Below are 72,089 nucleotides of genomic sequence, written 5' to 3' on the forward strand. Positions count from 1 at the left end.
CCTTTAAGAGAACTATTTTAAGAGATGCACTACTTTATCTTGGCTGCTGTATACTGTAATACCGGTGGTGACCACACCGGTATATAAGTGCTGTGTAATGATTTATTGGGCAGTTCAGCCTGACCTCCGACTAGTAAAGACCTGTTGAATTTACTCTTGTGGTCTGTGTGCAATGATTCTTATTAACAATAACTCGAACACACAGACTTAACAGTGGCGACGATGACGATCTTACCCTGCGGCAGAGACATATCCAAGGCAGTTTAACGGGCGTCGAGAAGAGGCATCCACCCTCATCATCCTGCTGAGAAAAGACTCGGGTCTGAAGAGCAAGGAAGAATCCTGACATGAAGCCTTCCATCAGCAACAGGCAGTGATCATCCCTTCTATCACGGTGGTGGGTAAGCCGATCAGCGACGAGCAGCAAGTCGGCCACGTTGGCTGTGAAGTAGGGGAGGGAAAAACGGAGGATATAAGGGCGGAGAACTCGACCACAGCCGGGGAAAAGAGCCGGACAGAAGTCGGGGCCAGAGGCGCTGAGACTGGGGCAGCGTAAGGCACGGGAGCCGCGGTGAATGCAAACGCAGCCGGTGTAAAAGACCGGGCTGCAAGCGGGCTGGGAGACGCAACAGCGTCGAGAGAGAGCTCGACCGCGACCAGGGAAAAAGGCCGGGCAGCTACCGAGGCCGCGAGGCGCGGGATAAAATTTAAAAAAAAAAAAAAAAAACGTGGAGAACTCAGCCGCAGCCGGGGGAAAGGAGGGGCTGGGAGAGGGGCTGGGAGGCACAATTTGAGAACCACTGGGGAGGGCGAACGCAGCAATACGGCAATCGCCATTACAGCCAGCGGGGGAGAAAGGCAAACGCGGGAAGCCGCCATTTTCGTAGGCGGGGGAAGAAGACAAGCGCGGGAAACCGCCATTTTGAAAAAAAAATTACAATTTCTTTTTGTTTCTCAAGAAGATTGCGAGGATGCCTAAGCGTGGTAACATCAACGATTTCGATCCCGATGTTGAAGATTGGGCCACGTATGTAGAACGCATAGAGATTTATTGTAAGGCAAATAAAATATCAGATGAAGATAAAGCACTAACCTTACTAAACTCAATGGGTGCGAAGACATACGGGCTATTGAAGCATCTTCTATCACCAGCTAAACCGGTGGATCAGGCTTTCGCTAATATTGTTGCTGTCCTGAGAAATCATTTGAACCCCACACCGCTGATGTTAGCGGAACGATTTAAATTTTATGCGAGAACGCAACTGAAAGAGGAAAGCAACATGGAGTATTTAATTGAACTGCGTAAGCTAGCGAAATACTGTCAGTTTGGGGAAAGACTGACAAAGGCACTGAGAGACAAATTCGTGTGTGGATTGTCGAAAGAAGGAACACAAAAGCGGCTGCTTGAAGAGAATGATCTTACACTTGATAAGGCTGTCACTATTGCAGCATCGCACGAAGCCGCAGCGAGAGGCACTGTGGAAATGCAGCTGAAGGCAGCGGTACTCAGCGTAGATCAAATGGCTTTGGGTACAGCGAAATGTTATCGTTGTGGAAAGACAACACACGATCAGAACCAATGCTGGTTTAAAAATCAGGAATGTAGAAAATGTGGCAAGCTTGGTCACACAGCTAAAGTATGCCGGTCAGGAAAGAAGACCAGCAACAAAAAGTCACCGCAGGAAAAGTGCAGAAAGGTACATAAGGTGGCTGAGAAGAGTTCGGATGAACAGAATTCGGATTCGGACTCCAACAGCAAAGAACTGGGTAGTCTGAGAATTCACAATGTGAGTAAGGAAGCTGACCTACAAACTATCTGGGTCACACTTCAGATAGCAGGAGTCCAAGTGAAGATGGAATTGGACACCGGATCGGCGTTGACAGTCATGAATAAGCAAGATTACAAAAGGTTATTCACACATATTCCCCTACGGGATATGGAGATAGTATTGCAGACATACACGGGGCAAAGAGTATACCCCATCGGAAAGATAAAAGTCAAGGTGGTACACAAGGGCAAAGAACACCAAGGAATGGACATATATGTACTACCTGAGGGAGGTCCACCACTTCTGGGACGGGAGTGGATCAGGAAAATAAATATGGACTGGCACTCCCTAAAAGCAATAACGGTAGATTCCGGAAAAAAAGATGTCAAACCTGAATGATTGTCCAGAATATTGGATGAGGGCATATGCAGCAGTGACAGTGACAAAGCAGAGAGTGAGAACTCGGTGAAGACAATCAGCTCAGACTCTGGAACTGATGATGGTAAGACCAGCCCATGTGCAAAAGACAAGTCTAAAATGGACTTGCAGACTAATGATGGAAAAACGAAGGAGTGCATAAATGCTTCAGAAGAGAACAAAGTATCAGAACAGAATTCCACTGAACAACAACAACATAGTTTGACAGAGAATTCTGAGTCTGTCCAGTCTACAGACATGAACATTTCTGAGGGCACTGCTGATTCAAAGAATGAAAAAGAATTGCTAACCAGAAATGAAAAGGAAAGTAAATCTGATAAACAAGTCACTCTGGTCCCGGATTCATTAACTCTCAATGGAGCAGTAGATTCTACCAATAGAAAGTCAAAGAGAAATTCTGATTCGGGTAACATATCTGCATCCGATAGCATTGACTTGAACATTTCCCTTTCAGGTGATCTCTCTTTAAACAAGGAAAGTGGCTCTCTATCAATACGGGGTAACCAAGCATACAACAAAACTCTGAAACGAACTAGAAAATTTGTTGTCGATGGAGTGGAAGTGAGTGTCACTACTTCAAAGATTATTGGTGAGGATGAGAAGAAAGCTGAGGAAATGCGATTCCTAAGGCGGCAGGAGCTGCGAGAGTTGCGGTTGCTTCAGAAGGAGGAACACCGGGCTCGAACTCAACTCAATTTCAAACTACAACAGCAATTAGAACAAATGATTTGCCGTTTTGAGCAAGAGATGAATGCAAAGAAAAAGTTCTTTGACACAGAGTTGGAGAATCTGGAAAGACAGCAGAAGCAGCTGATTGAGAAAATGGAACAGGAACACACAAACCGTCTGCGCGATGAGGCCAAACGAATCAAAGCTGAGCAAGAAAGGGAATATGTCAAATTCATCGATCAGTTGAAAGCTAAGAAGAAAGAGCACCCTTTTGTGAGCAGTGTCAGCAGTGATAAGCCACTCAGGGAATTGGTGGCAGAGGTAAAAGCTGAAGTGATGGAGGAAATAGAAGACAATAGAGAGGAAGCAGAAGATGATGACTCATCTGAACCATTATCACCCCTACCAGGTCACGCACGTGGTCCCTCCGAACTGAGCCAAATCAATCTGGAAGCAGAAAAACTTCCCAAGGTACTCGAGCCTTTAGAAGTCAACAATGCTGGTTCTGAAGTTACGAAAGTTCAAGCTGTTAAGTCCAGTGAAGGACTATTAGATGAGTCACCCCAGCAACGAGAACCAGAGACCACTGAAAGGCGTTATCCGTCTCGGATCAGGAGGCCTCCTCAGAGACTGAATCTGTGAACTGTTTTTACATGAAGTTGTGTATATATGTTATTATGTTATGTTAATGGGGAATATATACTGTTAAGCTAAAAAGGGAGGATTGTGGTGTATGTAACCGTTCCACCTTTAAGAGAACTATTTTAAGAGATGCACTACTTTACCTTGGCTGCTGTATACTGTAATACCGGTGGTGACCACACCGGTATATAAGTGCTGTGTAATGATTTATTGGGCAGTTCAGCCTGACCTCCGACTAGTAAAGACCTGTTGAATTTACTCTTGTGGTCTGTGTGCAGTGATTCTTATTAACAATAACTAGAACACACAGACTTAACAATATTAACAATCTCTTCAAAACTTTTCTCCATTGGTTTAGCTGGGGTAATTAAATTCCGCAATAGGCCATACGTTCTCGCGCCCATCAAATTTAATAATACCGACGCCTTCTTTCCATTGGCCACCTCATTGGCATTGCAGTACACTTCAACTCTTTCCACATACGTGGTCCAGTCTTCTACCTTGTTGTCGAAAGCAGTGATACTGCCACTCTTCGGCATCTTGGGTGATTTAAAATGGCGCCTCCCGCGCTTTTTCTTCTTCCCCAATGTAATAAAATGGCGCCTCCCGCGCTTTTCTTTCTTCCCCAATGGAATAAAATGGCGCCTCCCGCGCTTTTCCTTCTTCCCCTTGCTGCCACGCTGCTCCTAGCGTTCTACAGGGTAATGGCGGCGACCCGCGGCTTCGGCACATCTCACTTTTCCTTCCCCGCGTTCTATCCTCTCCACGCTGCCCTGTTCTTGAGCACCCTGTGTACTCCACCCTCTCTCTCTCTCTTCCTCCTGACGACGCTGCACGGCCCCTTTGCAGAGCCGCTTGATTGAGCCCGAGCCCGCCGCAGTCCGGAAGGGTCAGCGCACTACCTGCTACCAGCGTGACTTGCTGGAACACCTCGACTAGGGAGCCAGGCCCAGCTCTCCACAGCCTCCCCTGCAACTCTCCGATGGATCCCTGGGTGGTTGCCCGCGGCCGACGCCCGCCATTCTGACTTCGACCTCCAAGAAGCTTCTCTTCAGGGAAAAGATCCCCGTGAGGTGATGCAGTACTGCAGGTGAGTTCAAACCTGCCCGTCGCCAGTGTAGTGTCTGAGGATCAATAATACTCAGACTGCAGGAGAACAATAAAATAGGTATTTACTGAACAGAGAGTAATTCAAGACTGACGTACAGAAGCCTGCTATGGCTTTATATACAGGGGTGGTCCCTGCCGGTACTGCAGTATAGAATCTGTTCTTCTCTTAAAGGTACATACACAACACCGCCTAGGCCCTGAGCTCTGGAATTCCCTTTGTAGACCTCTCTGTCTCTCTACCTCTCTCTCCTCTTTTAAGACAATCCTTAAAACCTACCTCTTTGACCAAGCTTTTGGTCACCTGTCCTAATATTTTCTTATGTGGCTAGGTGTCAAAGTTTGTTTGATAATCGCTCCTGTGAAGTGCCTTGGGACGTTTCACTACATTATAGGTGCTATATAAATGCAAGATGTTGTTACTGTTGTCCCTCCCTGCAAAGTACACTTTCTGTTACCTAATGTGCAAATAGCACTGATGGAGAAAGCCATGGAGAAGTCTGTTGTGCTCGCTGTTCTGAAAAGTGTCAAAGAGAAGAACACAAAGTGATGGTGGGTTAGATGTCTTGGAGAGAGATGATGCTGCTAACAAGGAGACCCAAAGACTCATTCACACCATGGCACTCTTCATTGTTCCACATCACTGGAATATGGATGCTCTCCAAAGATCAGGCCATTCACACATGTAGTCTTTCATTCAGGCCATTCAGCCTTTGGGTGCTGAAACCATGTTTTAAGCTTTTAACTGCCATTCCAACTGAGATCGACCAGAAATTCAAGGGGGGGCCTCCTTGGTCTCTGATATTTGGCATCAAACTCAGGATATAACAAATGATGCAGCAGGGGAGCTCTCAAAATGGATGCTATTGGTATTGCACTATAGCTTTTGAAAAAGAATGGAGAGGAGCTCTCCTCTACCTAGACAGATGGCAGGCCAGCTTAGAAGTCATAGTAATGACCATGGGTTACCAGTACTGTGAAGGATCACTGACTCCCTTGTTTTTTTTAAACCTGAAGAAGTCACTTTGACACAAAGCCTGATAAATATCTCAGAAACAGTGAGGAGGTGCTAAGTGCTTAATGCTCAGGGGACCCGCCCCCAATGTCATTTCTTGGGGGAATATAAAAAATTATAGCAACTGCACTGGCATCACAGTGGCTACCTCATGATATCACTAAACAGTTTAACCTCTTGCAGTATATCATACAGTTAAAAATAAACACCGTATAAATTTAAAAGCAACTTAACTGCTTTTCATATTTGACAAAGTTAAATATAAATTTGTAGTACATTTAAAACCAGCTCACAGGTCTAAATTATTCCTTGTGCTGCCTTTAAGTACAGATTGGAGATGTTTGCACGAAACCCAAAACATCAATCTACTTGCTGATAAAATTCAAATCATAAAACTTGCCAGCTTGTAAGCAGTTGATATTTTGTTCACGTTAACAGAGCCAAGGTTAGTGACAAATCTTGCACACCCTGGCATCTGATGTGTACACAAAGGCAGAAATTCTTTTAGAAAACATCTATTGCAGGTAAAATAAAAACAGAAAATGCTGGAGAAACTCAGCAGGTCAAGCAGCATCTGTGAAGAGAGAAACAGAGTTAACGTTTCAGGTCGATGACCTTTCGTCGGAACTGGAAAAAAGCAGGAAATGGAACAGATTTTTAAGCAAGTGAAGAGTCTGGGAAAGGGGGGAGGGGATGAAAGAACAAAAGGGAAGGTCTGTGATAGGATCGAAGGCGGGAGGGAAGTCTGTGGAAATTGGAAACAAAGTGAATTAAATTATCTAGTTCAGGGCGAGAGCAGGAAACGGCACCGATACAGTCATCAATGTACCAAAAAAAGAGGTGAGCGAGTCCTACTCAGGTCCCCTCCCTCACCTCTTTTTCTCACCTCACCTCTTTTGTCTGTGTCTTTCTTCCTTCTCCCCCACAGGGCAGCTGTCTTTCATTCTGCCAGCACAATTTACACTTCATCTAGAGCCATCCTTTGGGGTCGATTTTCATTGACCCGTGGAGTCGGGATTGGAGGTGTGCGGGGTGGGGGGGGTTAAAGTCCCGAATTCGGGGGTCCCGACACCATCCCGCCCCCAACCCGCCTCCATGTAAGTTTCAAAGGAGGCGGGTACCCGCCCCGCACTGGGACCCGCCTACCCGAGGCGGGAAGGGATTAGTGCCAATTAACTGCCTGTTAACAGGTAGTTAACAGGCAGTTTTTAGCCTAATCCCTATTTTAAAGCTTGAAGTGTGGGATTCCCGACGGCTCCAAACCACGCCAAGTTAGTGGAGTCGGGCCGTCGGGTTGAAGGACTTGGAGGGGTCGAGATGTCGGTGTTCAGGTGAGTGATGGGTGCATGAGTGCAAAGGTAAGAGTGTTTGGTGTATCTAAAGTGTGTAAAGAAGTTTAAATTACCTGTACTTAACTTTTCGGCCTTCCTTCCTCTAGGTTTCGGGAGTCCATCATCTAACCGGCACTGAAAGCAGAATGGCTGCAAACTGTCAAAAGTGACAGCCTGCAGCTTTCTGTGCCAGTGAGACTTCTAACTGAGTCTGTGTAGAAGGACTCAGGTTAGAAGTAAGACTGTCAGTGTTTGACAGCTTCAAACAGCTGTGAAACACTGATATTTCTTCTGTCAAAAACGTCTTGACAGATTAAATTTCAGTCTGTAATGCCACCTGTTGCTGGGTGGCCCTTAATTGGCCTGCTGAGCCCACTGGGCGGGCTCAACAAGGTCAATCAAGTTAAAATCGCGTGGATTGGCCGCATCTCGATGGAGGCGGGACTACAACCCTAAAAGTTGTAGTCCCGCCTCCTTCCAACTTCTGAATGAAAATCACCCCCTTTGTTTCTTAACCTGTTCCATTACCACCTCCTTTTGCCTTGAATATCTCTTAATGTCTCTTAATCTTTCCCGCCTTCCATCCTATCACAGACCTTCCCTTTTGTTCTTTCATCTCCTCCCCCCTTTCCCAGCCTCGTCACTTGCTTAAAAATCTGTTCCATTTCCTGCTTTTTTCCAGTTCTGACGAAAGGTCATCGACCTGAAACGTTAACTCTGTTTCTCTCTTCACAGATGCTGCCTGACCTGCTGAGTATCTCCAGCATTTTCTGTTTTTATTTCAGATTTCCAGCATCTGCAGTATTTTCTTTTTGTATTGCAGGTAAAATTTGTTTCCAGGTCTTGTTGACACTGTGTGAGAGCAACAGTGGCTGCTCCTATTCAATCAGTTGCTTGGCCATTTAGGAGCAGATGAATCATCATTTGCTATCACATTGTTATGTTTGTTAAGAGGATGTATGTGCTCGGAGAGCTTTGGGATGGTTTAGTTCCAAGGAAAGCTCTAAAAACTTGATTTCTCATCTCTCATCCTGCCAGTTGGACAAGTTTAAACTATTTTACAAGGTTGCAGTCATGTCAACTAAGATGGAGGGATGCGGGGGCTGCTGGGGGGGGGAGAAGAAATGTGTTCTTTTTGATGTGTTTATATTCTCACTAGGAATAATGAATAGAGGAGATCCTTGTGAATGCATTTACAATGCTGCTACACCTGAGGACCAGGACAATTCTAAGGCAAATGTCATTTTAATTTCTTACTTCACAAACCTAGTAAAATGACTTATGAACCATTTTACCAGGATGACAATGGCCTATGAAAATAAATGCAGACATTTTTTAAAAAGCTGATAAATTTAACAACCCAAAGTTAGTAGCTATGCATAATTTCAAGATCAAAAGATGTTTATGGATGAGGAAGGCCATTCAGCCACCTTCATCCATACATTCAGAAAGACCCTATAGTTCACCCATTGCGGCATCTTGTTATTTCTTTTATGATTCCAGAGTTTTCACCTCCACTACTTTATCTGGAAGTTCATTCCCAATATCGATCACTCTCTGCATGAAAGAATAACTTTCTGATATCAGTCCTAAAAATGTATTTTACTTGTGTAAACCTTGTCCTACTCTCACAATTCAATTTAAAATAATATTCTGGATTAATTGTTTCCATGCTAATTACTATCTTATATACCCCTTTAAAATCACTTCTCAGCTGCCTCTTTTCCAGGCTGAAAAGCTGAGGTCTCCCCAGTCTTTCATCATAATTCAGGCATCGAACCTAGGAATAGTCCAGTGACTGGGGGAGTCCCTGTCCCGAGTTCCAACGGGCGACAAGCTGATCCTCCTTGGCGACTTTAATGCCAAAGTTGGAAAGGACACAGACCTCTGGAGAGGTGTGATCGGCAGAGAGGGGGTAGGGAAAGCCAACTCCAACGGTACCCTCCTCCTGATGAAATGCTTGGAACGTGGCCTTGTGATAACCAAAACCTTGTTCAGGCAGAGAGGCAAGTACAAGGCTTCATGGCAGCACCTTCACTCCAAGCATTGGCATTTGCTGGACGACATCATCGTCCGAGCGAGGGACCGCAACGACATCTGCATCACATGCGCCATGACAGGAACTGACGACTGCTGGACAGACCACCGCCTAATCCGCTCTGTCATCTCCATCAAGGTAGCCCTAAAACAGCGGCGACAACAGAAACAATGCCGCAGGAAAATCAACGCTGGAGCACTCAAAGACCCTGCTAAGAAAGCCCTATTCAGCCTGCGCCTCACAAACAACCTGACGACTCCCAGTGATGCAGACACAGAGGGCTGGATTTTAACTCCGGTGCGGGCTGTTGTCGTGTTATCCGAATTTCGTGTTTCCCACACGAATCTAAATGGATGTGGGAAATTGATGCAATTTTAACTCAGTTGGCCAATTGATTTCCAACGTGTGGGAAGCCTTTGCAAATGGGTTTTTCATGGCTGAAAGTCCCCTCCGATGACGTCATCATTGCTGCTGCATTTAAGGTCCACAGCAAGCCTTGCTTCTTCTGCAGGCTTCCAAGCTTTCTCCACTTGGTGTCAGAGGGACCTGCAGGAAAGATGACAAGCGGGAAGGCAAGATCAGCTCCTCGCTTTGACAAGGCGGCACTGCAGGCATTAGTCGATGGGGCTAAGGCCAACAGGAAGGTGCTGTTCCCTTCATCAGGGAGGAAGAGGCCTCCCACTCAGACCAAGGCAGTGTGGATGCAGGTGGCTGAGGAGGTCAACTCCTTGGGAGTCACCCGCAGAACCTGGATACAGTGCAGGAAAAGATTTCATGACCTTCAGCGCACTGGAAAAGTGAGTATGAATTTCCCATCACCCTCAATCTGATCCCCATTGCCTTTCCTCACCAGCACTCAGATTTAGCAATCTCTTCCTCCACATCCCACTTGACACTGACATCCATGCACCCTTACCCATTCCCTCTATCTCTATGATCACCTTCACATAACTATTCCAACATGCAGCCCTCACACTCCCTCTCACTCTGATGCTTTGAACACAACTGACAGCACACAGGGAGGGCCCTTGGTTTTGCAATCTCACTCCATCTTTGTCTCCTTCTAAGTATCTATGCTATGCAATCTCTACACTCACTCCTTCATTCTCACTCAACCTCCATTGCAGGAAAAGAGAGCTCACAACAAAAGAGAGCGAGCCAGGACAGGAGGAGGGACAGCCTCATTAGCCCACCTGACCCACTGGGAGGAGGCCTTCCTGGAAATCATGGGCATTGAGGATGGTTCGCGCGTGGGGGACAGACAGATGGGTGCAACACAGCAAGCTGGTGACAGAAAAGTTTCCCATCTCTCTCTTTGACATTGCATGAGTCGCTGATAATGATTGTGAAGCTGTAACAGATGCACTTATGAGCATCTGCAAAAAGCTATGTGCATGTAGCCTTTGCATCACATCTCTGACTCTTTCCTTTACTCCCCCACAGGACCATCACAAGCATCTGTCCCCCCTAGCCAGGAAGAAGAGGCTGAGCAGCCAGACTCCTCAGAGGAAGCTGCAACCTCTGAGGGCACAGCGTCACAAGAATTCAGCGCACCCAGCAGCAGCGCAGACACTCACACCTCGGTGAGACCTTCGGAACATAGAGTAGTGTTGTCACCTGGTGTATCACAGCTCACAAGTGAGCATCAGCAGATTGTGGAGACAGGGACAGCAGTGAAGAGTCCTAGTCGGAGGGCGCAGGACTCTGCCAGCTCGGCTCAGCAGCATGTCGACCCTCTGCCTCTGGGTCTATCCATAAGATCAGAGGTGATGGAACTCCAGGCACAGATGCAGGAGTCTCTGGCAGGTTTTGTCTCTAGGGTCGCTGCGAGTGTGGAGCGAATGGAGGAGTCCATAGCGAACATGAGCAGAGCCTTTGTGGAGTCATTGGCGCATGAACGCATCACCACGGAAAGGATGGCAACCTCCGTGGAAACGATTGCTACCTCCGTGGTAAGGCTGGCTACCTTACAAGAGAGGATGGCTACGGTAGAGGAGAGGAGGGCTACGGCCATGGAGGAGCTTAGTCGCCAGGGTATGGAAAACATGGTCATTGTTCAGAATAGAATGACATCTCTGGAGGAGTGATGGTCATCAATTGAACAGAGAAACCAGACCTTCATGGAAGTCCTTCTGAGTAGGACTGCCATTGCAGATACGGGTCCCCATGGCCCCCCTGATGTGCAGCAAGGTGCTCTCCAGCCACTTGCAGGCGCTGAGGGGGACCTGACCCATGAGAGGGAGGTTGGTGGCATACCTCAAGGAAGTGGGGGCTCCTCTCCAAGCGCTCACACTTCCATGCCACTGAAGAGCCCCACCAGAGTCCACACCCAAGTGAGATAGATGTCTCAACCCCTGCACAGCCGCAGGAGCAGCAGACTGTTGATGAGCCCTCACAGGCTCGCAACCCCAGAGGATGCCCGCCAAAGGTGTCAAGACAGGAGCAGCAGGAAAGTGAGCAAGGGGCCTCAACATCTGCTGAAGCCACAGGGGAAGCACTACGTAGGAGCACACGTAAGAGGAAGATAAAGCACAAGTAGTCACAAGGGTGGAATTTTGTGTTTATTGTAAAAATGCCATCACGTCGTAATTGTACATAAAAATTCTGATGGCAAATGTTGCAGTTGTGGCATCTATCATTTCGCTATTGGGACTTCCACATTGAGGCCTTAGGAATACTTGCAACTGTCAGTATGGTGGTCGGAGTGCTAGGAATCCTCTGGTTCTTGGCCATTGTCAATGCTCTGGTAAGAAGCTGCGAGGCAAATCTGTTTGATTGACTAGGCTAAGCAAATCTAGCCATGATGAGTGCATTCCTTGCATCCCGGGCAGCAATGTTCTTGCGTAATGCTGCCGCTGGTTGATGGGCCTCTGCAGGATGTTCATTTTTCGCCCTCCTCCTCCTCCTCCTCCTCCACCTCATCTGAGGAGGATATTTGAGGAGCCACTTGGTCCTCAGGAATCTGCAAGCCACGACGCTGTTCCATGTTGTGAAGTGCACAGCAAACCACGATGATTCTGGAGACCCTGGCTGCTAAGTACTGCAGGGCTCCACCTGATCTATCCAGGCATCTGAAGCGCATCTTCAGCAAACCGATGGTTTGCTCGATTATGGCTCTGGTGGACATGTGGCTGGAGTTGTAGCTCTCCTCAGCTTCGTTGGATGGGCTCCTCAACGGCGTCATCGTTCACGTCCTCAGGGGATAGCCCTTGTCTCCAAGTAGCCATCTGTTAAGTTGGTCTGGCGGACTGAATAGCGGAGGCACACTAGACTGGCGCAGTACGAAAGAGTCATGGCAACTGCCAGGGTACATGGCACAAACATGCAAAATTTCCTTTTTGTGGTCACACACCAGCTGAACGTTAAGGGAGTGGAAGCCCTTGCGGATGACAAAAATACCTGCATTACGATGAGGTGCCATAAGGGCCACATGTGTGCAGTCAACGATGCCCTGCACCCTTGGAAAGCCTGCCAGATGAACTAATCCAACCGCTCGCTCCGTGACACTTGCTTGATCCTTGGTGAAATGGATGTGATTGTGCACGAGGGCAAAGAGGGCATTGGTTAGCTGCGTGATGCAAGTGTGTGCGGCCGCCTGGGAGGTGCCGCTGATGTCTGCTGCTGATCCCTGGAATGAGCCTGAGGCAAAACAGTTGAGTGCGATGGTGACTTTGACGGCCACTGGTAATGCTTGTCCACCTGGTCCTCTGGGCAGCAGGTCTTGTTGTAGCATTGCGCAGATGTCAGTCACTACCTCTCGCGAAAGTCACTACCTTTGGCACTACCTTTGGCACTGCTGCTCAGTCATGTTGAGATAGGTGACCCTACGTCTGTAGGCCCTGTTTGGGGGGTATCTCCTCCGCCGACGGGCTTCCCGGCGCTGGCCCCTTCTGGCCTGTGCAGACTCAGGTGGGTGAGCAACAGCCTGGCGCTCCTGCTGCTGTTGCTGGTGCTGCTGTTGTTCGAAGTTCTGCTGGTGCCGCGGCTGGTGCTCGAGCTCCTCTAATGCCCAGATGGGAAGGAAATAAATGGCTCCCATGCTTCTGGTATATGCCTCCGTTGAGGAAGCGCTGAGTGAAGATGGCGAGAGGGGTTTCCCAGGAGGCCACAGTGGAGATGGGTGTGAGGCTCCAACCTTCCACAGGTGTGGTTAAGCCTTCCAAAGTTGCCCCAGGCCTGAGACCACTAAGTCCTGCCACCTGCAAATGATGGCTGATCAAATCTCCTCTTTAATGTTTGACCTGCAGCTGATAGTCAGCAATCCAATAGTGCTCCCGCCAGGTTTCACATTCGTGTTTCCCGCCAGGCGTGTTTTACATGGGAAAAGGGTTAAATTTGCAAGGGCCTGTTAAAATAGTATTATAGAGGCCATTTAGTGGTTATTAAGGGCCTTAAAGACCAGTCCCGCCTGTTGGATGTGGGACGGAGTTGGGACCATCAGACACGCCTGAGTTAAAATTGTTCGAAATCGGGAACCAGGTGGGGGTGGGGGGGGCATCGCGCCCGCCAGTTTTTGCGATTTTAACCCCCCGCACGCCTCCAAGCCCCACTCCACGGCTCAATGAAAATCGAGCCCAGAGTGTCCACAGTGCCTGGTCTGCACTCAAGGCCTCCATAATCAGCACCTGTGAAGAGACGCTCGGTCACTCGACCAGGAAACACCAAGACTGGTTCGACGAGAATGACCAGGAGATCCAGGAGCTAATAAGCTGCAAGCACAAGGCCTTCCTGATCTGGAAACAGCAACACAACTTGAGAGCAAGAAAGCAGCTCTACAGATGCCTGAAGGCCGAAGTCCAACAAAAAACTCGCGACCTAAAGAACAGGTGGTGGGTGGAGAAAGCGCAGGAGATCCAGCAGCTAGCCGACAACTACGACGTGCGTGGATTCTTTTGCACAGTCAAGACCGCCTACGGCCCAAGGCCGTACAAGGTGTGGAGGAGAAGCATCCGGGAAGGCGCCGAATACCTTGAGTCTCTTCGCCGGGAGCAAGCGGAAGCCAAGCACAAACAGCAGCCCACCCACCTGCCCCTTCAGCCACCGTCTGCCCCACCTGTGACAGAGACTGTAGGTCCCGCATTGGGCTCATCAGTCACCTGAGAACTCATTTTTAATGTGGAAGCAAATCATCCTCGGTTCCGATGGACTGCCTATGAAGAAGAGTCCAATGACTCCTCTCTGCACTGCCTCCAATATTTGAATGTCTCCCTTGTTCCTCGATGATCAGAATTGGGCAGAGTACACAACGTGCAGTCTGACCAGAGCACTTCACAGTTTGATCATGACTTCCTTTGACTTCTGCATTTTTTTTCCTTTTCTTTCCTTCATCTGGCAATCAAGGCACCACTGCAACCAAGGTAGCAGATCCACTGCTAGTTTCCATGTTTCATAGTTCCACTGCTAGTTTCTATGGCCTTCATAGCGAGAGGATTCGAGTACAGGAGCAAGGATGCCTTGCTGCAGTTGTACAGGGCCTTGGTGAGCCCACACTTTGAGTATTGTGTGCAGTTTTGGTCACCTTATCTGAGGAAGGATGTGCTTGCCATGGAGGGAGTGCAGAGAAGATTCACCAGACTGATACCTGGGATGGCAGGAATGACGTATGAGGAGAGATTGGGTCGATTGGGCTTGTAATCGCTAGAGTTTAGAAGAATGAGAGGGGATCTCATTGAAACTTATAAAATTCTAACAGGACTAGACAGACTAGATGCAGGAAGAATGTCCCCGATGGTGGGGGAGTCCAGAACCAGGGGTCACAGTCTAAGGATAAGGGGTAAGCCATTAAGGACTGAGCTGAGGAGGAATTTCTTCACCTAGAGAGTGGTGAACCTGTGGAATTCTCTACCACAGAAGGCAGTTGAGGCCAATTCATTAAATATATTCAAGAAGGAGTTGGATATATTTCTTAAGGCTAAAGGGATCAAGGGATATGGGGAGAAGGCAGGGACAGGGTACTGAATTTGGATGATCAGCCACGATCTCATTACATGGCGGAACAGGCTCGAGGGGCCGAATGGCCTACTCCTGCTCCTATCTTCTATGTTTCTATGTTTCCCATTATGCCCCCTGCAGCCAAGGACAAGGACCACCCCGACATGACTCTTCCCTCCACTGAATGTCAGTGCTACGGTCCCTTTCCTTTTCTTCTATCTAAATGGCCATGGAGGAATTCTTCTAATGGTTCAGTTATCCTGGAAGAACAGAAGGTCATTGAGCACAGAATATAAGTCTGGAAATCACTGTGAGCAATGTTAGCCTACAGATGCTTAACACATTCATATCAAAAAATTCTCTCTCTGCTATTTTAACAGAAGCACCAATTCATTTAAAATCAACAGGTCACAATCTATAGCAAAGAAGAGATTATAGTAATCCATTAAGTCTCCACACAATAATTTTGCTTTCCAAGTGATAGAATTTAATGGGGTGAGTGCTAGCAGTAATATATATTAACCGTTTTCTAGGTGTTGCTAGAGACTGGACAAAGTTTGCTCCCATCTGTTAATGTGTTTACATCTGCAGGATATACTGACTTATTTCTCACAATGAGGTATCTATGCTGCAAGTAAACATCTAAATACTCCACGTCAAGCTTTCCTGTAGCCAGTCGGTATGGAGTAGAAGATTTACAGCAGTGTGTGTAGTACGTGTAAACACTTTGATATAGTGCAACCATTTTTATTTATTTAGTCCATTCTGTGAATTTGACTCTTTCCTTTGCCTGCACCATCTGCTAAAGAATGAACACAGAAGTCCTTCTAAGATATGTTTGCGAATGATTTATTAGAGACACTTCTCTGAATATTTCATTTCCACAATCGTTTTCCTTTCTTAATTTTCTTTCATTCCATCAGTACAGCCTTTTCCCCTCAACCTTGTTCCTTTCCAAATCTGCATTGTCCGAGGACCTATTTCCTGCCTGAATCACATTATATATTTAAAGGGCCCAGTACTGCCTGATCTATAGTTTAGGAAACATGATTAAAGGTGGATCATTACAACTCTTTTGATGCTATATATATATGTATACCAATTTAAATAGCACATTTTTGTTGGACAACTTTAAGGGCGATTTCTGTATAATCAAAGATAGCAGTAAAAATCCAGAAACAAAATACTGCAGATGCTGGAAATCTGAAATAAAAAGAGAAAATGCTGGAAATACTCAGCAGGTCAGGCAGCATCTTGTGGAGAGAGAAACAGAGTTAACTTTTCAGGCCATTAGAACATAAGAAATAAGAGCAGGAGTAGGTCATTTGGCCCTTCAACCCTGCTCTGTCATTCAACATGATCATGGCAGATCTTCTACTTCCACTCCACCTTCCCGCACTTTTTAAAATTCATTCACGGGATCTGGGCATCGCTGGTAAGGCCAGCATTTATTGCCCATCCCTAATTGCCCTTGAGAAGCTGGTGGTGAGCCGCCTTCTTGAACCGCTGCAGTCCGTGTGGTGAAGGTACTCCCACAGTGCTGTTAGGGAGGGAGTTCCAGGATTTTGACCCAGCGACGATGAAGGATCGGCGATATACTTCCAAGTCAGGATGGTGTGTGACTTGAAGGGGAACTTGGAGCCTTGGCGAGTTGCTGCAGTGCATCTTGTAGATGGTACACACTGCAGTCACGGTACGCCAGTGGTGGAGGGAGTGAATGTTTAAGGTGGTGGGTGGGGTGCCAATCAAGTGGGCTGCTTTGTCCTGGATGATGTCGAGCTTCTTGAGTAAGGGATATCCCCATATCCCTTAATTCCCTCAGTTCTCCAAAATATATCGACCTCTGTCTTGAATATACTCAACGACTGAGCATCCACAGCTCTCTGGGGTAGAGAATTCCAAAGATTCACAACTCTTTGAGTGAAGAGATTTCTCCTCACCTCAGTCCTAAATGGTCGACCCCTTATTCTGAGACTGTGACCCCTAGATCTAGATTCCCCAGCCAGGAGAAACATTTTCCCAGCATTAACCCTGTCAAGCCCCTTAAGAATTTTGGGCTAGATTTTCAGTATAGACAGTTTTGGGGCGCTAACCTTAGCGCCCGCCCGAAGTTAGCGCCCGCCCCAAAGTAGCGCCCCGTTGCCGGAAATTCAGTGGCTTCGCCCTAAGAGAGTGGTGGAGCGCTAAAAGAGGCGTTGCACTCCTACCTTTAGGCGCTAAGCCGGCGGTCCAGAGGGATAGCGCCCAGGCGGGGCGCAGCACGGGTGCGGTCATTTTTGCACTGACAGCAGACCCCGTGGTGCCGACCAGCTCTTAAAGGGGGAAGGGACGAATTGGTCTGCTGCCACGCCCTGCACACTGCAGCCTTGCAAAGAGGCCTCAACACTGCTGCTCAGCCCCAGGGAGTCATGGCAACGCCAGAGAAGGCCCGTCAGCGTGCCCTGCGCTTCTCAGAGGGTGATCTGGACATAATGGTCACAGCTCTGGAGGTGAGGCGCAAGATCTTGTTTCCAGAGAGTGGGAGGAATCCAACCCACCATGACTACACCAAAGCCTGGAAGCAGATCGCCCAGAGGGTGACGTTCACCGGCGAGGCCCCCAGGACCCACAAACAATGCCGTAAGAAATACAACGATCTGACCAGGATTGTGAAGGTGAGTAGCCTTTCCAGTCTCCTCCTCATTCTTGCATGTACACCTGACATGATGGGCAAAGGGACCTGAAAGTCCTATTGGCCAGCCCTCAGCCAGCAGCATTGGGACAGTCATGAGCATCAAATGGCCATTCGGCACTCTACACTTTGGCCAAGCTATTCCACCATGGGAGGCAGTGCACAGTACATCAGGGCTTCACTCTGTCCAAGCTATTCCACCATGGGAGGCAGTGCACACTACATCAGGGCTACACTTTGGCCAAGCTATTCCACCATGGGAGGCAGTGCACACTACATCAGGGCTTCACTCTGTCCAAGCTATTCCACCATGGGAGGCAGTGCACACTACATCAGGGCTTCACTGCGCACTTACAGCCCGTCCTTTCTCTTGCAGGCTAAAGTAGCGTTTAATCGCCAGGCCCGTGCCAGGGGTGGCCGCGCCAAGCTGCAGAAGCTCACTCGGCTGGAGGAGCGCGTGTGTGTGCTCATGGGAGCCCGTGTGATTGTCCCCACAGCGTGCGGTGTATCCGACCCTCCACTGCCCGGCAATGGTAAGGACCTCGCCTTTTGGCCCTCTCGCGTCGCACTGGCCCATCCGAGCTACCTCCTTTGCCACTGTCCCACCAATGCGCTGAATCCCACCAGTCCTAACTCCCTCGCTGACGCCGTCTCCTCACTCTGAAGCTACTCTTGTGCATTCCTGCTTTCAGCTGGTGACGACCAGGACCCTGAGGCTGCCAGTGACAGCACCTCCGACCAGGAGGAGGAGGAGGAGCAAGCCGGACCTTCGGGGGAACAGTCACGTCCCGCAGGAGAGGAGGAAATGCTTGACACCTCCTCACTGGACGAGTGCCTGGAGGAACTGTCGCAGGGCAATGCAGCTTCTGGGACCAGTGGCGTCCAGCCACCCAGCAGCCGTGCGCGTGGCCCGCGGCCTTCCCCCCAAAGGGGGGAAGGATCAGAGGGGAGTGCTGCTGCTCGGCACACTCGCCGTCACCAACGCGGCAAGGGTCCCCTAGTTCGGCCCCCTCCTCCCCAGCGGGAGAGTCGCGACTCCAGTCCGGACACCTTCACTTCGGAGGAGGTGCGGAAGCTGGATAAGATGGCCGACGACTCGGACCGGCGCCACACGGAGCTCATGAGCGTGGTGGGGCGCATGCCTGAGGCCATCGAGTCGCTGGCGACCAGTGTGCGCGAGTTCGGGGCAGCAACTGCCGCGACTGGCCGCATGCTGACTGATGCCGTCAAGACCCTGGCGGATGTGATGCGCGCGCACACCAGGACCACAGGGCCACTCACTGCTGCCACACGCGCTGTCTCAGGCAGGCATCGCCAGGGCAGGCGCCGCGCTGGACCATCCCAGCAAGCCGCCCGTCGGCTGATTGCTGCGGGTCCTGCAGTGCGGGCCCGGCCGAGTGCCACCGCGCCACAGCACCAGCCAGCGCATCCCAGACGCCAGCTGGCCCACATTGCGCCATCCGTCGCCGCCATTCCCCCTCTGGGGCGTCAACGGCAAGCGGCTGCAGCTGATGGTGGCCAGGCTCAGGTGCGCCACTCAGCAGACGGCCCCTCGAGGCCCAAACGCCGTGTAGGCCGCCCCCCAGCCGCATCTGGCGGAAGGGCATCTGAGCCTCAGGCGCCTTCCCCCAGCCTTGCAGCAGCCACTGGGCAGAGCTTGCGAAGGAGCAGCAGGCAGGGCAGGGGAGGCAAAATGCTGGCCAAGGTCTCGCCCTCGCGGGCCACTCAGTAGAGGGTGTGGGCAGCTTTCCTTTAATATGGCGGTGGCCATCTTTATTTTGCCCATGGTTGTGCTTTTGGAGGGCTTATTTTTTGCGTTAGGCCGACGTTGAGGCCCGGTTTCAATAAAGGTGGAGTGGCTCCTCCCCAGTTTGTGCGAGTGAGTCGTTTGTTGGGCTTTTTGTGGGGCCCGTTTATTGTTTTTGGGGATTCATGTGGGAAGGGCTTTTCATTTTTGTGCAATAAAAAATTATCTTTATTCATGCAGTCTCCATGGTTGTTCTTCTTAGTGTTTGTTGGCTTCGCCGGCTGAGGGCTTGCGGAGCGGCTGCATTCATCTTCCCTCATGGCCCCTGGCCATTCCCTGACAGGGGGCTTAGAAGTACCGTGTAATAAGGTGGCGTCGTGCGGCCCTTGGCCCTGGTCGCTCCCTCCTGGGAACGTACTCCTGCTCCTCCTCCTCCTCCTCATGCTCCTCCTGCTCCTCCTCCTGAGGTGCTGGTCCAACGTCAGGTGGCAGTGCCTGAGTCCTGCGGATAGCCAGGTTGTGTAGCATGCAGCAAACCACCACAAATTGGGAGACCCGGTCCGGCGAATACTGGAGAGCTCCTCCGGAGCGATCAAGGCAGCGGAACCGCTGCTTGAGGACCCCAATAGTTAGCTCGATGATGTTGCGGGTGGTTTGATGGCTCTCGTTGTAGGCCTCTTCAGCAGCGGTCCTGGGCGCGCGGAGCGGGGTCATGAGCCAGGTGCACAAAGGATAGCCTTTGTCCCCGATGAGCCATCCTCTTGGGGAAGGCTGTGCCTGGAACATGTCATGCACAGTACTCTGCCGCAGGATAAAGGCATCGTGGCTGCTGCCTGGGAAGCTGGCATTGACTGCCATGATGCGCTGCTTGTGGTCACAGACCAGCTGCACATTCAGAGAATGGTAGCCCTTCCTGTTGCGATACTGCTCGCCATGCTCCAGAGGGGCCCGCAAAGCCACATGCGTACAGTCAATGGCGCCCTGCACCAAGGGGAATTCCCCGAGTCTGGCAAATCCCAATGCGCGCTGATGCTGGCTCTCGAGGGCCATGGGGAAGGAGATGAATTGGCTTCTCCTTCTGAACAGTGCTTCGGTCACGTGGCGGATGCAGCGATGCGCGCCATACTGGGAGATGTTTGCTATGTCCCCAGCAGCGTATTGGAAGGAGCCGGTGGCATAGAAGTTCAATGCCACCGTCACCTTCACTTCCACCGACAGAGACGTCCTGCACCTGAGCTTTGGCCGCAGATCTCGGCGAAGCAGGTGGCAGATCTCTGCAATCACCTCCTTTCGGAATCGGAGCCTTCTAACACATCGCGCGGCACTCATGTTTAGGTAGGAGCGCTGCTGGCGGTATAGCCTGACTGGGTAAGGCCTACGTGGCCGACGCCTGTAGCCCCCTCTGCCTCTAGCCAGGGCTGCCCCTCTCACAATGCGTCTGCGAGCCCTACGGATATGGCGCTGCAGCTGCACGTTGGCACCCCATGCAGCCCCCATCAAATCCTGGCAAACAGTGTACTTTCCAAATGGCGACTTGCAGCGCTATTGCCTGAGTCCAAAAATACCTGGCTCTTGCTGCTTGAAACCAGTTAGCTATCCTCCTTGTTGTGTCTCCAGAAATGCGTTGCACAAGACTGTTTTCTGAACAAAGGATGGCCTTTATACTGGAGAGGACGTTCCCTTTAATTAGCGCCCCCCGGGGCCCACGCTGGTTGTGTTGCGTTCCTTTTTCCAAACGCTCCGGCCGCCCGCCGCACAATGGGGCGGTCCGACTGAAGTTTGCAATCGGGGCGGCCAAAGGGCGTTGCACGAGGATGTGACGTCATTTTCTGCGCGCGCATCCGGGCGGGCGCTAAACTTTGCGCCGGCGCTAACGGGCAACTTAATTTGGGGCGGAGCGCAAACTGCGCTGCGCCCGGGCGCTACACGCATAGCGCCCGGAAATCACTTCTCTTAAGGCGCTAACTGCTGGCGCAAGCTACTGAAAATCTAGCCCTTTATGTTTTAATTAGATCACCTCTCATTCTTCTAAACTCTAGGGAATATAGGCCTAGTCTACTCAATCTCTCCTCATAGGGCAGTTCCCTCATCTCAGGAATCAGTCTTGTGAACCTTCATTGCACTCCCTCTAAGGCAAGTATGTCTTTCCTTAGGTAAGGAGACCAGAACTGTACACAGTACTCCAGGTGTGGCCTCACCAATGCCCTGTATAATTGTAGTAAGACTTCTTTACTCTTATACTCTAATCCGTTTGTAACAAAAGCTAACATACCATTTGCTTTCCCAATTGCTTGCTGTACCTGCATGTTAACTTTCTGTGATTCATGTACAAGGACACCCAGGTCCCTTTGAATGCCAACATTTTCCAGTCTCTCGCCATTCAAAAAATATTCTGCTTTTTTGTTTTTCCTACCAAAGTGGATAATTTCACACTTCCCCACATTGTATTCCATTTGTCATGTCCTTGCCCACTCAGTCAAGCTGTCTATATCTCTCTGCAGCCTCTTTGCGTCCTCCTCACAGCTTACTTTCCCACCTAATTTTGTATCATCAGCAAACTTGGATACATTACTCTCAGTCCCTTCATCTATGTCATTAATATAGATTGTAAATAGCTGAGGCTCAAGCACTGATCCTTGCGGTACCCCACCAGTTAAAGCCTGCCAACCCTACTCTGTTTTCTGTCCATTACCAAGCCTCAATCCATGCTAATATATTACCCCCAATCCCCATAGTCCTAATTTTGTGCAATAACCTCTTGTGTGGCATCTTATCGAATGCTTTTTGAAAATCCAAATATGCCACATCCACTGGTTCACTCTTATCCATCGTACAAGTTACATCTTCTAAAAACTTTAACAGATTTGTCAAACACAATTTCCCTTTTATAAAACCATGTTGACTCTGCCTAATCATATTACGATTTTCTAAGTGTCCTGTTACCACGTCCCTAATAATAGATTCTAGCATTTTGCCTACTACTGATGTCAGGCTAACTGGCCGATAGTTCCCTGTTTTTTCTTTTACTCCTTTCTTAAATAGTGGGGTTATGTTTACGACCGGTTAATGGCCTTTTGTCAGAGGCTAAGAAAATCCATGTTTATTCTGATTCTTGCAGCAACGATGTTCTTGTATAACACTCCTCTGTCCGTTACTTTATTCTAGATGTTAACCCATTTATATTAAATGCCTCCAACAAAGCAGCTGACAGGGGAAATGCAATATGAATGAGCTAAGTTTCTGTTTTTAATATCAATAAAATAACTTCTAGGTGATGATATTCAGGCTGTGAAGACAGTGGCCCCAAAATTCCATGGACCACAATCCTGGGACACACACTGGGGCCGTGCCCACCAGTGTGGACCCCACCAGAATATGCGGGGTCAGGGAGAGTGCATCTAATTAGCATTGGGTCTGTGGGTACCTGAACCACTGTGGGAGCATCTTGGAGGCCCAAGTTGCTGCGAAGTCCCCTCTCTGCTGCCAGTTCCGAGGTGGAGAGATTGTCATAGCCTCCCTGAAATCATTGAAAATCGGCCACATTAACAACACGAAAAAAAAATCTTTGGAAATCGATGTTATTTCCCTGGGCTGGCACCCCACTTGCACCCTTAGAGTACTGGTCTCCAAAGCTATGCAAGGTTCCTGTGAGGCCAAGAACACAGACACTCCCAGTGTAAGGTGTCCCTGCTCCCACCACTTCTGAGGTGGGTGCCCTAATAAGGGCCAGGCAGAGGTTCCACCCCTTACAAAGCCCAGCAGATATTGGCAGTGGAAGAGTACAGCAGAAGGACTGTGAAATTTAAGGTCAAGTGCTTTTAATACTTTCCAGAAACATTGTATTGCATTGAAGCCAGTAGACACCTCCATTACTGACACTTTAATTATCTTTCTCTTATCTACAAATAAAGACTTCTTCCTGGGAACACAAAAGTACTTATTTTTTTAGCTCAGACTGTTTCTGTTCCTGCTCAGGCTCACGCCAGATGTGGTTCTGAGATATGTTCTTAAATGATTTATTAGCAATCCTTCACTGAAACTTTCATTTCCATAATAATTTTTCTTACTCATTTTCCTTTCATTCGTCTCAACCTTGTGGTTGCCCAGATCAGCACTGCATCAGAACCCATTTCTTTTTACTCAGTTGTGTTTCTCTTGGCCTGGCCACCTCTATTGCAGAGGGGCAGGTACTTGGCCTGCTCCCTCAACTAACAGTGCTTCCTTAGTCGGCTGTCAGGAGGTGCTCGAGATTACTCTGCTCCAATTTTTCCATCCCTGAAGAGAGATTCCTCAGCCTCATTCTTCACTTGGATCTTGTGATTTATTTGTTCATGGGATGTGGTGATGCTGGCGAGGCTGCATTTATTGCCGATTCCTAGTTACCCTGAGAAGATGGTGGTGGGCCACCCCCTTGAACCGCTGCAGTCCTTGTAGTGATGGTGTTCCTACGATGACCTGGGTGAAGTAGGGATCAAATTTATGCTTCTCCCTGAATCCACAATTACTTAAAGCCAAAGTACACTCTCAAAGTACTCTTTGTACTTAAATAGCAGATCAATTGGAGGCAAATACTTGTGGACTGATTTGTTACTATGCATCACTTGTACCTAGGCAGAGCTCATCTCTTTCAATGGGAAGTAATGCCAGCAGATTGTGAAATTATTCCCTCCCAGATTGGGTATGACACACACTTGAGTTGAATAATTAAATAGCCCTGTTACTTTAAAGAAGTTAAAATAGGGCATGGTGAAACTCATTCAAATACATAGCACTATGTCCGCACTCTTTTAGAGCAGTACTCAAATTAATATCAAGTTGAGATTGCACCAGCTTTCAAACTTTTTATTATGAATTGATTTGTAATGGCAAGGACTCGGTGGTACAATAGATTAACTTTGGCCTTTCTGCGTGGGGACCTGGAATCAAAATCAACCTGGACTGATAGGATGAAAACCTTCTCTCTCTCTCTTCAAGCAGCAAAGGCCTACATTGAATGAGATTGGGCTATGTCATATCCAGGTCCTATTGGGCTTTGGCCTACAGTGTAAATTGGTACTAAATACGGTCTTTCAACTTACTCATAATTGGCAGGTGACATCCGGATTTCTAAACATGCCATCATCAGCCATGATTCAGGACCTGTGTTTGCTGATCTCAGCCAGAGGACTATTGATTCCAGTGCCATTGAGAGACAGAGGGGGAAATCAACCAGAGTTCCCACAGTTGATTACTATCCAGTTTTCTGAGCTGTAAAGTGTATGTATGTGGGCATTACCAATTACATTTTCCTCCATTAATTCCTTTCAATAAACATGTTAATATGAGTAAAAAGCAAAGAACTCTAATTTATACTCATGTCTAATTTTTTGCTAATATTAATAGATAGAGGAAAATGTACCTCTGTATGATGACAGAATTGGTCTTGGTTGTGATGCCCTCTACAATCAAATAGCCTGCCAAAACACACTATCTAGACTCAGACATGAAGGATTGCCAAAATAACAACAGAAAATGCTGGAAAAACTCAGCAAGCCAGGCAACATCCGTGGAGAGAGAAATAGAGTCAATGGGTTGGATTTTCATTCAGAAGTCGGGAAGGAGGCGGGACTACAACTTTCGGGTTGTAGTCCCGCCTCCATCGAGATGCGGCCAATCCACGCGATTTTCACTTGATTGACCTTGTTGAGCTCGCCCAGCGGGCTCAGCAGGCCAATTAAGGGCCACCCAGCAACAGGTGACGTCACAGACTGAAATTTCATCTGTCAAGACGTGTTGACAGATGAAATATCAGTGTTTCACAGCTGTTTGAAGCTGTCAAACACTGACAGTCTTACTTCTAACCTGAGTCCTTCTACGCAGACTCAGTTCGAAATCTCGCCGGCACTGAAAGCTGCAGGCTGTCACTTTTGACAGATCGCAGCCATTCTGCTTTCAGTGCCGGCTGAATGATGGACTCCTGAAACCTAGAGGAAGGAAGGCTGTAAAGGTAAGTACAGGTAATTTAAACTTCTTTACACACTTTAGACACACCAAACACACTTACCTTTGCACTCATGCACCCATCACTCACCTGAACACCGACATCTCGACCCCTCCAAGTCCTTCAACCCGACGGCCCAGCTCCTCTAACTTGGCGTGGTTTGGAGCCGTCGGGAATCCCACATGACAACCTTCAAAATAGGGATTAGGCTAAAAACTGCCTGTTAACTACCTGTTAACAGGCAGTTAATTGGCACTAATCCCTTCCCGCCTCGGGTCGGCGAATCCCAGTGCGGGACAGGTACCCGCCTCCTTTGAAACTTACATGGAGGCGGGTTTTGGGCGGGATGGTGTCGGGACCCCCGAATTCGGGATTTTAACCCCCCGCACGCCTAAAAGCCCGCCTCACGGCACACTGAAAATCGACCCCAATGTTCCAGGTCAAAACCCTTTGTCAAGACTCTCTCCACGGATGTTGCCTGGCCTGCTGAGTTTTTCCAGCATTTTCTGTTGTTATTTCGGATTTCCAGCATTTGCAGTATTTTGCTATCGTACTAATGAAGGATTGCCACTTGCACATAGAAGGGCTTCCAGTGTCCATGGAACCTTACCCATTCATGCCTTGAGAAGAAGAAAGCAGAATATTGTGGGGGGAAGGTGTGTGGGGGGGATTTTATAAACAATGGGGGAAAAATTCAGTTGGTTGCGCCTCCCGTTAGTGCCTTAAGAGGGCGCTAACAGGACGCAAAGCAACTAGCGCCCGGGCGCGGCACTGCCCACGCCTCCCGCAAAATTCAGCGGGAGGTTAGTGGTGGCGCTAACTGGTAGCACCGTGCAGTGATGCGCCACTGGCGATGACGTCATTGGTGTGCGCAGCGCCCCACTCACGCCCCGGCCACGATCTTCGGGGGCGCTCCCTGATTTACCGCCGGACACTATGTCCGACGGGGTCAGGGGGGCGTACCTGCGGCCGGGGAGGTGCAATTTAAAGGTGAGGTGCAGGGCAGCCATTTTTGTTGCTGGCCGCCTGCCAGCACCTGCCTGCGCTCCCGTCCCAGACCTCCTGAAACGCACCCCCCCCCACGGAGTGCTGGCTGCGCTCCAAAAGCCCGGCACTTCTCTTGAGTGCCGGGCTCTTTTGCCTGCACTCCCAATCCCCGGGGGTCCAGCTGGGCCCCAGGTTGCGCTGCACAAGGCCCTTCCCCTTTAAGAAGGGGAGGAAGGCCTGCAATACCATGGCGCAACATGCCGCAGCTGTGGCACTGCAGCACATAACGGCGTAATATTGACTCACAGCGCCCCAAGAGGGATGCAGGGCGCTTCCAGTAGCGCCCCACTTCCCCCTTGGGGCGCAACCACTCAATTTCCGGCGCGGGGGTGCTAATTTTTCTGGGGCGTTACTTTTAGCGCCCCGGCGAAGTTAGCACCTCAATTGGGGTGCTACTCAATTTTTAGCTCAATAAAACGGGAGGTAAAAATAGCCATTTTGTAAATCTCATCACGGCCATTTAATCACTCATTTATGGCAATTCAATTCCATTGAAAACAACAGAAAACAATGAGCAGGATCCTACATTTTAAATAAAAGTGATTAAACTTCTGAAGTACTCAGATCAGAAATTCTATAACATGGGAGTGAATGGGATATGTTTGAGTACATTGGAATTCTGTGCTTGGATGAGGTAGTATTTATCTGCAGCTGACTACGCTGTAAGGATTACTCTATACATCTATATCACATTGCATGCTATTTTTCATTAAATGGAGACAAAAAGCTGAGTACAACAATGGCTCAATGTAAAATGTTTTTGCACTAAAACAAATCTGTTTCCATGAGATGAACTGTAATCCAGTAAAAGTGACTTGGCCCCTTTTTAAGTCCAGCTTAACACAGGCACGTGAATTTTTTTCCCACACTCAGTAAGGTTGATGCTGGTAGTTCAAATTTCCCCCCAATTTTCTCCTCTCTGATCTTCTGCCCTCAAAATAACTGCTGATACTTTTACTGTCCACAAGTCGCTGTCTTCAGAAGGGGTAGGAATAAAAGACCAAATTTTGAAAAATAAAAGGTATCTGTTTTAGGAAGATTTTTTCCTCCTCTCCTCCCTCCTCTCCACTCCTCATGGTGCTGACTCTTGCTGGGATTCAGTTCCATGGTCTCCTATTGCTCCGTAGTATCTTGCCCAAGTGGTCATTATTATTATTCATATATGAGCCTTAGACAGTGAACCTGATCCCATCCTCACCTGAAGTCCACACATGACATCTAGCAGGGATCAATGAATAGTCATCGGGAGCAGGAATTCTGGACGATTTCCCTCTTCCTACTTGAGGGGCACTGAGGAGAATTGTAGTGTCCCTACCAACACCCTGGCTAAGATTAGCTAACTAAACACAGTTCAGGGATCGGCCCTGAGAATTTCTTGGCTTGTACATGGCTTAGCTACTCCCTCAATGTGTGAAATTGCAGAGCTATCAGGGAGCCATTTCAGGAATGATTATTTGTGATGAAAACATACTCCTCAATGCAGATACTTAATGAAGAGGTTTCATTCTAAGATGCTTTCTTTTTGGTCGGTTTGACACTAATTTTAGGATTGCACCATTAGGACATCGAGAACTGCACTTAATGCACTGTTGGCATTTAGGAAGCAGCAGGTTTTGTTCTGGATTGTGCCACAAGATCTATACGATCTACAGTAAAACAGACATTAGCAACCATTTTAAGATTTCTGGGCATTTCTAGTAGATGAAGAAGAGAACTACCATTTCCAAAGTTTAAAATACTGCACACCCATGGAAATGCTTCTATTTTAATGCTAATGCCATTGAGACATGACAAAGATTTGAGTGAATATCATTTTAAGTAGATATGTCAGAAACCATTGATCTGATTGTGGAACAAGTTGCCAGATGAGCTCCTGGCTGTGGCTGCTTTCACAGCATATAAAAGGTAAGTGAGGTATTAGGCAACGTGTCTCCTGGTCACTGTGCTCTCCTGGTGCTCATTGTGATCACCTTTGGGGGTCTGAGAGGAATTTACCAGAATTTCTTTCCCTGAGCTGTCCCAGTATTTTTAATTTTTTTTCACTTTTCCCTGGAGATTATGTGATGGGGGTGGGGGGAATGATGATGACATTGGGGATCATGGTGCTCAATTGCACTATCGTTCTATGGCTGGTCTTTTCCTATTTGTCATTTGCATATGTTTGTAGGATCAGAATTGCCTAGTAGTGACATCCTGCAGCAGCTTGGATATCTTATTTTATATATATATAAAGCAGTTGGTTTGTCTGTCTGTATGTCTGTCTGTATGTCTGTATGTCTGTCTGTATGTCTGTCTGTATGTCTGTCTGTATGTCTGTCTGTCCGCTATACACTCAAAAGTTAAAGGGCTAGATTTTCAGTATAGACAGTTTTGGGGCGCTAACCTTAGCGCCCGCCCAAAGTTAGCGCCCGCCCCAAAGTAGCGCCCCGTTGCCGGAAATTCAGTGGCTTCGCCCTAAGAGGTTGGTGGAGCGCTAAAAGAGGTGTTCCACTACTATCTTTAGGCGCTAAGCCGGCGGTGCAGAGCGCAACACCCGAGCTCGGGCGCAGCGCACGGCAGACACTCTGGTGCCAGTGAGCTCTTAAAGGGGAAGGGTGCATGTGTTTTTTTCAAAGGCAGAGTCTGGGGGGGAAAACAGGATGAGGATGAGGAGGATGAGGAGGAGGAGGATGATGAGGAGGATGATGAGGAGGAGGAGGAGGATGATGAGGAGGAGGAGGAGGAGGAGGAGGAGGAGGCCGGAAACATAAATACACCGTTCAGAACAACACACTGGAGCCTTCCACACAACACATGCAGACTGCCTTTTATAGTGCAGGAGGAGTGCCCTTTAATTTGCGCTCCCCAGGGTGTGTTGCGTTCCATTTTACAAACGCTCTGGACGCCAGCCGCACAATGGGGCGGTCCGACTGAAGTTTGGATTCGGGGCGGCCAAAGGGCGTTGCACGAGGATGTGACGTCATTTTCTGCGCGCGCATCCGGGCGGCCGCTAAACTTTGCGCCGGCGCTAACGGGCAACTTAGTTTGGGGCGGGGCGCAAACTGCGCTGCGCCCGGGCGCTACACGCATAGCGCCCAAAAATCACTTCTCTTAAGGCGCTAACTGCTGGCGCAAGCAACTGAAAATCTAGCCCATAGAGCGTACCTACACATATGTTATATCAAAAGAAAGCTGATGATCAGGCATATTTACTTTTTGGTCAGACAAAAATTGTTCGGACAGTATACAAAAAACATTCAAAAATCCGCTCATTAGCGGTTGACCAATCCTACCGCTCATTAGCATTGAGTGACGTGATGGTTGACCAATCCTACAGTTCAGTGACCTGATGGTTGACCAATCGGTGCATCACGGGTGGGACCTAATCCTGCAGCCTCCCAAAACTTCACCGCCATTTTTCCCCCTGCTTTTCCTCAACAGCGAGCGGGGCAGCTGCGTCGGCCCACTGGAGCAGGAGGTAAGTTTGGGTCACTCGGGCCGGGCCTCACAACCGCTCGGCCCGAGACACAGAACGGGAGAGCGGCAGCGGGCAGCCGTCAACCGCGCAGCCCGAGACACAGAGCGGGGGAGCAGCAGCGGCTGGCCGTCAACTGCGTGGCCCTCTAAACTGCCCTGGCAACGCCGGACCCCCCAGCTAGTATGAATATATGAGAATGAATGCCAGGAAAAGATCAGCTGGTCCATCAAGTCTGCCCCACGCTTATGATGGCTGGAGCATCATGACAAGACACTTTCTACCTCCCCCCCCCCACCCCACCCCCCTCCCACAGCTGTTTAATCTCCTGGGAGTGGCTAAAAAAGAGAAAAACCCAGGGCCAATAAGGGGGGGAAAAAAGTGTGGAAAATTCCTCTCCGATCCCCTTGTGCGATCAAAACCAATCCAGAAGATCACATGGACCACGTGCTTGTTATCAGTTAATCCACTTACCTTCTATATGATGTGATTCCTTCCCCAGCCAAGAACCAGCCCAGCTCCCTTTTGAAGGCGTGCAGATACTCAGCTCACACTGCACCAGCTGGCAATGCATTCCAGATGGTCACTATTCTCTGGGAAAAGAAGAACTGCCTAACATCTAGTCTACATTTACGTAGTTTAAGTGCAAGTCCCCTGGTCCTCCCCAATCTGTCCAACTGGAATAATCTATCAATAGGCATGCAGTCCAGCCTTTTCATCATTTTATAAACCTCTATCAGGTCTACTCTAAATCTACTCTGCTCAAGTGTAAATAGACCCAGCTCTTTAAGCCTAGGAACCTTCTCATAGCCCTCTCTTGCAACTTTTCCAAGGCCACTATATCACCCACCATGTGAGGTGACCAAAACTGACGGACTGTCCCTGTTCATTAATTTGTGGATGGTGTTCCTGCAATGACATAAATGTGCTACCCATCAGTATCCCATTCTTTATCCTCATCATTGACATCCTCCACCTCAGAGGAGACATTTGTGACTTCAATTAAGGTTCCACTTAAAGTGATGAATGTGGACAAACTATTTGTTAAGATGCCTAGCCGGTCATTTTCAACTTTTCCCCCTTATTGGCCCTGGGTTTTTCTCTTTTTTTGTCACTCCCAGGTAACTTAGTAGAGTGAATCACCCATCTATTATAGAACCCGTCTGATTTTCATCCCATTCATTTTTCTACGACAGGCAGGCAATACACTCCGCCAGGTTACCTTCCAGATGGCAAAGTTGAAAATTACCCCAAAGTTTTGTAAAGGCGTAACTTTGGAAGAAGACAATAGAAGAGATTTTCCTCTTCGTTGCAGCTGCTGAATGCTCAGATACCCATTGCATCAAGGTCACTACCCCCACAATGTTGACCCAAGATTTCCTGGGATCATTCAAAATGATGTAATTGGGCCTACACCTGCAGTAAGTGCAGATCTAGTGTAAGAATGTTAATGAGGTGGGAAGGGGAATTCCCTATCTCAGCCTCAGGTTCCTTCTCATTTTCTCGATGACACCCAGCAGGGGCCTGTAGAGCGAGATTGTCCCCAAAATCACAGGAAGCTTTATAATCAAAATCATGCTAACAGACTTAGAAAATAACTTTTACTACTGAAAGTTATGTGATAGTAACAAGAGAAAACTTGCATGTCTTTATATAACTCTACAATATGTTTTAGCAAACATATAGAAAGTTACATAATATTGATCTGTGTGTGGTGCAGATGCTATGATGATATAAAAACATTACTTTATAGAGCCAGAAGTGTAGTAGATCATAGGTCTTCCCTTGCCATCAGTTAGTTATTTTTTTGTAACGTATGCTTGATTTTTTTTGATGACATGTCAGTTATTTCCTTTGCTGGCAATCTTCTTACTATGATCTACTTTCATCCAATCCAGGTTTGTGAAGTCTCCTCACCATCTTTGCACATCTATCAATTCTTGAGATGACAACTACCCATTCCGTTCAATACCCAACAGTAGTTGGCACTGTGCTGGTTGGGTCAAGGATAGCCTTCTTTTCATGAATTCCTTCATTAATATATGCAACTCATGTTCACCAAAACAGCACCAGGTTTTCATGTGGCTTTGGTTGTAGTCACTGTTACAGCTAACCTTTATTACCAAAGGTATCATTAGCTAGACTCAAATGAAAAGGTTAAGTGGCTCATTTCCTGTTATTGGAGCGCTGCATCTAAATTATTTCAACTACTTTACTGCTGGATTGCTTAACGTACCACTGGTGGTAAATGAACATGCAGTGCTGTGGAAATTATAACATTGACTTCGTGCCAGAATGCCTTAACACGTCATGGCAGGATATAGACCACCTAGTTATTTAAGGATGTATTTTGATGTAAGTGGTTTCTCAGACATTGAAATCACAATTTTAGTGGTGTGAAAGCTTATTTTGCAGTGGCTTTTAACCCCTGCTGGCATAGCAATGCATAAACAAAAATTGCTAAGCTTCTGATTTGTTTTAAATTTAGCAGGTCTGCCACTTTGTTTCTAGCAGGGTGGAGCAACAGCTTACAAGAATTTATCATGGGCAATACATTGTGTCACTGATGATTGTGCTTTAGCCATTGATTTATTCTGGGGACAGGAAGGAAATGACAGGCTCATAAATTATGCCTGGATTAAAGTACTTTTTTCTTTCATTTTCAAGTTTTTAATCAGGGTTCACACTGGGACCAATTGAATTGGTTATTATTTTGTACTTGTGTACTCTCAGTAGAGCCAAGAAAGATTTCTCTTTTAAGAAACTTATAGAAAGAAAATCACATGCAAGTTTTATGCCACAATGATTGCACTTAGATTTGATCCCGTGTTGTTGCTGGAAATTGTTGGATCCGTGGTTCAGTGGATATGCTATTATTAAATAATCACACGAATGCTGTACATTAACAAATAACAGGTCTTTACTGGAGGAGGGTAATCTCTAGACTGGGGGTACAGAGGCATGCGCAAAGCTTATATACCGGTGTGGTCACTGCCGGTACTACAGTATACAGGAGCTGTAAAAGTAGTTCTGACTTAAAGGCATATACACTACAATTCCTCCCCTTTTAGATTAGTAATACCCCTAATATTCAAATGACAATTAACATATCAACATGTACATTAAACAACAACAAAAGTCCATTTATAGATTCAGTCTTTGGGGCGGCTTCCTGACCCTTTCGGGATAGCGCCTTTCCAGAGGTTCTTGTTCTTGGTGCAGAGGCGATTCTGACCCCTTTTCATCGTGTAGTTCATCGGGTTCCACTGCTACTGGGTCTGAAGTAGATGCTACCGGTATGTCGGGTTCATCCCCAGGTACTCGAGACATGGGGTTGATGCGTTCCTGTGACGCTAAGATCTGATCGACGTGGCGTCTCACAATGTTCTCCCCGACATCCACTGTGTACATTAATGGCCCCTGCCTTGTACATATCGTTCCGGGTTGCCACTTCTCTGTTCGATAGTCACGGGCCAAGACTGGTTGCCCTACATTGAAGCTCCTTGTCGGCTTCTCATTGATGTGCTGGAATTGTTTGTCCTCAACATTTCTTCGCACATTTGGTCTGAGCAAGTCCAGACGAGATCTCAACCTTCGGTTAAAGAACATCATGGCCGGAGTCTGGTTGGTAACTGCATGTGTCGTGTTTCGGTAGGCTAATAAGAAATTGTCCATCTTATGCTGTAGTGGAATTTCATCGTCGCACATGGCCTTTATCGCCTTCTTAAAGGTTTGTACGAACCTCTCAGCCAATCCATTTGTGGCTGGATGATACGGGGCGGATGTGTAATGCCTTACCCCATTTCTTTTCATGAATTTTTGGAACTCGTCAGACACAAACTGTGGTCCATTATCAGAGCAAATCTGCTCTGGCAAACCGTTTCTGGCAAATATGGTCCGTAGGACTGCAATCGTTTTCTCTGTAGTGGTTGAAGACATTTTTATCACCTCAGGCCACTTTGAATGAGCATCCACTGCTATTAAGAACATTGAGTCCATAAATGGACCAGCGAAATCAATATGCACCCATTGCCATGGAGAGGAGGGCCACTCCCATGGGTGTAGAGGGGCATGTGGTGGTGCATTTTGGACCTTCTGGCATCCTAAGCAGCTCTTAGTTAGGTCTTTGATTTGTTGATCGATTCCCGGCCACCACACATAATCCCTAGCAAGGCTTTTCATTTTCACTCCCCCCAGATGACCTTCATGTAGCTCATTTAGCACTCTCTCCCTTAACTTGGGTGGAATCACCACTCTGGATCCACACATCACTGTCCCCTGGCATACTGACAGCTGTTCTCTTCTGGATGAGAATGCTGGCAACAGTGAGTCGCCATGTGTTGGCCATCCCCTCACCGTCAATTCATGTACCCGTGACAGCGTCGGATCGTTGCGGGTCTCCTTCTCTATATCCGCGTTCGTTACTGGCAATCGTTCAATTATTGACGAATAAAATATCTCGATAGGGTCCACTGCTGGTGCTTCCTCCACAGTAGGCAGTGGCAGGCGCGATAGCCCATCAGCGTTCCCATGCTGTTTCGTGCCTTTATATTCTATTTCATATTGATTCGCCCCTAGAAACAGGGACCATCTTTGTAACCGCTGTGCAGTCATCACAGGAACTCTCTTCTTAGGATTAAAGATGGAGACAAGTGGTTGGTGGTCAGTCAGCAAGGTGAACTCCTGCCCATGCAGATAGTGGTTGAATTTTTTTACTCCCCATACTAGGCTGAGGGCCTCCCTGTCAATCTGGGCGTAGTTGCACTCGGCTGAGGTTAGTGACCGAGGCGCAAAGGCTACTGGCCTCTCCAACCCGTCTGGGAATTTGTGCGACAGCACCGCTCCAATACCGTAGGGTGATGCATCACATGCCAAACGAATTGGTAGTGCTGGGTTGAAATGAGCCAACACCTCTTTTGATGTGATCAATTCTTTACACTTCTGGAAAGCTCGTCTACGTTCGTCATCCCACTTCCATGGTACCCCTGTTTGCAGTAGAGTGTTCAGCGGGTATAATACCGTAGACAATTTTGGTAAGAACTTGTGGTAGTAGTTTACCAGCCCGAGGAATGACCTCAGTTGTGACACATTTTCCGGTGCTGGAGCCTTGACTACTGCCTCAATCTTGTCAGGGGACTTATGTAACCCCTCTTCATCGATGACGTGGCCACAATACGAGATCTGTTTCTGGAAAAACTCGCACTTGTGGCGATTAGCTCGTAGCCCATACTCCTTTAATCTGGTGAGCACCTTCTCCAAGTTGGCGAGGTGATCACCGTCATTTTCACCCGTGACCAAGATGTCGTCCAAATAACACTGGGTCCCTGGAATCCCTTGCAGGACCTGATCCATCGCCCTCTGCTAGATAGCCGGAGCTGAGGCTACTCCAAACACCAGCCGGTTGTATTGATAGAGACCTTTATGAGTGTTGATCGTAAGGTAATGTTTCGAAGCTTCTTCTACCTCCATTTGCAAGTACGCCTGGGCTAGATCAATTTTGGTGAAGCGTTTACCTCCAGATAGCGAGGCAAAAATATCCTCAATTCGTGGAAGCGGATATTGCACCATGTGAAGGACTGGGTTCACTGTCACCTTAAAATCCCCACAGATGCGGACCTTCTTTGGTTCCCCAGGCGTATTACTCAATGACCTCTTCATTACAGGAATGATGGGTGTAGCCCACTCGCTCCAGTCCACTTTGGACAGTACTCCTGAACGTTCCAACCCTTCCAGCTCTGCTTCAACAGCTGGTCTGATCGCATAAGGCACTGGTCTGGCCTTCAGAAACTTTGGGCTTGCATTTTCCTCTATTTTAATCATTGCTGTTATTCCTTTTAGTGTTCCTAGTCCCTCCTGGAACACTTCTTTTGCGTCAGTTAGCATTTTTGACAGTCCTCCAGGTGTGACGTCGTCATCCTTTTTGGCCTCAACCTTCAGTGCCTGTATGGAATGCCAATCTAATTGTATCTTCCGGATCCATTCACGTCCTAGCAGTGGTGGTCCTCCATTTGGCAATACATATATATCCATTTTAGGTATTTCCTGGCCTTTATATGTCACTTTCACCCTTATTTTTGCTTTGGGGTAGACTTTTTGCCCCGTATACGTCTTCAAGACAATCTCCGTAGCTTTCAAGGGTATGTGTGAAAATAGCCGCTTGTAGTCTCTTTGATTTATGACTGTTAGAGCTGACCCTGTGTCCAATTCCATTTCCACTTGGACTCCGTCTATCTTGAGTGTAACCCAGATAGTCTGGTGATCCTCCATTTCGGTTACCTTATATAGTTTCAGACAACCCAGCTCCTTGCTTCCGGAGTCTGTGTCACTTTTCTGTTCGTCTGAACCACTGTCCATCACCTGGTATACCTTTTTGTACTTCTCCTGTGGAGATTTCTTACTGTTGGTTTTCTTCCCAGACCTGCAGACTCTTGCTATGTGTCCTGCTTTCCCACACTGTCTGCACACTTGGTCCTTGAACCAACAATCTTTCTGGTCATGTGTTGTTCTGCCGCAGCGATAGCACTTCCCTGTTCCATAGGACATTTCATTGGTGCCATATTCTTGCGGTCTCCATTGTATCTCTGCAGCGCCCCTTGCGGCTGCTTCGTGTGATACTGCCATACTGAAAGCTTTGTCCAGCATAAGGTCCTTTTCTGATAGAAGCCGTTTCGGGTTCCTTCACTTTGTAGCCCACACACAAACTTGTCCCTTAACATGTCTGCTAGTCCCGCTCCAAACTGGCAGTGTTTCGATAGCTTGCACAGTTCCGTTAGGTACTCAGCATTGCTTTCGTCTTTGTGTTGGTTCCTTTTATGGAACTTAAATCGTTCTGCTATCAGCAGCGGTGTGGGGTTTAAGTGGTCCTGTAGGATTTCTACTATGCTTTCAAAATTCTTGTTTACCGGCTTCTCTGGGGTTATTAGATTTCGCAGTAACCCATAAGTTTTTGCACCCATGGAATTTAACAGAACCAGTGCTTTATTAGCATCTGGCACTTCATTAGCCCTGCAGCACACCTCAATACATTCCACATATGTCGCCCAATCTTCGACTTCATTGTCGAACGTAGAGATACTGCCACTCTTCGGCATCCTTGGGTGTGCGTTAACTATCACAAATGGCGCCTCCCGCGCTTCCCCTTCTTCTCCGCTGGCACAAAATGGCGTCTCCCGCGCTTTCCTTCCTTCCTGCGCTCGCCCTTCTTCTCCGCTGCGGCTTCTAAAAATGGCGTCTCCTGCGCTCTTCCTTCTTCTCCACGGCTCAATGGCATCTCCCGCGCTCTCCCTTCTTCTCCGCAGCTCAATGGCGCCTCCCGTGCTCTTCCTTCTTCTCCGCGGCTCAATGGCGTCTCCCCTTTCTTCGCCCCGTGGACCCTGTTCAGCCCGTGAGCACTGGCTGTGCTCTGCGCGTTCTTCTTTTTATATTTTTCGACGCCGCTCAGTCTAGAACCTGACTGTTTCTTACCCTCTCTCTCTCCAGTTTGTTTTATTTTCCTCGATGCCGCTCGGTGTTCAACCCCCGGCTGCGCCCTGCGCTCTTCACCCTCTGTCTTACTCCGTCGACGCTGCTCGGCTCTCTCTCCGCCGTCGGTCGGCTCCAGCCGCCGCTGCTCGGGAAGGGTCTGCGCTGGACCTGGCTCTCCACAGCCTCCCCTGCGAAGTTGGATCTCTGCCTGACTTCTGGGCGGTTGCTCGTGGTCGACGCCCGTGTTCCTGGCCTCGACTATTTTTTAAAATTTTTTTATGTTGCAGGTAGATTCGAATTGACACTCGTCGCCACTGTTGGATCCGTGGTTCAGTGGATATGCTATTATTAAATAATCACATGAATGCTGTACATTAACAAATAACAGGTCTTTACTGGAGGAGGGTAATCTCTAGACTGGGGGTACAGAGGCATGCGCAAAGCTTATATACCGGTGTGGTCACTGCCGGTACTACAGTATACAGGAGCTGTAAAAGTAGTTCTGACTTAAAGGCACATACACTACAGAAATCACAATTGCATCATTTTTGTGGGGGTCACCGCGAGTCACAAGCATAGCAGAGCTTGAGATATTATGCTTCCACCAGATATTAACACCAGATATTAATTGTAAATTAGATCTTCTTTTCTGAATTGAAAAATGTCCATTTCCTGTACCTTTGGATCTCCAACATGTGACATCACATGCCCATGGCTTTCCATGAATGATATGCAGTGCCCCACTAATCCTGATGTGACTCTGCCTATTTTCACAAATAAAAGAAACCAAAAAATGTACACTTTATATCTTAAGCAAAATAAAGGTTGGCCAGGGAATTTATTACAAATGAGATAAAGGCTATTGGATTTGAAATATGAGAAAAAAAGAAAGACTTTATTTATATAACACCTTTTCACTGCCTCAGGACGTCCCAAAGTGCTTTACAGCCAATGAAGCCAGTGAGGTAGGAATACAGTGTATTGAGTGGAGGAGGGTTATCATAAGTAGCAAGACATATGCAGCATGTGTATCAGTATCTTATTGGTGTTGGACCTTCAATGAGGAAGGTGGGATCACATAGACACCTATACAATACTGAAAGAGTGTTGCACTGTCAGGGCTGCTGTCTTTCAGATAAGACGTTAAACCAAGGCCTTGTCTTCCCTCTCAGGTGGATGTAAAATATCCCATGGCACTAATCTCAGGGGATTTCTCCCAATGTCCTGACCAACATTATCTTGTCAGATATCTCATTGCTGTTTGTGGGACCTTGCAGTGCACAAATTGGCTGCCGTGTTTGCCCACATTACAACAGTTGAAAAGTACTTTATGAGCTGTGAAGTATTTTGGGATGGCTTGAGGACGTAAAAGGCACCATATAAATGCAAGTTCTTTCTTTATTCACTTGTCTCAATTACTCTATATATAACACACATCTTTCTCTCTCACTGATTGGAGATTTTAGTTATTTGGAAATGGCAGATAGAATAAATATTCGAGGAAAAAAACCTCTTACGAATCCACTTGCTCAGTCCTCATATTATTTTGCTTTTGAGTCTTTAGAATAAATTTTTCTTGAGGGTAAATTGCAGCTTGCCTTATCAAAGGATTGCAGTATGATAGTCATTTGAAAAATAAACAAATAACAGCCCCTAGGAAACAGCCTGTGATTTATTTTTACGGCTATGATCAGATGCATCTGTTTTCCAGTTCTGTGGTGTTGCAAGCAGCTTTTAGCTAAAGTTATTTATGTTGTCGGGCATCTTAACACCCCAGACTCCAGACCCTATAACATACAATGCTTTTTTGGAAGCAGAAAAAAAGACCTCTTTCTCATCTAAACCTCCATGGAATGTTTATGGCAACCAACCCAATGCAAAAGGGTTAAAGCATGACCCAGGGTAAGTCCTTCAACTGTAATTATCACTGTAATGTAAGATAGGTTGAATGCATAACAGTCATTAGAGCTATTCTAGACATTGCTGCTTCACCAAGCCCTGACATGCTCTCCTCTTGGGTACAGCTCGCATTTCACCAGGATCATGTTCGCTGTTAAGAAGTATCTTCAGCACGTCTGCTGACAAACAGGATGTGGTGTCCATTATTCTGTACATCATAGGGATGTTTATATGTACTACTCTGAGAGACAGCAAAGAAATGAAAGACGAGGTGCCTTTCTTCAATAGCTCATGGCTAATTTATTGGGGCATTTTCTTCATTCTTTTCTTTTTGGAGAGTTATCGTGTGAACTGAATCTTTAATCCTTTAAAAATTTGTGTAAACTGCTTCTCACAGTAGCATTATTTGATGCAACAACAATTTCTGATATAACATGAATTGTTTGTGGTTTACTCACTAATGGACAAACTACAGTAATGACACTTGTGGTAACATGATCAAAATCTACGTTTGAAACTTTAATTTTCTGGAAACAGACCCACTGTGATGGTGAGGAAAGTCTGCACAGACCAAACAATGGAAAAAAACAAAGGTATTGCTAGCCTGTTTTGGCAGGTTGTCCATTCAGCCATAAAATGGCATCCAGTGCTGCTTATGGTTGTCTCCACTAAGGCTTGCCCTTAAAAACAAACCTTGTGCGATAAGTCTTCATGACTCTGGAGATATCTGTGCCAACTTGTTTGTGCAACACTTCTGGAAAAATGATGGCAACAACTTACATTTATATAGCGCCTTTAATGTAGGGAAACATTCCAAGCAGTTTTGTAGGGGCTTAACAAGGCAAAAATTGAGACTGAGCCAAAGAAGGAGATATTACGACAGATAACTAAAAGCTTGGTCAAAGAGGTAAGTTTAGGAGTTCTTAAAGGAGGTTAGAGAGGTGGAGAGATGGAAAGGTTTAGGGAGGGAATTTCAGCGCTTAGGGCCTAGATGGTTGAGGGCTCGGCCGCCAATGGTGGGGCGAAGGGAGAGAGGGTACACAAGAGGCCAGAGTTGGAGCAATGTAGAGTTCTTGGTGGGTTGTAGGGCTGGAAGAGGTTACAGATTAAGGAGGGGCGAGGCCAGGGAGGGATTTGAACATGAGGATCAGTTGCGGGAAAGATGGGTACAGATTTGGGAAGTGACAACATGTTTCTGGACTTTGGAGAGGAAAGGGAGGTTGGAGATGGGGCGGTAGTTTGCAAGGACAGAGGGATCAAGGATGAGTTTTTTGATGAGGTGGGTGATGGCACATTTGAAAGGGAGGGTGACAGTACCTGAGGAGAGGGAACATTTACAATATTAGCTAGCATGGGGTCCAAGAAGGGAAGTTGGGTGATTAGCAATTTAGTGGGAATAGGGTTAACAGAGCCGGAGGTGGGTCTCATGGACAAGATGAGCTCAGAGAGGGGAGATAGCAGAAAAACTAGAGAAAGATGCAAGTTCAGGAATAGGGCAGGAGGGAACCTTGGCTTGATGGGCAAGGGGGAGGGGAGCGATGTGGCAGAGGCAGCTAAATAGATAGTCTCAATCTTAGTGACAAAGAAGTCCGTGAGCACCTCGCACTTGTTGTTGGAGGCGAGGGTGGAAGGGGCAGGGGAGTGGAGTTTAAGGAGACGGTTGGTGGTAGAGAAAAGAATCCGGGGGTTATCTTTACATTTGAGGATGATCTTGGAGTAGTGAGCAGTTTTGGCAGAGGAGAGCAAGGCCCAATAGTGCTTCTAGTGGTCCAGCCAGATATAGCAATGAGTGGCTATATCAGTTGTGTGCCATATACATTTGTCTGCGCCCATTGGACTTAATGAAGCAAAGATGGGGGCTGTACCGGGGTAATGAACAGGGTGGTAGAGCATAAGGGTTTTGCTGGGTACAAGGGCAGAAAATGTGGAGGTGAGGGTGTGACTGAGCAGTTCGATAGTTGCAGAAGTATTGTAGCTAATGGAGGTTCAAAGGCTAGACAATTGGAAGTTTGAAAGTGTCATTGTAAGTGACTTAGGGGAGAGCTTTTTCCAGAGATGGATGCAGAAGGAAGTGGGATTGGAAGGGGATGTGAGTGGTCAGGGATATGAGGAAGTGATCAGAGATGGCCTTGTCTGTGATTGAGACAATGGGAATAGAGAGGCCACATGAGATGGCAAGTTTGAGGGGGTAGCGATGAATATGGGTAAGAGAGCTATATGGAGGGAGAGGTTGACGTGTGACAGGAGGGCAGTGAACTTAGTGGAATGAGGGCAAAGCTAGTGAAGATTGAGGTTGAAATTACCAAGGATGTGAAATCGCTCTGTGCAGAGGCTAAGGGAAGAAAGGAGTGAGGATATCTCGGTGAAAATCTTGGGGTGGACGGTAGAGAACAAGGATTTTAAAGGAGAGGAGAGAGGGCTGGAATAAGGTGAGGTGCTCAAAGAAGGAGAAGGTACAGGAGGAGTAGGGAGACAAACAAAGGTAAGATATGGTCATAAGGGCCACACCGCCACCGTGGCACTTTGGGCGCGGCAGATGGTGGAAGGTATAGCTAGGCAAGGAGGCTTCAATAAGGGGTAAGGTATCATCACCCATGAGCCATGTTTCTGTCGAGGCCATGATACCAATGCAATCATCCACAATCAGGTTATGGATGGCAAGAGCCTTGTCCGTAAGTGAACGGACATTCTAGAGGGAGATGCGGAGAGGGGCAGTGATCGTTGATCCACTGGCAGAGTTCACAGGGTCAGCGGTGGGAGGGGTGAATGGGCCATGAAGGAGGTTAGCAAGATTATCCCCCAGCAAGTGTACTGGGTGGGAAGGTTGGTGAGAGAGGAGGATGGGTAAGTTGGGGATGTTGCCCGTAAGGAGGCAGCGACGAGTGGCTGGAAGCAATACTGTCTTTTGGAAGTCCAGTGCAGCCCAAACTTAGAGAAAGGGCATTGCAATACTGAATAAAAGGGTCACCTCATTGGAGAGTTATTAGAATATCTATTCCAAAAGCTCTATTACTGTACTGCCATGGTAACCATTAGGGAGAGTTTGCTTAGCAACCAATCATAATTATTTCATTGTAGCACCCCTAACATTGGTGCAGATAGGCCACACGGCTGGTTCTTGTGCTGTAACTGTGAACATTTTGCAATACAGCTTTTGTATTTTTTGAATTTTTCATTAAATCCTCAATCTTAAGTAGTCAATCTAGTACTTAGCTGCCTTGAATGGTTTTAAGATTAAATAAAAGAGTACGTGATGACTGTGACCTCCATATGACCTGAGGTCGTTAGATGTCACTTAGACTATTTCAGGGTGAAAAACAGTGATCCCCCTATAATCCCTTGTTTCTAACGTGGGTGTATACTTTATAGAATGTTTATATAATAATTAGCCCTTGGAGTGAAGCAGAATGTTGCGATGCCTGTAAATAAATACATAGAAAAGCAATATATGAAGCTGTAAAATACTGTATGATAAAGTGGTTATTTTCTGTACCTTTATCTATTTTTTTACAAGCAATTGTTTTTGGCCTGTGTTAAACTTTGCTTCCAATTTTAATACATTCTTAGCATCAGTTCAACGATCCTTTGCATGGTTGCTGAAGGCATTATGGAGGGGCAACATCAGTGCAAGAAGCAGCAAAACAGCTACTTTAGGAATCTCCAGTCGTGGCAAAGCTAAGTTTGCTGCAGCTAAATTAAGACTGTTTCTCAAAGTGGTGAAGCCAGTCGACTAAACGCTCTAGCTATTGTGCTTCGTTAATATATTTATTGTTCTTTAAACAACGGTGAGCTTGTTGGAGTTTTGATTTGCCCGAAGCAGTAAGTCTTAAGTGGCCAGGTGTCAATGCCGCTCCTGCTGCAAGGTATACCACCCAGTTCCTTAGCAGGAGTCAACACTAAAACTGATCTGAAGTTTAACCCCCTGAAGGCAGCAAAAGCTAAAATGGAGCAAAATTGCAATTTATTTTTTGTTTATTCCAGAAACTCATAGCCCTGCTTCATTCTGTTCTCCACGTCATGAACTGTGTTTTGAGGCATTGGGCTTGTTGTGTATTTCTTGCATTTTCTGCCTTTATATCTAATATATTATAGAATTGCCTGAAACAGTCAGATTGTGGAAGCTGCCTGAAGTATATTGGAGCTCTATACAGGAAAGTGTTTACGACAACTAATCAATTGGCTGGATTGTCTAGTTGGCAAAAGTGAAATTTGTACATGCTGACATATATTGATTAGCTTATAGAGCAGGGCTGGAATTTGTCCCTGCCCCATTCATAATCAGTAGAGGAAAACTCCCCATGTATAAATTTTAAGTCAGTAATATACTTGAAGACTAGTCCTGATTTAGTGCCTAGTTCTGGAATCATTATTTAGTGTACATATGAAGCACAGTGTTATAGTGACCAAATCTATAAGAAACCAGCCCAATATGACACAGCCTGTTGTGTTTCTACATGTACATACAAAAGTGATAAACAGAATCAGACAGTTTTTAACATTTAATTCTATCATCTTTACTGCTAGGTGACTAGTATTGGCTAACACTATCATATAAGCAAAAGGTTATGAGCTATATCTGCCTATCACATCACGAAATATCGGCATTTATATGTTAAAGCAGTAAAATTAGTTGGCTATCTTGTCAACTAGTTGTCGAGATAACACTTTTAGGTAAATAGGGCTATTAATAAAACCAGCTAAAGTAAAGTTATATGCACACATGATATAGATATTGTTGCTCCTGCAGTTATCTGTGGCCTGTGGGTTGGGGAAACAGTTTGTAAATTTCTCAGAGCTCAGTGTAAATTTTCTTCAATCACACTTTGGGAATTCTCCACACCTTAAGATTCCAGCATAGCAATAATTTCAACAGAAGCCAGTGATTGATCCTAATGCTTTTCAGGTTGTAAATTTTAATTAATCTTGGATTTTGAGTTTGAAGTAAGCATACATGAGTATAGATATGAGTAAATAGCATTTGCCAGAGCATTTTGGTTATTTAGTCTGGCTCCATTTCACTCTTTCCTCTTCAAGGCAATCTTTTACATAAGCATGTCTGGATTTGATTGTATTATCTTTCATAACTAAATAAATGTGGAAAGTATGAGGTTCAGAACTACAACCACAGATTCACAAAAAAGCTCAGTTGAAGAGACTGAAGTAAGTCGAAGAGTGTGAGCAGAGGAAAAACAGTCCAGGACGAGGACTATCCTTTGAAAATGTGCTTTCTGTCACCTAATCAACAGTGGTTAGTCTGGAAAAGTCTGCTGCTTCAACAGAACCTCCCTCCCAGCTGAAGGAGAATGTGTGATTTGTAGTTGGAGATATCAGTGTGCGACTTTAATGATGAAGCTTCATTATTACTGCACCTTTTACAAATCAAAGAGATGGGGGAGGGAATGGTTGGTGCAGAGGGTTAAGATGTTGCGGTAGATTTCGTCTTCCTCACTTGGGTGGTAATCATATGGAGTGGAGCATCTGCTCATTGTAGAATCCACCTGATGTTCTTTCTGTTTATTTCAATAAAAGTACTGAGGGAGTGCTGCACTGTTGGAGGTGCTGCCTTTCAGATGAGATGCTAAACCAAAGTCCCATTTGCTCTTTCATGTGGGTGTAAAAGATCCAATGGCACTATTTCGAAGAAGAGAAAGGGGAGTTCTCCCAATGTCCTGGCCAATATTTATCCCCCAACCATCATCACTAAAAGAGATTATTCTGGCCCTTATCATGTTGCTGTTATTGGGACCTTGCTGTGCGCAATTTTGGCTGCTGCGTTTCCCACATTACAACAGTGACTACACGTCAAAAGTACATCATTGGTTGTAAAGCGCTTTGAGACATCCTGAGGTTGTGAAAGGCGCTATAGGAATGCAAGTTCTTTCTTTTACATCTGGCAGGCAATCCTCTCCACCAGATGACCACCCGGGTGGGGAATATGAAAATTCACCTATTGTTCTTTCATTTCATTGGTCAAATCCAGCCTAGATTAATGGGATGTTTGTGTCCTTTTTCCCAACTGCAGGGGTCAAGTGTGACGTGAGCACAGGTCCACAGTATAAATTGGCACTAGATCGGCAATTTCACTCAAAGTGACCAGATAGGAGACATGTGAAATTAAAAAATTCACACTAGTGCGATAGAGGCATTCTTCCGAACCTCAAGTTACAAAATGCTATTGGAGCAGTATAACAGAAGATTTATTCTTTATTGGTCCAATATTGTATCATGTCTAATGCTGATATCGATGCCCAAATGGCAAAAAAGTTCCATTCTTCAGCACTGATATCTTGATAAGCACCACAAGTACTTTATTACCCTTGTTTATCTAATTCTATTCATTTTCTTGAACAGTTTGTATAAACATGAAAGGGCTGATTTAATGAATACACACGTCTGGTGGTGAAGGTTGTTTGCTGGGAGAATGTTGTTGGCAAAGTGTGGCCACGTGCATCATTTTGGCAGCTTGATTTTTTAAATTGGCTCTTAAGTGTTAATTACATCACTGGGAGATGTTACTGAGCCACCGCAGTGTGAGGACATAGAATTAATATCAGAGATATTGTCAATAGCCAGGGTGCTTAGGTGATCATCCTTTTTCCTTTAAGTCATTTCCTCTAATGTTGTTACCAGCACTCTCTACTCAAATGTTTATTTATTTTTCAATCAGAGATAAATCAAAAAAATACGCTGAATTCCATCATCATTTTTTCTAACTAATTTACAAAGGAATGCTGATGGTGATATACATAGAATATAAGAGGCATGCCTGAGTTTATATTAATATGAAATGATAAATGTATTCTGAGGGAATTCCCTCCCTAAACCACTCCGCCTCTCTACCTCGCTCTCCTCCTCTAAGACGCTCCTTAAAACCTACCTCTTAGACCAAGCTTTTGGTCATCTGTCCTAATATCTCCTTATGTGGCTCGGTGACAAATTTTGTCTGATAATGCCCCTGTGAAGCGCCTTGGGACATTTTACTGTGTTAAAGACGCTATATAAATGCAAATAACAAGAGAAAATGCTGGAAACACTCAGCAGGCCAGGCAGCATCTGTGGAGAGAGAAACTTTCCAGCATTTTCTGTTGTTATTTCAGATTTCCAGCATCCGCAGTATTTTGCTAGTCTATATAAATGCAAGTTGTATTACTATTTTACATAGAATATACAGCACAGAAACAGGCCATTCAGCCCAACTAGTCTGGGCTGGTGTTTATGCTCCACACGAGTCTCCTCCCATTCCATCTGCCTCATCGCCGCCTTTCAGCATAACTTTCTGTTCCTTTTTCTCTCATTTACTTGTCTAGTTGTAGATTTTGATGACTTGAAAGGTAGCAGTCACTACCTTCTAATCCAATTTGGGTTTTTCTAGCTTTCTGTTTGCTTTTGACTGGATTTGAAACACTCTTGACAATTTATGTTCCCCCTGCAGTATTGTCATCTCACCGGGTTCCTGAAGTAATACAGTATCACTCCATTAAATATGAGAACACCTCATGGGGAATCATTTTATCGTAGGTTTTACTTTGATGTGATTGACTGTGTCAAAAAAAATGTCAGGCTGTTCAATTATCAAATCATTACAAAGATGGTATGTAATTTTTATCAAAATTCTAAGGTAAAATTGGACCTGTCACTGCTACTTTGCATAATATACAAGCAAACCATTGAATGATTTTGCTCTTCCTGATTGTTGCACGGCAGTGATTTTAAAAAGTATTTTTTCACATATTGTAGGATTTTCCATGGAACCTCCTGATCTGTAAATTGCAGATACTCCATCGTGTTGCCAGTAGGTATACATTCACAGTGCAGCTGGCGCTGTATTAGCTGCAGCACAGACGTTTGCTATTTGCTGCTTTTTTTATTTGAATACCTGTTATATAGTAGTTAGGAGCAAGCTCCTTCAATGACGTGGTGCTGAGCAATACACAGCAGAAAGTTCCTGGTTGTAAGTGCTGGGTGAGTTGATCTCAGTCAGAACAGCAGTGCAGACATTAAAATTGGCTCAGCATCCATGGGCTCGAAGGATTAAAAAAAAATCAGCCAGGGTTCCTGCTCCGAATCACTGTCCAGTGACCTGTGCTAGAAAGTGCGTATCTGCAGACAGCGGGTCAGGACATCAGTTGGGCACAGCTGCAGTGGTCCCCATGGTCAAATGGCCTGCTGACACTCATTGGTCAAATCCCTCTGTGCATTTGAACTAACGCACTAAGTGTGTGTTAATATGTAGTGACTTTGTTCATTAGCATGTAGCGGAGCTTTCGGTAATTTTTCCCACACTCATAAAATTCCTCCCTGAACCAAACCGGCTTAGCACACATTGACACGCATTCCCAGCATTAAGGGTTTTTTGACTTGTTAAACACAAATTAAATGTTGGATTTACTCATGCTTGCTTTCCAGCCTACATCACGCAAATGATACTTACTATAAAAGGTGACATTAAGGTAGTGGAGAGAGTTGGCAGAGGCCCAGCACAGAGCAGAGTAGGAGACATTGAAAGGAACAACTCAACTGCTTCAGTGCACACAGCAACATGAATACATCAGTAATTCTGATAATGTTGGGGATGTTAGACGAGAAGTAGGAGATGCTGGAGAACAAGCTCCTGGGAGAAAGCCCACCAAAGTCCACTATTACTCAAGTTGATGTGTCGACAGTGAACACAGAACAATTTGGAGCTCACTGAAGAGCAATATGCCAGGAGACTACTGCGACAAAAGCAGAGTGTCAATCCTCCATCAAATAAGGAACATTTCTGTATTTTATGTTATGCTATTTTTAAATAACTAGAGTTAAAATGAAAGCTGCTTTTCCTTACTAAACTTCAAAGTGGAGACTGCAGTCAGGCTGGCTACAGGAATACATGCCACATTGATTGATCTGGTAATTAAGCAGATAAGGGGAGTTTTGTTCAATGAGAAGCTCAAAATGTACATTGTTTAAGGTCTTAGCAGATGTGAGACTCAGATGATGTTATTAAATTCATTTTAGTATACCATGCAATGGTCCTTCATATAGTGCTCTTGGTCTTGGGTGAAGTAGCAAGTCTTTGGAGAGCCAGAAATTATATAAGAGCCGTGGATTTTCCTATAATTTTTAGTTCAGTTCAATTTCTGGAATTGATGCTGGGACTTTATAGGTCAACACCAAAATTACATCATAGACATACAGAATTGCATCAGTAAAGGTCGGCAAAAACATTTTCATCCAAAAGCCTTATCCTGTAATGGACTGTGTAATAAACACATTCTGAATAAGGACATTTAACCCCTTATGGACTAATTCTGTATATTATCATTGTGATACTAGATTCTTTCTGTGTCTTTCTATTTCTGTGATGAGATTTGACTTTTTTGCTACATGCTCCTTCTAGCCAATGGCAGGAATGGTCTGTGTGAATGATTATAGACAGTCTTCAAACTTTCTCAGCTGCATGAATGTCCATGATCTCTTTTGGTCTGTTGTACTAATTCTCAACCATTTTCATTATTTACCTTTGTGTTGGAATTGTAGAAAATTCATGGATCAATTTTAGGAAGGATGTCAAGACCTTGGAGAGGGTGCAGAGGAGATTGGCCAGAATGGTACCAAGGATGAGGGATTTCAGTTTTTTTTAACTCATTCCTGGAATGTGGGCGTCGCTGGCAAGGCCAGCATTTATTGCCCATCCTTAATTGTCCTTGAGAAGGTGGTGGTGAGCCGCCTGTTGAACTGCTGCAGTCCGTGTGGTGATGGTACTCCCATAGTGCTGTTAGGGAGGAAGCTCCAGGATTTTGACCCAGTGACGATGAAGGATTGGCGATATATTTCTAAGTCAGGATGGTGTGTGACTTGGAGGGGAACTTGCAGGTGATGGTGTTCCCGTGCACCTGCTGCCCTTGTCCTTCTAGCTGGTAGAGGTTGCAGGTTTGGGAGGTGCTGTCGAAGAAGCATTGGCGAGTTGCTGCAGTGCATCTTGTAGATGGTACACACTGCAGACACGGTACGCCGGTGGTGGAGGGAGTGAATGTTGAAGGTGGTGGATGTGGTGCCAATCAAGCAGGCTGCTTGACCTGGATGATGCCGAGCTTCTTGAGTGTTGTTGGAGCTGCACTCGTCCAAGCAAGTGTAGAGTATTCCATCACACTCCTGACTTGTGCCTTGTAGATGGTGGAAAGGCTTTGGGGAGTCAGGAGGTGAGACACTTGCTGCAGAATACCCAGCCTCTGGCCTGCTCTTGTAGCCACAGTATTTATGTGGCTGGTCCAGTTAAATTTCTGGTCAATGGTGACCCCCAGGATGTGGATGGTGGGGGATTCAGTGATGGTAATGTTGTTGAATGTCAAGTAGATGGTGGTTAGACTCTCGTTTGTTGGAGATAGTCATTGCCTGGCAGTTGTGTGACATGAATGTTACTTGCCACTTATCAGCCCAAGCCTGAATGTCGTTCAGGCCTTCCTGCATTCAGGCATGGACTGCTTCATTATGTGAGGAGTTACAAAAGGAACTGAACACTGTGCAATCATCAGCGAACATCCCCACTTCTGACATGACATAAGAACATAAGACATAGGAGCAGGAGTAGGTCATTTGGCCCCTCGAGCCTGCTCCGTCATTCAATAAGATCATGGCTGATCTGATCTTGACCTCAACTCCACTTCCCTGCCCGCTCCCCATAATCCTTGACTCCCTTATCGTTCAAAATTCTGTCTATCTCCACCTTAAATATATTCAATGACCCAGCCTCCACAGCTCTCTGGGGAAGAGAATTCCAAAGATTCACGACCCTCTGAGAGAAGAAATTCCTCCTCATTTCCGATTTAAAAGGGTGTCCCCTTATTCTGAAATTATGCCCCCTAGTTCTAGATTCCCCAATGAGCAGAAACATCCTCTCTGCATCTACCCTGTCAAGCCCCTTCAGAATCTTATATGTTTCAATAAGATCCCCTCTCATTCTTCTAAACTCCAATGAGTATAGGCCCAACCTGCTCAACCTTTCTTCATAAGACAACCCCTTCATCTCCGGAATCAACCTCGTGAACCTTCTCTGAACTGCCTCCTATGCAAGTATATCCTTCCTTAAATAAGGAGACCAAAACTGTACGCAGTACTCTAGGTGTGGTCTCACCAACGCCCTGTACAGTTGTAGCAGGACTTCCCTACTTTTATACTCCATTCCCTTTGCATTTGCGGTTTTCCAGTCCACAGGGACCTCTTCAGAATCCAGGGAATTTTGGTAGATTACAACCAATGCATCCACTATCTCTGCAGCCATTTCTTTTAAGACTCTAGGATGCACGGCATTGGGTCCAGGGGACTTGTCCACCTTTAGTCCCATTAGTTTGCCTAGTACTTTCTCTCTAGTGATAGTGGTTGTTTTAAATTCCACCCCCCCCTACCCCAATAGCCCCTTGATTATCCATTATTGGGATGCTTTTAGTGTCTTCTACCGTGAAGACCGATACAAAATATTTCTTCAAGGTCTCCACCATTTCCCTGTTTCCCATTATTAATTCCCCAGACTCATCCTCTAGGGCACCAACATTTACTTTAGCTACTCTCTTCCTTTTTATATACCTGTAGAACCTCTTACTGTCTGTTTTTATATTTCTTGCTATCTTCTCTCTCTATCATTTTTTTAGTCGTCCTTTGCTGCTTTTTAAAAATTTCCCAATCCTCTGGCCTTTCACTATTCTTCGCAATATTGTATGCTTTATTTTCAATTTGATACCATCCTTTACTTCCTTAGTTAGCCACGGATGGTTCATCCTTCACTTAGAGTCTTTTTTCTCTCTGGAATATATCTTTGCTGAGAGTTATGAAATATCTCCTTAAATGTTTGCCACTGCTTTTCTACAGTCTTACCCTGTAATATATTTTCCCAGTCCACTTTAACCAAGTCTGCCTTCATACCTTATAATGGAGGGAAGGTCATTGATGAAGCAGCTTGAACCTAGGATATTGCCCTGAGGAACTCCTGCAGCTGTGATGATTGACCTCCAACAACCATAACCATCTTTCTTTGTGTTAGGTATGACTCCAGCCAGTGGAGAGTTTTCCCCCTGATTCCAATTGACATCAATTTTACTAGGGCTCCTTGATGCCACACTCGGTCAAATACTGCCTTGATGTCAAGGGCAGTCACTTTCACCTCACCTCTGGAATTCAGATCTTTTGTTCATGTTTGGACCAAGGCTGTAATGAGGTCTGGAGCCGAGTGGTCCTGACGGAACCCAAACTGAGCATCGGTAAGCAGGTTATTGGTGAGTAAATGGTGTTTGATAGCACTGTCAACGACACCTTCCATCACTTTGCTGATGATTGAGAGTAGACTGATGGGGTGGTAATTGGCCAGATTGGATTTGTCCTGCTTTTTGTGGACAGGACACACCTGGGCAGCAGCTTTCCACATTGTTGGGTAAATGCCAGTGCTGTAGCTGTACTGAACAGCTTGGCTAGAGGCACAGTTAGCTCTGGAGCACAAGTCTTCAGCTCAACAGCCAGGATGTTGTTGGGGCCCATAGCCTTTGCTGTATCCTGTGCGCTCAGCCGTTTCTTGATATCACATAGAGTGAATCAAATTGGCTGAAGACTGGCTTCTGTAATGGTGGGGATCTCAGGAGGAGGCCAAGATGGAACATCCACTTGGCACTTCTGGCTGAAGAGGGTTGCAAACGCTTCAGCCTTGTCTTTTGCACAGGCATACTGGTATCAGCCATCATTGAGGGTGGGGATATTCATGGTGCCTCCTCCCGTTAGTTGTTTACCACTGGATGTGGAAGGACTGCAGAGCTTTGATCTAATCCGCTGATTGTGGGATCCGCTTAGTCCTGTCTATAGCATGCTGCTTCCTTTATTTAGCATGCATGTAGTCCTGTGTTGCAGTCTTCCCCAGGCTGGTACCTCATTTTTAGTTACGCCTGGTGCTGCTCCTGCACTCCTTAATAAACCAGGGTTGGATTCCCTGGCTTGATGGTAATGGTAGAGTGAGGGATATGCTGGGCCATAAGGTTACAGATTGTGCTGCTGCTGATGGCCCACAGGGAGTCCCCAACATTGACTCCAGGCCCCTTTAAGTTTCATGGAAACCTCCTGCTGGTAACCAGCAACCGCCCTCCCTCAGCTGATGAATCAGTACTCCTCCATATTGGACACCACCTGGAAGGAGCATTGAGATGAGTTTTTATGACAATCCAATAGTTCTATGGTCTCCATTACTGATACTAGCTTTTTATTCCTGATTTATTTAATTAACTGAATTTAAATTCCCCAGCTGCCGTGGTGGGATTTGAACTACATGTCCTCTGGATCATTAGTCCAAGCCTCAGGATTACTAGTCCAGTGACATAACCACTATGTTACCGTACCCGGTATATGGAGAGACTAGAGAAGCTGGGATTGTTCTCCTTAGAGCAGAGAATGTTAAGGGACAATTTAATAGAGGTGTTCAAAATTATGAGAGGTTTTGAGTAAATAGGGAGAAACTAATTCCACCGGCATGAGGGTCGGTAACCAGAGGATACAGATTTAAGGTAATTAGCAAAAGAACCGCAGGGGAGATGAGGAGAATTTCTTATTACACATTGAGCTGTTGTCATCTGGAATGCACTGCCTGAAAGGGAGTGGAAGTATATTCAATAGTAACTATCAAAAGGGAATTGGATAAATACTTGAAGGAGAAAAATTTGCTGGGCTATGGGGAAAGAGTGGGACTAATTGGATAGCGCTTTCAAAGAGCCGACACAGGCAGTATGGGCCGAATGGCCTCCTTCTGTGCTGTATCATTCTATGAATCTATGGGGGGAATTTTCACATGAGAAAATGAATGGGTTGGAGGTGGGGGAGGAAGTTAAAGTTAAAAATCTAAATCCCGACCCCCAAACCACCTCCAACCCACCCACTTTCACCTTTTACTCAGGTGGGACGGGGGCGGGCAGCCAACCCACTGCCAGGAGCTGGGTTGGCATTTTAAATATTCTAATGAGGCCCGAAGCCTCTGCTTTAACTTACTGTGCAGGTGTTATTGCAGCCGGCTGCGAATCCCGGGCCTCAGGATTCCCGGTAGCTGCAGCGAGGCAAGCACAGCCTCGGAGAGCAACCCTTGTGGGTCGGGAGGAGCAGGAGTGCTTCCTCCTGGCTCGCCAAGCTCACCCACCAGCAGCCCGCTCCTCCCTGGGGTCGGGGATCGGACCGCCCGGGATTGAAACTCAGCCCCAGGGTCGGGGATCGGACACCCACCCACCCCCGGGAATCACAACTCCCCCCGGGGATCGCAATTCCCCCCCAGTGTCATGGATCATACCCCCGCCCCCCAGATCGATTTCACTTCCCCCGCCCCCCCCGCCCCGGGGGATCGGATGCCCCCGGGGTCCGGGATTGGACCCCATTGGGGATTGCAACTCCCCCCCAAGGTCAGGGATCAGACCCCCTGCCGGGATTGCAACTCCCCCCAGGGTCATGAATCCTCCCTCCCCCCCCGGGATCAATCTCACTCTCCCCCCTGGGGTCGGGGATTGGACCCCACACCCCCCGCGGGCATCACAACTCCCCCCCAAAGTCAGGGATCAGACCCCCTGCCGGGATTGCAACTCCCCCCAGGGTCATGAATCCTCCCTCCCCCCCCCCGGGATCGATCTCACTCTCCCCCCTGGGGTCGGGGATTGGACCCCACACCCCCCGCGGGCATCACAACTCCCCCCCAAGGTCAGGGATCAGACCCCCTGCCGGGATTGCAACTCCCCCCAGGGTCATGAATCCTCCCTCCCCCCCCCCGGGATCGATCTCACTCTCCCCCCTGGGGTCGGGGATCGGACCCCACACGCCCCGCGGGCATCACAACTCCCCCCCAAGGTCAGCGATCAGACCCCCTGCCGGGATTGCAACTCCCCCCAGGGTCATGAATCCTCCACCGCCACCCCCCCCCCCGGGATCGATCTCACTCTCCCCCCTGGGGTCGGGGATCGGACCCCACACCCCCCGCGGGCATCACAACTCCCCCCAGGGTCAGGGATCGGACCCCCCTGGGATTGCAACTCCCCCCAGGGTCGAGGTTAGGACCCCCCCGGGGATCGCAGTTCCCCCCCACCCCCCGCTATTACCATTTTCACTTCCCCTAGACCCATCTTTTGTTTCTTTACTTGTCCCATTACCATCCCCTTTTGCCTTGCACCATCATCCCTTTTGTCATTTCCTCTCTCCTGCCTTCATCCCTATCACAAACCTTCCCTTTTGTTCTTTCCTCCTGATATACCTTAAATAACTACAGAGACTGGTAGTTATAGCTCAAACAGTTGGCTTTTATTAGCTTAGAACTGGACAGAACAGAACACACATGTTAGCCTACTGATCAGCTTCTCATCACTACTAGGAGGCGGAGCCAGGGCGAAGTAACAGTATCAGGACAATCAATGGCACAGCAGAGTGGTATACAGTACATCAGCATTCCTGGCCAACCAAGAAAACAGCAGGGTTACAATCGATTACAATAGGAAACTATACACAGGTAGAATAAGGTATATACTTATAAGACTTATTTCACCACACCTCCCCTGATCCTTTTTCCTGCCTCTGTACTTGCTTAAAACCTGTTACATCTCTAACTTTTTCCAGTTCTGACAAAAGGTTATTGACGTGAAACATTCACTCTGTTTCTGTCTCCACAGATGCTGCCTCACCCGCTGGGTAATTCCAGCATTTTCTGCTTTTATAACTGTTTTCATAGTCACCTTCATTTCTTGCTTTGACCCGTTTATTTAAGTCAAACACCTTCTGCCAGATATCCCTCCAACAACATGAATTTGCACTCATGGGCAGGCTGATGGCCTCTGAAGCCTCCTGTAGTATCTGGCTATTCTTGGTTTTCTCCTCTACATTATACAAAGAAGTTCTCCTTTCCCTCATATTGTTGACTGTGACTTGCGGATGTTTGTAAAGCATACTCTCGGCTGTCTGTGTTAGGCCTCTATTTCATCCAGAAATTGCACAGTCCATGAATGCATTGGTTCAAAGAGTGCTATTTATATCACTTAAGGCACTGCTTAGCTAAATGTTTCGTATTCTTACAGGTATTTTGGGGGATTGGCTACAGTTGTGCATTATTTTTAGTGCACCCTAATATATCCAAGCTTCTAAAAAACATAGAGAGAAAAGTTGTGGTTTTCTACAAGTGTAATTAAAAAAAACCAAACATATTAGCTCCATCAAAGCACTGTTTTGGAATTAAGAAGAATTTTACTCCTGATTTAAGAAAAGAAAGAAAGACTTACATTTATACAGCGCCTTTCACAACCATCGGATGTCCCAAAGCACTTTACAGCCAATGAAGTACTTTTGGAGTGTAGTCACCATTGTCTCACTCTTAGGCAGTCCCTCAGAACCGAGGATGACTTGCTTCCACATTAAAAATGAGTTCTCAGGTGACTGATGAGTCCAATGTGAGACCTACAGTCCCTGTCACAGGTGGGGCAGATGGTGGTTGAAGGGGCGGGTGGTTGGGGTGCTTGGGTTGACGTGCGCTCCTTGCGCTGCTTGCACTTGGCTTCCGCTTGCTCCTGGCGAAGAGACTCGAGGTGCCTTCCCGGATGCTTCTCTTCCACTTTGTGCAGTCTTGGGCCAGGGATGCACAGGTGTCGGTGGGAATGTTGCACTTTTTCAAGGAGGCTTTTTGAGGGTGTCCTTGAAGCATTCCCTCTGTCCACCTGGGGCTCTCTTGCCATGTCGGAGCTCCGAGTAGAGCGCTTGTTTTGGGAGTCTCATATCGGGCATGCGGACGATGTGACCTGTCCATCAGAGCTGATCGAGCGTGGTCAAAGCTTCGATGCTGGGGATGTTGGCCTGAGCAAGAACACTGACGGTGCGCCTATCCTGCCAATGGATTTGCAGGATCTTGCGGAGGCAGCTTTGGTGGTACCTCTCCAGTGCTTTGAGGTGCCTGCTGTACATGGTCCATGTCTCTGAGGCATACAGCAGGGTGGGTATCACTGCTGCTCTGTAGACCATGAGCTTAGTGCCGGGTTTGAGGTCCTGGTCTTCAAACACTCTCTTCCTCAGGCGACCGAAGGCTGCACTAGCACACTGAAGGCAGTGCTGGATTTCGTCATCGACGTCTGCCCTTGTTGACAGTAGGCTCCCAAGGTATGGAAAGTGGTCCATGTTGTCCAAGGCCTTGTCGTGGATTTTGATAATCGGGTGGCAGTACTGTGTGGCGGGGGCAGGTTGGTAGAGGACCTTTGTCTTACAGATGTTTAGTGTAAGGCCTATGCTCTCGTACGCTTCGGTGAAGGTGTTGACGATGGTTTGGAGTTCAACCTCCGAGTGAGCGCAGATGCAAGCGTTGTCTGCATACTGTAATTCGACGACAGAGGATGGACCGACCTTGGATCTGGACTGGAGGTGACGGAGGTTGAACAGTTTCCCGTTAGTTCTGTAAATTAGCTCCACTCCAGCGGGGAGCTTACTGAGGGTGAGATGGAGCATTGCAGCAAGGAAGATCGTGAAGAGCATGGGTGCGATGACACAGCCTTGCTTGACCCCGGTCCGTACGTGAATTGGGTCTGTGGTGGAACCACTAAGGAAGTGGTACTCGGTAAAATAATGGGACTCAAGGCGGATAAATCCCCTGGACCTGATGGCTTACATCCTAGGGTCTTGAGGGAAGTGGCGGTAGGGATTGTGGATGCATTGGTAATAATTTTCCAAAACTCCCTGGACTCAGCAAAGGTCCCGGCAGACTGGAAAACTGCTAATGTAACACCCTTATTTAAAAAGGGCAGTAGACAGAAGGCTGGAAACTATAGACCGGTTAGCCTAACATCTATGGTAGGTAAAATTTTGGAGTCCATTATTAAGGAGTGATATACCTATCAATTCATCCAATGAAAAGCGACGAGTTAAGAAAGTAACTATAGGTTTTTATTGGCTAAATAACAGAGCCCACCCTCGTGGGTGATCGGATCCAACAAGGAGGAATACCAGCCAGTCGACCACCTTTATACCTGGGCAGGTAGGTGGAGCCGTGGGCGGAGTCAGCAGTGGTCAGCCCAGGTATAACAGTGTGACAAGAGGTGACCTCGTATAGTGATACAACAGTGTGAACAGTGATAACCATAGAGTAACGATATAACAGTGATAACTATAGTGTAACGATAGTGAACGATAAAAGTGGTTTTCCACATTCACCCCTTGTTTAGATTTGAGTCCGGCGGGGTGAAGTGTACTACCAGTTCTGGTATGTCAGTCTGTCCGGAGGCCTCGTAAGCCTTTCTGATCATCGCAGCAGCGGTGTTGCATTATCCGGTGTTAATGCTGGTGTCTGCGTGGTCGGCGAAGGCTCGTGGGGTTCCGGCATGCCGTCTACCTCAGGTGGCATTGGGGGGGTGGTGGGGGGGGGGGCGGTAACGGTGGTGTCTCAGGAGTGCCTGAGGGTGCGAGGTCTCGTAAGGAGACTGTGTCCTCCCACCCGTCTGGGTATGCCACATAGGCGTACTGGGGGTTGGCGTGCAGGAGGTTCACCCTCTCGACCAGGAAGTCCGTTTTATGGGCCCTCACGTGCTTTTGCAGCAGGACGGGCCCCGGAGAGGTCAGCCAGGTTGGTAGCGTGGTTCCTGTAGTCGACTTCCTGGGGAAAACAAACATTCGTTCATGGAGGGTGGCGTTAATGGCAGAAGTGACCGGATGGAATGCAGCGCTGCCGGGAGGACTTCCTGCCAGTGGGAAGTTGGGAGGCCCTTAGACTTTAAGGCTAAGAGGACGGCCTTCCATACCGTCGCGTTCTCTCTTTCCACCTGCCCGTTCCCTCGGGGGTTGTAGCTGGTGGTCCTGCTTGCAGCGATACCTCTCGCTAGTAGGAACTGACGGAGTTCCTCGCTCATGAAGGAGGAGCCCCGGTCACTATGTATATAGTTTGGGAACCCGAACAAGGCGAAGAGGTCGTTCAGGCATTTAATGACCGTGGTACTGGTCATGTCTGGGCAGGGGAAGGCAAAGGGGAAACGGGAGTACTCATCAACAATGTTGAGGAAGTACACATTGCGGTCGGAGGACGGGACGGGCCCCTTAAAGTCGATGCTCAGGCGCTCGAAGGGGCGGGTGGCCTTGATCAGGCTTGCTCTGTCCGGCCTAAAGAAGTGCGGTTTGCACTCGGCACAGGTCTGGCAGTTCCTAGTCATGGTCCTGACCTCCTCGATGGAGTAGGGCAGGTTGCGGGCCTTAATGAAGTGGTAAAGTCTGGTGACTCCGGGGTGGCAGAGGTCGTTGTGGAGGGTCTGAAGTCTATCAATTTGCACGCTGGCGCATGTAATTCGTGAAAGAGCATCAGGGGGTTCGTTCAGCTTACCTGGCCGGTACAAGATATCATAATCATAGGTGGAGAGCTCGATTCTCCACCTCACGATCATGTCATTCTTGATTTTGCCCCTCAGCTTGTTATTAAACATAAAAGCGACCGAACGCTGGTCGGTGAGGAGGGTAAATCGTTTGCCTGCCAGGTAATCCCTCCAGCGTCGTACCGCCTCCACAATCGCCTGGGCCTCCTTCTCGACCGACGAGTGTCGGATCTCAGGGCCCTGTAGGGTCCTTGAGAAGAAGGCCACCGGTCTCCCCTCCTGGTTAAGGGTAGCGGCTAGGGCGAAGTCGGATGCATCGCTCTCCACTTGGAAGGGGATGGACTCATCCACTGCGTGCATTGTGGCCTTGGCAATGTCTCCCTTAATGAGGGAGAAGGCTGCGCACGCTTCCTCTGTAAGGGGGAAGGATGTGGACTTCATGAGGGGTCTGGCTTTGTCCGCATAATTGGGCACCCATTGGGCATAGTAGGCGAAGAGCCCCAGGGTTCTCTTTAGTGCCTTTGGACAGTGGGGGAGGGGTAGCTCCATGAGGGGGCGCATTCTTTCGGGGTCGGGGCTGATGACTCCGTTCTCTACTACACAGCCGAGGATGGCAAGGCGCGAGGTGTTAAACACACATTTCTCCTTATTGTAGGTGAGGTTCAGCCGTTGGGCCGTACGGAGGAATCTCTCCAGATTAACATCATGGTCCTGCCGGTCGCGGCCGCAGATGGTGACGTTATCTAGGTAGGGGAACGTGGCGTGCAGTCCGTTCTGGTCAACCATCCGGTCCATCTCCCTTTGGAAGACCGAAACCCCGTTGGTGACGCCAAAGGGAACCCTAAGGAAGTGGTAGAGGCGGCCATTCGCCTCGAAGGCGGTATACTGGCGGTCCTCAGGGCGGATAGGGAGTTGGTGGTAGGCCGACTTAAGGTCGATGGTCGAGAATACTCGGTATTGTGCGATCTGATTGACCATATCAGATATGCGGGGAAGGGGGTATGCGTCCAGCTGGGTGTACCTGTTTATGGTCTGGCTGCAGTCGATGACCAGGCGGTTTTTATTGCCGGTCTTAACGACCACGACCTGGGCACGCCAGGGGCTGGTGCTCCCCTCGATGATGCCCTCCTTCAGGAGACGCTGCACCTCGGAGCTAATGAAAGCTCTGTCCCCGGCGCTGTACCGCCTGCTCTTGGTAGCGACGGGTTTGCAGTCGGGGGTGAGGTTAGCGAACAGGGAAGGTGGCGGGACCTTGAGGGTGGATAGGCCGCAGGTGTTACGCGGTGGGCGGTTTAAAATCTGTTGGTTGTCGACTGTGAGTGGGGGGAGGGGTCCGCCGTATGCTAGCGTGACGCTTTGGAGGTGGGATTGGAAGTCTAGACCTAGTAGGACGGCAGCGCATAGCTGGGGCAGGACGAGGAGTTTAAAATTTTTATACTCCGTGCCCTTAACCGACAGGGCCACAACACAGTAGCCGCTGATGTCTGTGGCGTGGGACCTCGATGCCATCGAGATCCGGTTGCGCATTGGCCGGACAGTGAGGGAGTAGTGGCTCACCGTGTCTGGGTGGATGAAACTCTCCGTGCTTCCACTGTCGAACAGGCAGGTCGTGGCGTGGCCGTTTACTTTGATGTCCATCATGGACTTGGACAGGTGGTGCGGGCGGGCTTGGTCCAGTGTGACGGAGGCTAGTGTATAGCTGAGCGAGTTGCTGTCGTCTGCGGGTGAGGCGGTGGTCGGGTCTGGAGGCACGGTGGCGGTCGAGCGTGGTGGGTAAAATGGCGGCGCCCACGAGGTTGGACAAAATGGCGGAGAAGATGGCTGCCCCCACAACTCGCATGAGGCACTGCTGGTGTCGGTTGCCTGGATCAAAGATGGCCGCCCCATGACTCATGTGGGGATGCTGGCCTCTGTGGCCTTGATGGAAGATGGCCGCCCCCACAGCTCGCATGAGGCACTGCTGGCCTCTGTTGATCTCCCTCTGCAGGCCTTTGCAAAGTGGCCTTTCTTCAGGCAGCTCGAGCAGGTCGCGTTTCTGGCTGGGCAGCGCGCCCTCAGGTGTTTCGCCTGGCCGCAGAAGAAGCAGCCGGCGGCCCGATCGCGGGGGTCCGATGTCGCAGCCGGTACCGGGGGTGGCGGTCCCGATCGGGTCCGGGACGCCGACGCTGAGGTAGGTCCCGGGGGGGTGCTGCGGGGGGTATTGCGGTCGGGGTCGGTCCCGAGTCCCAGGGTCGCAAATTACAGTACCTGGAATATGCCTCGAGGTCCCGATGGGCCACTTCTAGGGAGCGAGCGAGGGCTGCAGCTTTGTCCAGGTCGAGGTCCTTTGCTTCAAGCAGTCTTTGCCGTGAGTAGTCGGACCGCAGGCCTTTCACGAAGGCATCGCGGACATTGTCTTCAGTATTTTCTGCCGCCGTTACCGCTTTAAAGTTACAGTCCCTGCCGAGTGCTTGTAGCGCCTGTAAAAATTCATCTACAGACTCTCCTGGCTGTTGCGGGCGGGATCTTAGGAGGTGTCTGGCATACATGGAATTTACCGGGCTCTGGTACTGTCGTTTCAGCCGGTTGATGGCGTCCTCGTATGTTTTAAGGTCCCGGATGAGTGCGAATACTTTAGGGCTCACTTGGGCGGTCAGAACTCTTAGCTTGGATTTCTGAGGCACGCCGGATTCTCCCAGGTAGGACTCGAAACAGCTCAGCCAGTGTTCGAAGTCGAGGGCTGAGTTTGCTGCCTGTGGGTTTAGATCCAGGTACGGTGGTCGGAGGGCTCGCAGCCAAGCTGGCTGCTGTGGCTGTTGTAGCTGGGCGTCTGGCTGGTCATTTGGCTGCTCGTCTGGCTGCTCGTTTGGCTGCTCAAGTAACGACATTTTAAAATTTAGCCAATAAAATTGATACCCCTATCAATTCATCCAATGAAAAGCGACGAGTTAAGAAAGTAACTATAGGTTTTTATTGGCTAAATAACAGAGCCCACCCTCGTGGGTGATCGGATCCAACAAGGAGGAATACCAGCCAGTCGACCACCTTTATACCTGGGCAGGTAGGTGGAGCCGTGGGCGGAGTCAGCAGTGGTCAGCCCAGGTATAACAGTGTGACAAGAGGCGACCTCGTATAGTGATACAACAGCGTGAACAGTGATAACCATAGAGCAACGATATAACAGTGATAACTATAGTGTAACGATAGTGAACGATAAAAGTGGTTTACCACAAGGAGACAGTAACAGGACATTTGGATAATCATAATTTAATAGGACAAAGTCAGCATGGTTTTATGAAGGGGAAGTCATGTTTGACAAATTTGCTGGAGTTCTTTGAGGAAGTAACATATAGGGTGGATAAAGGGGAACCAGTGGACGTAGTGTATTTAGACTTCCAAAAGGCATTTGACAAGGTGCCACACAAAAGATTATTGCTTAAGATAAAAAATCACGGGATTGGGGGTAATATTCTGGCATGGATAGAGGATTGGCTATAAGAACATAAGAACATAAGAAATAGGAGCAGGAGTAGGCCAATCGGCCCCTCGAGCCTGCTCCGCCATTCAATAAGATCATGGCTGATCTGATCCTAACCGCCAATCCACTATCACAGAACCATCTCCCGAATCTAACAGAATTAGACACACGAAATAGGAGCAGGATCAGGCTACACGGCCCCTGGGCCCGCTCCGCTACCCACAGGGCCATGACCGATCCGAACCTAGACTCATGTCCAAATTCCTGCCCGCTCCCCGTAACCCTTAATTCCCTTTACTTCTAGGAAACTGTCTATTTCTGTTTTAAATTTATGTAATGATGTAGCTTCTACAGCTTTTTGGGGCAGCATATTCCATGGACCTACCACCCTCTGAGTGAAGTAGTTCCTCCTCATCTCAGTTTTGAAAGAGCAGCCCCTTATTCTAAGACTATGCCCCCTAGTTCTAGTTTCACCCATCATCGGGAACATCTTCCCTGCATCCACCCGATCCAACCCCTTCACAATCTTATATGTTTCAGTAAGATCGCCTCTCATTCTTCTGAACTCCAACTATCCAACAGAAGGCAGAGAGTTGGGATAAATGGTTAATTCTCAGACTGGCAATCAGTAACTAGTGGTGTTCCGCAAGGGTCAGTGCTGGTTCCCCAACTCTTTACAATCTATATTAACGATTTGGAGGAGGGGACCGAGTGTAACATATCAAAGTTTGCAGATGATACTAAAATGGGAGGGAAAGTAGTGAGTGAGGAGGACATAAAAATCCTGCAAGGGGACAGAGACAGGCTAAGTAAGTGGGCAGAGATTTGGCAGATGGAATACAATACTGGAAAGTGTGAGGTTATGCACTTTGGCAGGAAAAATCGTAGAGCAAGTTATTATCTTAATGGCAAGAAACTGGAAATTACTGAAGTACAAAGGGATCTGGGGGTCCTGGTACACAAAACTCAAAAGGTTAGTATGCAGGTGCAGCAAGTGATTAAGAAGGCCAATGGAATGTTGGCTTTCATTGCTAGGGGGATAGAATATAAAAATAGGGAGATATTGCTTCAGTTGTACAAGGTATTGGTGAGACCGCACCTGGAATATTGCATACAGTTTTGGTGTCCATAATTAAGAAAAGACATACTTGCTCTCGAGTCAGTACAAAGAAGGTTCACTCGGTTAATCCCGGGGATGAGGGGATGGACATATGAGGAGAGGTTGAGTAGATTGGGACTCTACTCATTGGAGTTCAGAAGAATGAGAGGCGATCTTATTGAAACATATAAGATTGTGAAGGGGTTGGATCGGGTGGATGCGGGGAGGATGTTCCCGATGATGGGTGAAACTAGAACTGGGGGCATAGTCTTAGAATAAGGGGCTGCTCTTTCAAAACTGAGATGAGGAGGAACTACTTCACTCAGAGGGTGGTAGGTCCATGGAATATGCTGCCCCAAAAAGCTGTAGAAGCTACATCATTACATAAATTTAAAACAGAAATAGACAGTTTCCTAGAAGTAAAGGGAATTAAGGGTTACGGGGAGCGGGCAGGAATTTGGACATGAGTCTAGGTTCGGATCGGACATGGCCCTGTGGGTAGCGGAGCGGGCCCAGGGGCCGTGTAGCCTGATCCTGCTCCTATTTCGTGTGTCTAATTCTGTTAGATTCAGGAGATGGTTCTGTGATAGTAGATTGGCGGTTAGGATCAGATCAGCCATGATCTTATTGAATGGCGGAGCAGGCTCGAGGGGCCGATTGGCCTACTCCTGCTCCTATTTCTTATGTTCTTATGTTCTTAAACACAGCAGCTAATTTGCGCACAACAAGCTCCCACAAACAGCAATATGATAATGACCAGATAATCTGTTTTTGTTTATGTTGATTGAGGGATAAATATTGGCCAGGACACTGGGGATAACTCCCCTGCTCTTCTTCGAAATAGTGCCATGGGATCTTTTACGTCCGCCTGAGAGAGCAGACAGGGCCTCGGTTTAACATCTCATCCGAAAGACGGCACCTCCGACAAGTGCAGCACTCCCTCAGCACTGCACTGGAGTGTCAGCCTAGATTTATGTGCTCAAGTCCCTGGAGTGGGACTATGAACCCACAACCTTCTGACTCCGAGGCGAGTGTGCTGCCCACTGAGCCACAGCTGACACACTACTATGGTTTGTTTAACAAAAAACTCTCGCAATTTTTTCACCTTCCCTTCTCTCCTGTCGGCAGTGTCTTCTTGGTGAAATAGGATTCCGCAGGCTCAAGTTGCCACTTTGTGTCATGCCCAAGAGACAATTACCCACATGTGAACTCTGGCACTGAAAATTGGAAGGCTATTCAGCCGTAGGGCGGATGTTACAGCTGAGCTAGATCCTGTCCTAACCTGACATCTACAGGCTTTGGATAATACCCTGGTTAATTTTCCCCCTGTCTAACACATGGGCACAGAACGTACCCTTATTACTTCACTGGCTGACACCAGCTAACTCAGTACAGCCTGATATTAAACCTGGGACTTGCAGAACCATTGGGGGTGGATTGACATTCACCGGATTAGCACTTGAGTGGGAAGAGAGGAGAAAACTAGAATAAGTAAAAGAATTAGTGGTAGACACATTTAGTGACTCGAGGACTTCTATAGCATTGCACATACTTCCAACACTAATAAAATGCCTTGAAAGCTGTTTTGTCAGGGGGTGGTGTCGCTTTAAGAAGTTTTTTTTTAATTCAATGGCCTAGAAATTCATTGACGCCACTTTTGGGGCGCTAAAGTGGGGCGTCCGCTAAAGTTTGCGTCCGCCCCCAAATCTAGGCCACTTCTCCAATATTCATTAGCTTCGCCCTACTAGTTCGGGCGAGCGCTAAAACTGCTGTTGGACGCCTCTCTTGGGGCGCTAAGCCGGAGGTGGTGATCGATAGCGCCGAGGCCGGGCGCAGCGCAGGTGCGGCCATCTCGTGACTGACAGCAGACACCCTGGCGCCGGCCAGCTCTTAAGGGGGAAGGGTCGACTGTGTCTGCTGCCACGCCCTGGACAGTGGAGCCCTCCAGCTAGGCCTGAACACTGCTGCTGGACCCAAATAGCGCCTGAAGACATGGAGAAGGCCCGTGAACGTGCGCAGCGCTTCTCAGAGCGTGATCTGAGTGTGCTGCTTGCTGCTGTGGAGAAGAGGCACCATGTTTTGTACCCGGACAATGGCAAGAAGGCGACGGTCCGCGTCTACAGGAGAGCCTGGAGGCATGTCGCCAGCAAGCTGTCAGCCAACAGCGACGTCCCCAGGACCGGTGCCCAATGCCGCAAAAAGATAAATGACCTCACACGCATTGTCAGGGTGAGTACCCTTTCCAATGACCTCCTCATCCTTGCATGTGCACCTCACATTATGGGCAAAGGGACCTGAAAGCTCTAATGGCCAGCCTTCATCCAGCAGCTATGGCACAGGCATGAGCATCAATTGCACATTCTGCACTGAACACACTGGCCAAGCTATTCCACCATGGGAGGCAGTGCACACCAGATCATGGCGACACACTGGCCAGGCTATTCCACCATGGGAGGCAGTGCACAGCAGATCATGGCGACACACTGGCCAGGCTATTCCACCATGGGAGGCAGTGCACAGCAGATCATGGCGACACACTGGCCAGGCTATTCCACCATGGGAGGCAGTGCACAGCAGATCATGGCGACACACTGGCCAGGCTATTCCACCATGGGAGGCAGTGCACACAAGATCACGGCGACACACTGTACTTAGAGGCCGTCCTTTCTCTTGCAGGCCAAGCTGGCGAATAATCGCAGGAGCCGGACTGCGACCGGGGGAGGACGACCCCATCTCCAGCCACTCACCGACCTGCAACATCGCGTGGAGCGCCTCATGGGTCGCCGGGTGATTGGGCCCGTGGCATGTGGAGATGCCGACCCTGTTCTGGGAAGCAATGGTAAGGACATCACCTTTTGCACCTCTCTCGTCCCACTTGCGCATCAGATCTACATCCTTTGCCACTGTCCGACCAATGCGCTGAATGCCACCACTCATGCATCCCGCACTGACGCCCTCTCCTCACTCTAAAGCTACTCTTGTGCCTTCCTGCTTTCAGATGGTCAAGAGGAGGTCCCTCAACTTGCCAGTGACAGACCCTCCGAGGAGGAGCAGGAGGAGGAGCAAGAGGAAGGCGGCCCATCAGGGGAACCCTCAGCCGCGGCCACCCAGGCCAATGTAGGGGACACGTCTTCCCTGGAGGGCAGCATGGCGGAAGTGTCGAAGGGGAGGGGAGCTCCTGGGACCTGCGTGCTGCAGAAAGGCGGGAGGGGGGTGGAAGCTCGGCGGCCTTCTCCCCAGAGGGGGGATGCGTCGGAGGGGAGTCCAATTGCTGGGCCCAGCGGCCTCCAGCAACGCAGGAAGGGTCGGCCAGCTCGGCGGCCTTCTCCCCAGAGGGAGAGTCCGGCCTCCAGTCAGGAGATGCTCTTCGCCGAGGAGATGGAAGGCCTCGAAGACTTGTCTGCGGACTCGGAGCGCCGGCATACGGAGCTCATGGCGGCAGTGTCACGGTTGCCTGAGTCCATCGATTCCCTCTCTCGGAGTGTGGCCGAGTTCGGGCCCTTAGAGGCCACCAGTCGGGCGGAATACCAGGCAGATCTTGCAGCGACTGGCCAGGTGATTAGTGGTGCCGCCCAGTCACTGGCTGCTCTGCTGCGGGCAGTGAACAGGTCAACACGGGCACTCACTGCTGCCACACTCGCTGTGTCAGCCAGGCATCGCCAGGGCACCCGGCGCGCTGCAGCAGCACATCGGTCTGTCCCTCGGCAGGTTGGTGCGCATGCTGCAGTGCTGGCCCGGGCGAGTGCCAGTGTCTCAGGCGACCAGCGAGCGCCTGCCATCCGCCAGCTTGCCGCCATTCCTCCAGCCGCCACTGCCACTCCCCCAGTGGAGCTGCCAGGAGCTGCTGCAGCGACTGATGCTGGCCAGCCACAGCTGCAGCAATCAACAGTCGGCCGCTCGACGCCCAGACCTTGACTAGGCCGACCCCCAAGGGCATCTGCCGTCACGACATGTGCCCCTCAGGAGCCTGCCCCCAGCCTTGCAGCAGCCAATGGCCTTACTTTGAGGCGGAGCAGCAGGGCGGGCAGGGGCCACCCAAAGATGGCCAAGGCATCGCCCTAGCGGGCCAAATATTCGAATGTGTGGCCATTTGTGTTTGTTTCTTGAGGCCGAGAATTGGATGTTAGTTTTTTGAAGGCCGATGATGTGATGTTTGTTTTGGACGAAGGCCGACAAGGACGGCCATTTTAGTTGCCCTATTTTGTTAATCCTCCCCAGGTTGTGGGAGCGAGTAATGTGTTGGAGTGTTTTTTGGGGGTTTCCTCTGTTTTTGGTTTTCATGTGGGAAGGGCCCAGAGTTTGTACAATAAAGCTTTTTATTTATTCACATTGTCCATGTTTGATCTTTGAAGTGTTTGTTGCCTTAACCGGCTGAGGGCTTGCGGAGCGGCTGCAATCATGTTCTATCATTGGCACAAGCCATTTCCTGACAGGGGGCCTAGAAGTGACGTTCAATAAGCCGACGACGGGCGGCCCTTGGACCTTGTGCGTCCCTCCTGGGCTGGTACTCCTCGTCCTCGTCGTCCTCATGCTCCTCCTGCTCCTCCTCCTGAGGTGGTGGTCCAACGTGAGGTGGCGGTGCCTGAGTCCTGCGGATAGCCAGGTTGTGCAGCATGCAGCAAACGACGACGAATTGGGAGACTCGATCCTGCGAATACTGGAGGGCTCCCCCGGAGCGACCGAGACAGCGGAACCGTTGCTTGAGCACGCCGATTGTTTGTTCTATGAGGTTCCTCGTCGCTTGATGGCTCTCGTTGTATGCCTCTTCAGCAGGGGTCGTGGGCGCGCGGAGCGGGGTCATGAGCCAGGTACACAAAGGATAGCCTTTGTCCCCGATAAGCCATCCTCTTGGGGGAGGCTGTGCCTGGAACATGTCAGCCACAGTTGTCTGTCGCAGGATAAAGGCATCGTGGCTGCTGCCTGGAAAGCGGGCATTGACAGCTAGGATGCGCTGCCTGTGGTCACACACCAGCTGTACATTGAGGGAATGGTAGCCCTTCCGGTTGCGGTAATCCTCGGCATGCTCAAGAGGTGCCCGCAAAGCCACATGCGTGCAGTCAATGGCGCCCTGCACCATGGGGAAGCCCGCTATTCTTGCAAACCCCACTGCACGCTGCTGCTGCTTGTCCAGGGTCATGGGGAAGGAGATGAATTGATGTCTCCTTCTGAAAAGGGCTTCGGTCACCTGGCAGATGCAGCAATGCACGGCGAACTGGGAGATGTTAGCGATGTCCCCAGTAGCGGATTGGAAGGAGCCGGAGGCATAGAAGTTGAGAGCCACCGTCACCTTCACTGCCACCGACAAAGACGTCCTGCGCATCAGCTGTGGCTGCAGATCTCTCTGAAGCAGCCGGCAGATGTCTGCAACCACCTCCCTTCGGAATCGCAGCCTCCTAACACACATCGCGGCAGACATGGTCAGATAGGAGGTCTGCTGGCGGTATACCCTGCGTGGGTAAGGCCTCAGTTGGCGACGCCTGTTGCCCCCTTTGCATCTAGCCAGGGCTGCCACTCTCTCACGGCGTCTGTAAGCCCTTCTGGCATAAGGCTGAAATTCAGCGTTGCCACCCAATGCAGCCCCCATTATATGCTGGCAAACACTGAGCTCTGAATGAAGGCTAAGATAATTGGTAAGCTCTGGCCTGTGCCAAAAATACCTGTCCAACTGTTGGTCCAAAGCAGTAAACTCTCCTCCTTGGTCTCTGTCCAAAAAACCGTTGCACAAGAGTGAATGCTGCAAAATGGCTGGCCTTTATACTGCTGGGTAAGTGCCCTTTAATTAGCGCTCCCCCCGGCCCGGCTGGCCTGTGTACCGTTCCACTTCACAGCCGCTCGGGACGCCCGGCGCACAATGGGCCGGCGCGAGTGAAGTTCCGGTTTGGGGCGCACAAAGGGCGTTGCACTATTATATGACGTCATGATCTGCGCGCGCAGCAGGGCGCGCGCTAAGACTTTGCGCCGGCGCTAAATGTGTCCTGAAGTTGGGGAGAGGCGCAGATCGCGCTGCGCCCGGGCGATAAGCGCCTAGCGCTCGAGATCTACTCCCCCTTAGGCGCTAACGGCTGGCGCGCCCAACTGAATTTCTAGGCCAATATAACTTGTATATACAAGCTCCTGTGCTGGCTGCAATAAATCACGGAAGAGAAAGAAAGCTCACTGGGTGGGGAGAGAGGGGTTACAATCTAGCTTTAAACTTGGTTTGATGCAAATCCAAAGATGTAACTAAATACACACACATTCATGGAAATAAATAGGATTATTGTTCTCTCTGCCTAAAGGTGAAGTCATCTTTGAAGGACAGGATATATGACCGAGCAGAATGAAATGTGGAGATGATAGAGTGCCCCAGGAATGGACAGGTGATAAATGTGGAGCGGATTCTGATGATTTATATTCTGAGTGCCATTCTCAGATTTTTGATTTCACTGAGGAAACCAATGTTTATTTTGTAAACTTTAAATGTTTATAAGATTGCTAACCAAATCTGATACCAAGAATGAAAAAATTGATTCAGTTACATATTGACCGATTTCTTGCATCTCACGTCATAAACCGTATGAATGTGGAACTTCAAAACAGAGATAAGTGAATGCGACTTTGTTCAAGTTCCTTCAATTAAAACCAACCCAAACCCACGGAATTCAGAGCCAGGATTTGCTGAGTCATTGCCAATGGTCAATGTTATAAAGGAATTCAACTCAAGTCCTGCTGTTTCATCAGAATGAGTTCATGATCTTACAGAATGTGCAGTTGTGCCATTTTGCACAAACTCTAAAACCACAATGCAACACAACCCAACGGTACCTGGTGTCGCCCTCACACACAAATTGTAATGCTTTGCTTTAAGATCAAACGTGATTCTAATGAGTGATATTAAATTACAATCTGCAGTTCATGAACTCAAGAAACAACAGTACAATTGAAGCTTGTTCTGTACAAAAATGAATGTAAAAAATATCAGATGGAAACATTGTTCTAGTCAACTGCTGTCCTCCCTTTGTTCTTGTTCATCCTTACCATCACCAATACCTGTGCACATTTCTTCGGCTGAAATGGCAGACAAGTAGGTACCAGACACATTGGCCCCGATATTTATAGGGAGGTGGGGAGGGTGTGGGTAAGGCCAAAAATGGCTGAAGAACCCGGCAAGGCCTGACGATCTTAACGGCAGGACCTCATTAACATCTTGTAACTCTGCCTCCCGCCTGGCAGCCAGCCAACTGGACAGCCTGGTCGGCGGGACAGGAGTGAACACGAACAACAGGAGGCTGCAGCCGGGGACCCTTGGGGATGGTCCCCGGCAAGTGGGAGGGGGGGGGAAGATTGGCACTCAAGAGTTGGGGGGGGAGTTTGGCAATCGGGAAGTGGGGGGAGAGGTCAGCGATCAGTAGTGGGGGGAGGCTGGTTATCGGGGCTGGGGAAGGCCAATGGCTTTCTTTGATGGCCTGGAAGGAGCACTCCTGCTTCTCCTGGCCCACAGGGAGTGCTGAAACTGCCACTTACCTTGGGGAGCTGGCAGCTCCCGTCTCTGTTTCACTGCCACGTTTCCTGACCCCTGGGAAACCCATGCAGCAGCAGTTAACTTCAAACCAGGCTCCCAATGGCATTGTAGGAGCCTGATTTAAATATGTTAATAAGAGTCCCACCTCTCCACGACGGGACACTCGGACGCTCCGATATCCACGACCGTAAAAATGGCGGCGTGCGTATGTGCGGTTGGTCGGGGTTGCGTTCCGTGCATGTCACTTTTTAAACCCCCAGGCCTGCTCCCACCCGTCATGCGAAGGTTAATATCGAGGCCATTCGTCTCACAGTTGTCTAATAGGCTAACTTAGAAAGGAGTATTAGCAATTTCCAGTAACTGTGACCTGTTGAAGTTTGTAACACAATTAGTTGTGTAGCTTAGAGAAATATATTTAGGACACACCCAGTCATTCATTGCTTACTTAATGCAGTGTTCATGCTCCCTTCTAACAAGCAATTGAGCAATTTCAAGTTGACTTACTTAAACAAAATATATGGCATTGACATTGTAGCTTATGGGTTTCCCCCTTACTGTGTTTCTTAGCTTAAAAACAGATTCTTTTGAGAAAGTTACCAACCTAAAAATGGCTTCTACAGCAACATTGTAGGAAATTGGCTTCTTTTTTGGCTTTATGTGAAGCATAACAGAAAGAAGCCTGTCAATCCAATACTGTTGATTACTAATAGCTGTATGCATCTGGGAAAATAATTATCAATTGCATCTAATTAATGCATATCATTGGGCTATTAAGCAACAACATAAACAAATCAGGGTGGCTCTAGCGTAGCTAGCCCTGTCATATACCACAGATGGCCATTGGCATACATTTGTGTACATAGTAAAGGGGAAGTATAACTCCAAGAAATGGGTGGGTTTGGGTTGGGTGGGACGTTAAAGAGTTAAAAAGCTGAATCCCAACCCCAACCTGCCCACTTCCGGTTTTAACAGAGGTGGAACGGGGGGCGGGCAGCCAACCCTCTCCCAGGAGGCGGGTTGGCACTTTAAATATTATAATGAGGCTCCGTACCTCATGGAGATTCTTTTAAGTGTGGGCGGGCGGGTTTCCCTGGCCTGGGGGAAGCCACCAGCTAAAGGGAGGCGAGGACTGCTGGATCCAGGAGGTAAGTGCCTTTCCACTTACTTGCTGGATCCAGCGTCCCTGCTTCGCCAACCCCCTGTGATCGTACAGCCCCCGACACTTCTGACCTCCCCCTGACCTCCCCTCTGAGGCCTCCAACCTCCCCCCACAAAGGCCACCAATCTCCCACCAATCTCCCCCTCCCGAGACCTCCGATTCCCCTCTCCAGCCCCCGATCCCCCTTTGGCCTTCGATCCTTGGACCCTGATCCCCACTCCAGCCTCTGATCCCCCTCTCCGGCCCCCGATCGCCTTTACGGCCTTCCGACCTCTGGCCCCGATCCTCCTCCGGCCTCCCCCTTCTGGCCCCGATCCTCCTCCGGCCTCCCCCCTCCGGCCCCAATCCTCCAGGGCCCCAATCT

The sequence above is a fragment of the Somniosus microcephalus genome, chromosome 3 (assembly GCF_052327205.1).
Source record: "Somniosus microcephalus isolate GS21.2 chromosome 3, FLI_Smic_1.0, whole genome shotgun sequence".
NCBI lineage: Eukaryota > Metazoa > Chordata > Chondrichthyes > Squaliformes > Somniosidae > Somniosus > Somniosus microcephalus.